Source organism: Pogona vitticeps, chromosome 6 (genome assembly GCF_051106095.1).
Source record: "Pogona vitticeps strain Pit_001003342236 chromosome 6, PviZW2.1, whole genome shotgun sequence".
NCBI classification, from domain to species: domain Eukaryota; kingdom Metazoa; phylum Chordata; class Lepidosauria; order Squamata; family Agamidae; genus Pogona; species Pogona vitticeps.
Window position 1 is genome coordinate 19,542,085 of NC_135788.1, and position 72,089 is coordinate 19,614,173.

The 72,089-nt window shown below is 40.7% G+C and overlaps 1 protein-coding gene across 4 annotated transcripts; it reads right to left on the bottom strand.

Annotated features, from left to right (window-relative positions):
* Positions 1 to 1,054: 1,054 nt before the first annotated feature.
* On the bottom strand, positions 1,055 to 58,342 carry SPAG6 (sperm associated antigen 6). Of its 4 annotated transcripts, XM_078378642.1 has the most exons (12): positions 58,016 to 58,333; positions 56,817 to 56,912; positions 56,685 to 56,712; positions 44,458 to 44,624; positions 40,151 to 40,334; positions 34,094 to 34,299; positions 32,823 to 32,996; positions 27,337 to 27,489; positions 24,507 to 24,698; positions 16,073 to 16,189; positions 9,555 to 9,700; positions 1,055 to 2,032 (listed from the first exon to the last, which is right to left on the bottom strand). In XM_078378642.1, the coding sequence occupies exons 2-12, from the start codon at positions 56,820 to 56,822 to the stop codon at positions 1,966 to 1,968; spliced, it is 1,440 nt and encodes a 479-aa protein (XP_078234768.1). In that variant the 5' UTR covers positions 56,823 to 56,912; positions 58,016 to 58,333; the 3' UTR covers positions 1,055 to 1,965. The 4 variants fall into 4 exon arrangements, with proteins under 4 accessions (XP_078234768.1, XP_020657396.2, XP_078234769.1 ...); XM_020801737.3 differs by lacking the exon at positions 56,685 to 56,712; XM_078378643.1 differs by lacking the exons at positions 16,073 to 16,189; positions 56,685 to 56,712 and having other exon boundaries at positions 58,016 to 58,342.
* Positions 58,343 to 72,089: the final 13,747 nt, after the last annotated feature.

Sequence of the window (72,089 nt, forward strand, 5' to 3'; positions counted from 1 at the left end):
GGAAATAGAGAGAGAACCAAATGATGATATGAGGAACAGAATAACCCCCACTCCCTATTGTTATAGGAAACTCACAGTATCAGGACAAGAAAAAGTCTTAAAAGGTTAAGGCCTAAATCCAACTACTTGCCCTCACTAGAGTGAATCCATGGTATTCACTAGTGTTGAATAGTGTGGGAGTTCATTCAATAGTTTAGCAGTTCATTCAATGAGTCTACTCTAGTTCAGAATAACAATTGGACTGGGGCTAATAAATTTCATTTTTAAGGACCCTGCATGGGCCACAGCCAACTACAGTTAGCAGTTAATTAAAACATGCTTTTATTAAGGGATGCTAACCAACTGGCTTTAGAGGGAATTGAAATGTCTCTATATGCATATCTATGTATATAAAGACAGAATCAATATACTGTACATTTTTTAAAAACCCTGAAGGAGGCAGAGTTGAACCTTTTGATTATGTCTGAACGTCCAAAGCTTTGGGAATTGTCTCATGGCTTAATGCCACAGAAGGACTACACTGACCAGAATTTCTTGTTCCCTAACACATGTATAATAATCTGTTAACTGAGACAGCACTCTGTACCTGCTGGAGTGATTTCATGCCAGATATGGCACACTAGTGTTTGAAGTGTCACAAGCTGTTTTGTTTTTGTTGCAAGAGATTAGCATGGCCATCACTTCATCATTAACTGTTAAAGCTAAAGAAGGAGGTCATGACAAATACCACCAAAAGCACTATTGACAAATGATCCACACCTACATGTCTGGGCACAGCCCACCCATCTTTCAGAAGTAAGACAAGGTCTTGCTGTATGGGGATTAGTATGAATTTGATCCAACTGAAGCAAACTATACAAGGCTTAGCGAAGTGAAGAGAATCAAAGCATGTCTGTCAAGAGATTTGAATGCAGTGCCTGATGGGAATAACAGTCACTCTTCCTTTAACTTTTTATCTGTTATAGTTGCTTAGGCAGACTTTCAGACAAAGGAAAAAAAACAATACCAGATAAATGGAAGGTGTAATAAAATGTCATACAATACTTCAACACTCTTCAACACTGGATGCAGAGTTTTATTTTGCAGTATCCAATGCTACCATGCTGAGCAACTGAAGTTGTCAAGGAGCAATTTTTATGTTAAACTCTCCCTCTAGGAAACTGTGGGAACCAAAATGGTCGGCAAACTTTCAAGGACAATTTATATCCACTCTTACTTTCAGCTTTCTTTTAACTACTTAGAAATTCTTATAAATAGTTGGGTACTCCAATAACAGTATCCCAGAAATCCACTCCTTAAAAAAGTTACAAACACATGAAACTTCACCCTCAAAAGTCTGGATGATAAAAGATCAAACACACATCAGTTTACAGTCACACATTCATTTTTCAAGATGTGAGGAGGAAAGTACTGAGGTGGATACCATAGAAAAGATCAATCAAGAAGTAAAGGCACAGGGGAATAATTTGCCACTTCTTTGCTCACTTGGAGGCAATTCCAACTTGTATCAAATAAGTTACTAATGTCCCAGGTAAAATGAAGAGAGGTTGAACAGCTGTAGTGCTTAGTGGAGAGTGATGCTATCTTCTCACAAAATTATATTTTCAACTGCAGGAACTGCACCTTTGACCTAAGGACTTGATTTGACAAACTGCTCCAAAGGCAAGAAGATATATCCATAAATAGTGAAGAGTGCTGTTTCCTCTGTTCTTAGGTCTCCAAGTACATCCAAAAAAACACAGCTGACTTCTTAACCTATGACAGTCTTTGTTGTTAGCACAAATTTCCAGAAATCAAATGGCAAAGCAAAGGTGGATAAGGCATGTCTTTCTGCTGTCAGAACTGATCAGTAACAGAACAGAAGCTTTAAAAATCTCCCAGAGAAAATTTCCAAACTAGATTTGCTTGCTACTCAGTAACAAAGAGAAAAAAAGAGTAATTCTTCTTTCACACATGCTGAAGAGTTTATAGAACTGGTTGATAATTTTCCACTCTTTCTAGAAGTGCTTCAGAATATCCAGGGGAATAATATCTGGAAGAAAAACAAGATGCCTTGATTAAAAACACCCTCATTCTAAATACCAAAGTCATAATCTAACATAGAACAAGACATACTTAAATGAAATTAAGCAGGCTTCACTCAATTCTGAATCATGGCCAAAGAAAACATACACTGCATACCAGCATTTTTATAATAAATCAAAGTTGATTTAATCTGAACCAATTATATATTTATTAGGGTTGGAGGCTTTAGCTGATTAATTTGTTAACCTAAGTTATTCACACATTTTATTCGACTAAATGTACCCCCAAGGAGAAAGTCCTCAGAACTTAAACTTACAAAACATATATTTTCAACACAACAAATCAACAGAGAGCAAGCCCTTAGATGTGGCAGTTCCTCGTGATTTAATGAAACGGAGTGAAAAACCTCTTCTAAGGGTATGCCTCTGTTGTAATACGTGTAGTTCCCTTAGATCTTGCAAAGAAGGGTGACACAGCAATGTAATCTTATTTCTGAAAGTGATGTGTTCATGCGTGCATAGCTAAATAATAGCTAGAAGCAGAAAATTTGTACAGATATTACTAATTGCCCAACTTACATAACTGTGTAGTTTACATATCAAAAGTGGGTCCCTCAGAGACCCTTATGTTTTTTGGTTGGCTACACTGTCCCCAGAGATTTCCAAAATTGTATGAAATATAAGTAAGAAATTTTGAACAGGTATAACTGATTTCCTGGATTTAAAAACTATATTAGGTTATATCTCAAAATTAGTTCCCCTAGAGCCCTTTTGTTTATGCTGAAATACCTAAAAATGGTATAAACTAGAAATACAAAAGGTTTGAACAGGTACTACAGATTTCTTGATTTAAATAACTAGTTGTTATATTGCAAAATTGGGTTTCCAAAGTCCCAGCTGGGCCCACTGATAATTCACTTTTATTAGTGCCCCATCACTGGTCACTTGCTAGGCTCCTCTGTTAAGCTGATACAGTGGTGCCTCGACTTACAAACCTAATTGGTTTCGGAACTCCGGTCATAATTCAAAAGGGTCATAAGCTGAAGTACCTTTTCCCATAGGAATGCATTGAAATGCAATTAATCTGTTCCAGCCAAAGAAAAAAATCACCAAAAAACAAAACAAAACACTGCAAGTCCCATCGGAAACGCGATTAATCTGTTCCGGCGGAAGGAAAAAAGAAAAGAAAAAAAACTGTGCAAGACCCTTCGGAAATGCAAAAAAACAAAGCGAAAAGCAAACAAACTGTGCAAGACCCATCAGAAATGAAAAGAAAGAAAGAAAGAAAGAAAGAAAGAAAGAAAGAAAGAAAGAAAGAAAGAAAGAAAGAAAGAAAGAAAAAAAGAAAGAAAGAAAACAAACCCAAAAGCAGAGTGTGCAAGACCCATCAGGAATTGGGGGGGGGGGCCGAAAACCAAACAAACCTTGCAAAACCCATCACAACATAGAAACCTAATCCCACCACCCAGCCCAAAACCACGCTGCAAAACCCACCCAGAACAGTTTTTAAAAAGCAGAAAGCTGCACCTTACCTTACCAGGCAGTCCAAAGCCTCCTCCAATTGCACTCTCTCTAACTGCTGGGGCAGAAGAACTACAAAGAAGCAGCCTCTTTGCCTACCAACAGTTAGCAATTTGAATTACCCGCTTTTTTCCCTGCCTTTTTGGTTCATAACTCGAAGCTCCAGTCGCAAGTAGAAGCAAAATTTTGCGGCCGGAGCTGGTCATAACTCGAAATGGTCGTATGTTGGGACGTTCGTAAGTCGAGGCACCACTGTACAAGCAAAACTGAGCACCAGAGTGAAAAGAGAGGGGGGAGATGAGGGATGGGGTGAGGGGGGGGGAGAGAGAACAGTGCAAAGAAAGAATTGGGAATAAGAAAAGAATAGAAAAAAAAGCAGTTAGATAAAGGTGGAAGGGTGAAGATGGGTACATTTGTTGTGAGCAAAGAGCCCGAAAAACCCACAACTACCATGGGTACATTTGTTAGTAAAGAAATAAAATTAAGAACTTGCTTTATTTCTTTAAAATAAGGTAGACATATCTGAGGGCCATTCACACCCGCTCCTATGTCCCCAACCCAAAAATATTTTCCTTTAAAAATCTGAGTGGAGAAGACCCCATCTCCCCCCCCACACACACACACACACACTGTAGTGACTGGAAGGAACAATTCTGTTACCTTCCTGCTGCTCTTGAGCTGTTCCAAACCTAGGAAAGGCCTTATTCAAAACTAAAAGCTACTACTGGTTTTCGGGGGGGAGGGGAAGCTTTCCTCTCAAGGTAAAGCAGCTCAAGGAAGGCCCAGATGCAGGAAAATAGCTCCCTGTGTCCCCTGGACTAGAGATCACAAAGGGTGGTATAATAGCCATCTTCAAATATTTGGAAGGCTGTCACATGGAAGATGGAGCAGCCTTTTTTTTCAAAAAATTGGTGTAGCTCAAGAGGATAGGACCAGAAGTAATGAATTCAAGATCAAGAAAGGAGATTTTGGCTAACATTAGGATGAATGAGAGCTATTCTGCAACGGAACTGACTGCCTCAGAGGGTGCTGGACTTTGTTTCACTGGAAATTTTTAAGCAAAGGTTGGCTGGCCATCTATTAGGAATGCTTTGGCTGTGGATTTCCTGCCCTTGCAGGGATCGGGATTCAATGACCCTTGGTCTTTCTTCCAGCTCTACAATTCTATGATAGTAGACAAGAGGTGGGAAATGAAAGAACCTTCTGGCCTAAGTTTTATGTACGTAGCTTAATCAATCGCAGCTCCTCTTAGTAGTGCCTCTCTGCTTGAAATAACTGAGAATGCTAAAGCATTCTGTGGACAAAACTCTTTAATATCAAGTGGATTCCTCATGTGCACTTGGCAAGCAACTTCTTGATTAAAAAATACATATTAAGGCTTGGGTCTAGATTTAGTTATGCACTAAGTCCACCAAAATCAATATGACTAAATTAAATCTGATTTATTTTAGTGGGTCTCCTCTAAGTATGATTTCAACCAAACCACTTAAACTACCTGAATTGTTCTCTTCCAGGTTACTATGGAAAAACTTATCCTAATTACACAGCCATGAAAACTGCATTCTGCTCAGTTCTGCTATTCATAGGTCAAGTCTGTTATCACCAAAGCTAGTCTCAGAACAAAAATCAGACTGAAATAGTGTGTGGTGTGGCCCTGGACTGTTCCATTCTACTGGTGGTGCCTATAAAACAAAACCATTTGTGTGTACCTGTCCAATACTAGTGGGTCAGAATTCCCCCTGCCACCACCTCGGCTTTTTTCCATCAGAACATATCAAGGAAAAGAAAAAGTTGCACATTTTTCTTCATAGGATAGATTTTGGAAAGACAGATATGATTATTCCTCTAGAGCACCTATATTGTGGATTACAGTGGTGAATCAACTTACAAACATCCCAACTTATGACCATTTCGAGTTGTGACCAGCTCCGGCCACAAAATTTTGCTTCGACTTGCGGCCGGAGCTTCGGGTTGTGACAGGAAAAAGGCAGGGAAAAAAGGCAGGGAATTCAAATTTGCTAACCACTGGTAGGCGAAGAGGCTGCTGTGACAACCCCAGACCTACTGGGAGATGCCACAGTTTAACTAAGCTGCCACCAACCATTCCCTATAAGAAGTCACACAGACCAGGGATGGATTTTTAACAAACAAAGGAATAAGGTTTATTTAAATAACACACAGGGAAAATAAAATGATCAAGTGAATAAGATACAGTAACGTGGCTTAGTCTCAATCATACATACACCAGTTTGGTTCACACAGAACACCTTTAAATAAAGCACAGACCCTGAACCTATCAGTTCTGGCTACCCATAAAGACACCTGAACTTATCAGGTTGGTACTGACTGACACACAGTAGTACCCTGTCTGACACACAAACTCCCACACCAGCTTCTTCTCTCAGCTTCTCCTTCAGCTTCTCCTCCACACAGGCTTCACATATATATACAGTACAGCCCCTCCTCCTGATGTCCCGCCTTCCACTCCCCATAGGATGGAACTTTCCCTCCAAACCCATGACAGACAGGTAACATCAGTGCTGTATGTAACAGCTGCTTCTTTGTAGCTCTTTCGCCCCAATGGTTAGAGTGAGTGGTAGGAGGCGGCTTTGGACTGCCTGGTGCTGCTTTCTGCTCCTGAGTAAGTACATTTACAGTACTTTGTTTTGCAGGGTGGCTTTGGGTTTTGGGGGAGGTTATGTTTCTGTGCTGTGATGTTTTTTGTGTTTTGGTGGGATTTTTGGTCCAGCCCCGTCGTGTTCGGGCTGGCTCTGTGTGTGTGTGTGTGTGTGTGTGTGTGGGTGGGTGGGTGGGTGGGTGGGTGGGTGGGTGTGGGTGTGTGTGTGTGTGTGTGTGTGGGTGTGGGTGTTTCCCAGCCCCATAATGTTCTGCTGGGGCTGGCTGTTTTGTTTGTTTTGCTGTGCGTTTGTTTTTTGGCTCCACTGCGTTCCTATGGGGCTTGCAGTGGGTTTTTGTTTTGTTTTGTTGTTGGTATTTTTTCCAGTCAGAAAGGATTAATGGGGTTTCAATGCATTCCTATGGGAAATGGTGCTTCGACTTATGACCATTTTGAGTTACACCCATCGTCTGGAACGGATTATGGTCGTAAGTCGAGGCACCACTGTATAACATTACCGATTAGTATGACAGATACCCAGAGTACACACAACAATTTTTTTTTGTTTAAAGTGAACCACATTGTTTGTCGTACAGTATAAGCTTGAATCACTATCTAAGAAGAGACCCCTGACCATTGCTGTGAATCTTGTTCTTCTTGCACCTCATCTTCCTTACTGCTTTGCTTAGCAATGACAAAGAAAAACACAACTGTCCAAAGCTTTCTCTCTGGAGAGTTTGCTTAATGTTGCTCTGATCCCTTAAAGATTTCACTTGGAAGAATTTACTACTGTCTAACTATTCCCTCTTGGGCATGCAATCAAAGTATAAAAATGTGTCCTAGCTTCCCTCAGATCCCAGCAGAAAGGTCAAATTTAAAAGCAGCATATGGCATTTAAAACAAAAGAAAACAAAAATCAGCAGACACTAAGAAACTCTACAGGAAGAAGTAGGGAATAAACTAGTTTCATACTGTTTCAAACCACACTATCGCTAGGTAAACAAAAAGGGATTTGTGAATTCAAACATAAATAAAACGCTAATGTCTAGGTGAAACTGCAAGCAATTAGAAATATAAAACAAACATGATGATCTTTCATCAGACGAACATCTGTTGGTGTGGGAGTTGGCAAACTTTGAAATAACAGAGAATGGTACTACATTACCGTTGTCTGAGTGCTATGTAAATAGACAGCTTGCATAATCTTGTCAATTTTACTAGCAACATTATTGTCTCTCACCAAGGATATCAGCCTGCGCACATTTCCTTGGGATCAGTCCCACTGAAATTTACAGATCACCTTAGACTGAAAGTAGACAAAATCGGACTATACAGTTACAAAAAGCCCCAAATAGCTAATATTTTTACTGTAAAGTAGCAGGAATTGCATGAGACATAATAAACTAGCCCCTTAGTTTAGCAAATCAGCCCACCAGGCCAGGGTAACAAAATCTCTGTGACATCAGCCTAATAGTATATTCAGTATCAGTGGCAGCTATTCAAGACACCTTTTGTGAGAACTTTTCAGGTCATTTATTTCATTCATTTTACAGATGAAAGACTTTATGTTCCAGCAGGTCTGGAGCATGCTGCTAATACCTAAAAAATGTGGACAACCAGCAGAGGGAGTCCAATTGCACTGCATTTGAGCATTCTGGATGGAGCAACAGTCTCCTGAAGGGAGAGCCAAATTCTTAACCCGGTTTTTGTAGATAGCTGCCTGGAAGAAGCCAATTAATTTATGTACTCTTGGAGGGATAATTATGGGGGGCATTAAGGAAGGTTTGGGGCAAATCTACTTTAGGAGCTTTGGACTTCAGCAGATGAAAGCTGTTTGAAAACAAAGATACAATCCAAGAGGAAGGAACTAGATCAATATATCCTGTATTTTCTCTCACTCATGGATTTGTCTTGGGAAGGCAAACTGATCTTTATAGCCATATGCTACTAATGGGCTACTAATTGGCTACCCCACAGACTTGCAAATCTGGAACCTTAGAACCTTCTGTTCTATGTGGCTTTGCAGAAGGAAACATATGATACACAATCCATTTCTTAGCACATTGGTTGCCAAATCTGTCCCTCTGTAGTAAGTAGTGACATCCTCACTCTTTTTGTTATGAAGGGACACTGCAAAAATACAGTGTTTTCTTCTTTTTTATGTAAAGCCATCCCACATATTATGCATGTGGTCCAACAACAAATAGGCTACACTTGTTCTAGTGGTATCGCCTTAAGTGCATAGATGATTTTGTTTACTGAGTCGTACAGGTACCATATTCCAAGTGTCATCATATATCCTAAGGGTGGGAAATGTACAACTCTCCAAATGCTGTTGTATTCCACCTCCCAAAACTCCTCACCACTAACTACACTTAGGGTTGATCACAGCACCAGTCCCTGGAGGTTTCTCTTCAGTACTGATTTTCAGCCACAACTGCTCGCTCCTACATAGCAGCAGCATTCACACATGATAGTGAGGTATCAGCAGACCTGGAGGAACTCTGACACTTTATGGACTACAAACCATCTTTGTATTAACAAGTGGCTAAAATCCCCCTAAAACAACACAATAAGGACTGAGTATACCCAAGGGGAACAAATGTTGATTGACTGTTATGAAGAAGCTGGCAGGTCAAGTGGGAATGTGATCAAAATAGAGTATCCTGATCAAGAAAGACAGAGGAGATAAAAAGATATTAAAAATATACAGAGAAGCATCACTTTATTTGGATACACAGCCTGAAATCCACTGCACTTGGCATAGTGTGAAGTTTTGCCTTGGGAAGTTACACTTAGACATCTGCATTGTGTGCCTGACTGCTTGGTGGGCTGTGCAATGAGCTCCACAATGGCACCTACAGAAACGCTTGCTGGATATTACTTTTGTCTTGGCATCAATTTTACAACCACTAGTACAACTTCAAATTATAAAGGTGTAGTTACGCAATAGGACTTTGGACACAAGACAGACACTTATAATATTTCCCCAGAAATAAAAGTGAGAGCTATTCATAAAAATCAACAGAGATATCTAAGAGTTTAAAGATAATGAGATTAGCATCAACCCCACCCCACCCCACCCCAAAAACAACAGATAACAGAATGGAGAGTTCAGCCTTTTCTGTCTTATTACCTACCATGAAACATATAAAACACAACATTGCAAATGCAAATTACAGAGCAAATTAAACTCTTCCTCCCCAGAACAGTAATTCCTGTGCAACATTAGCAGTCCAATTGCTGTGCTGCACGCCTAATGAAATGCATTTATTGTTAGACTTGGGAGGGAAAAGTCACACAAAGAACTTTAATGATACCAGAAATCTCTCGTATTTGGCCTGCATTGCTTTGAAGAGATCATAAATGAAACTCCACCAGCATTTGCTCACCTGACTATTTCTTCTGGGTAACAATTGTTAATTGTGTTGATATATTCTTGAAGAAGTGACCCAGCCTCCGCTTTTATCTCCTGCACCTTTTTAAGGCCACCACTTGTTACAAAAAGGCGTCGAGCCTTGGAATCATGTGGCAGAACCTATTAAAAATGAAGCACGAAATAAGAAATTCAGTCAGTCTTCTGAAAGATTCTTCCCTCCTGCAGAGGTCTGATACTGAAGTTGAGATATACAGTGTGCACAGGCCAGCAGAATCTTCTCCTACAAAAACCTTGCTGAGACAAAACAGAGAAGGGGCAGAGTACAATATTATCAGAAGGAGCTACTGCAGGAGAACGTCCTACTGAGATCATGCCCAGAAAGTATGAAATGAAAAAGAAGTACATACACCACCCAAGACATTATTATCTAGGGTGGCCACTGACATATCTCCAAAAAGGAAGATAAAACTGCACAATCTTGCTTAAAATTGAATATATTAATGTATATGCATAAGTGTAAAATTGGAAATGGTGTTTGACAATTTCCATAGAGTTGAAATGCATCTCATTTGTGGGAAGAAGACTGATCACAAGACCTGCCTGCTTGCTGCATCTGCTGTCTGGGTGCTGCAAGCTGTGGATTGGCTTCAAGGTTTCTGATTAATTTCCTTATTGTTATATTTGAATCTGACATGGCCCAGGTAGCCATTCAAACGGAAAAAGGTAAAGGTAAAGGTTCCCCTTGACAATTTTCATCCAGTCTAAAAATATTCTCAAAGTAACATTTTAATGTTGTTTTGAAAATGTTAGTTTTTAAAAAACAGAAGCATCAGTTTGTTCTCCTGCTTAATATTAAAGCAACTATTTTAACAATAGCATATTAAGTCTAACATATCATTTTCAAGCTCTGTAGTACTAAAGAAGCACAAAAGCAATTACAGTCTCACACATGAAAACATTCCTACTTGGATACAAAGCATTCTCTTTTCAGTGGTGGCGAAGCTTTTTGGGCTCGCGTGCCCAAAATGGCAATAGCGGCGGCAACGGACCCAGAAAACCAGAACCGGAAGTGGCGGTTTAAGGGGGAATCATGGCGACAGACCCAGAACTGGAAGTGGTGGTTTAAGGGAGAATCATGGCGACAGACCCAGAGGACCCGGATGTGGTGGCGGAAGGGGGAATCCCAGCTGCAGCCACCTTATGTGGGTTTGGCTGTGCGGGTGGGGGGGCGAGGAGAGTAGCGACCTATGGTTTGTGTGCCAGAAGAAATGGCTCCGCGTGCCAGCTGTGGCATGCGTGCCATAGGTTCACCATCACTCCTCTAGACTCTTCCTGCCACCACTTCAGGATCTAACACCCTAGCAATATAGTCCATCAATTAGTAATCTGCAGCGTCCCTAAAATGAGCAGTTTTGGTCTGTTTAGCATACATTGCCTAGCCCTTGCCCACATGATCCAAAGAGTGTGGTAGCTCACCTGACAAAATCTCAAGGTTGACTTTTACTTCACTATTTGTGATTATTTCTAACAAATTAAGGTCTACTGGGCAGTGACACCAATCTGTTAATACCCAGTGGAAAGATGGATTTAGTTGAAGCTACTAAAAATAAGTTATAGATGGGATGGGGAGGGAATGTACATCATGGTTCTTTCAACCCACCCTCTTAGGGGAAAAAGCATGTCTGCCAACAAAAGATAAGAAAGAACTGGAGGGGAAGCCTTGCAGGTTACTTACCTTTAACTCTAATTCACAGATGACCACTTGAAAAACTATAGTTACATATTACTTATCTGCAACTGTAGTTCTTCAATGGTGATCTGTGAATTCACACATATGGGTTGTTCCTGTCCCTGTGTGAAGCTCCTTAGAATATTCCAGAGCTTAAAAGAAAGTTGTCAGAATAATCCCTCCCCCTGTTGTGCATGCCTGTGCATCTAATGATCGTCCCTCAGTTCCCCTAGTCTGCCTCAGTATACAGCTCTATAACAGTATGGCAAACTGAGGAAAAGTCTCAGGGGGCTCCGAATGACATGGTTCCATTTTATAAGTTGCTTTGGTGGAGATTCTGAGACTGGAGTTGAGGTTGAAACACCTTGTTTTGACTGCAAGCCAAATATCTGTAGAGACCTCTCCTAAATATGAAGTTTCAGGCAAGACTGCTGATTCTTAATTGCCACTTCAGTGAACTTGCGGTAGTGTTGGCCATATTGTGTGTGGTGCCCCTCAATCAGACAGCAGACACATTTTGAATGTCCATCTGTGAGGGGATTTTATTGCCACTTTGTTGTTTAGTAGTTAAGTTTTGTCCGACTCTTTGTGACCCCATGGACCAGAGCATGCCAGGCCCTCCTGTCTTCCACTGCCTCCCAGAATTTGGTCAAATTCATGTGGGTAGCTTTGATGACACTGGCCAACCATCTTGTCCTCTGTCTTCCCCTTCTCCTCTTGCCTTCACACTTTCCCAACATCTTTTCCAGGGAGTCTTCTCATGAGATGGCCAAAGTATTGGAGCCTCAGCTTCATGAGCGGTCCTTCCAGTGAGCACTCAGGGTTGATTTCTTTCAAAATGGATAGGTTTATTCTCTTTGCAGTCCAGGGGACTCTGAAGAGTCTCCTCCAGCACTACCATTCAAAAGCACCAATTCTTTGGCGGTCAGCCTTCTTTATAGTCCAGCTCTCACTTCCATACAACACTACTGGAAAAACGATAGCTTTGACTATGCGGACCTTTGTCAGCAAGGTGCTTTTTAAGATGCTGTCTAGGTTTGTCACTGCTTTCCTCCTAACAAGCAGGCGTCTTTTAATTTCATGGCTGTTGTCACCATCTGCAGTGATCATGGAGCCCAAGAAAGTAAAATCTGTCACTTCTTCCATATCTTTCCCTTCAATTTGCCAGGGGTTGATGGGACCAGTGGCCATGAACTTAGTTTTTTTGATGTTGAGCTTCAGACCATTTTGGCGCTCTCCTCTTTCACCCTCATTAAGAGGCTCTTTAATTCCTCCTCACTTTTTGCCATCAGATAAGTATCATCTGCATATCTGAGGTTGTTGATATTTCTTCCAGCAATCTTAATTCCAGCTTGGGGTTCATCCAATCCTGCCTTTCGCATGATGTATTCTGCATATAAGTTAAATAAGCAGGGAGACAATATACAGCCTTGTCATGCAGTGGTGCCCCGCATGACAACGATAATCCGTTCCAGGAAAATCGCTGTTAAGCGAAATCGTTGTCATGCGAAAAAGAATTCCCCATTGCAATGCACTGAAACTCGTTTAATGCATTCCAATGGGGAAATTACCTCGTCATCCAGCGAAGATCGCCCATAGCGGAAGCCATTTTCCGACCGCCGATCAGCTGTTAAAATGGCTGCCCTGCGAAGAATGGGTCCAGAAAAGACAGGGCAGCTATTTTGCAGAGCCAGAAAAATCGTCATTTTGTGAACAAACAGTTCGCGAAGCAAGCACCTAATCAACGTCCAGCGGAAAAAAACCCATAGGAAACATCGTTTTGCGATCACTATAGCAATTGCAAAAAAAGTCATTGTCATGCAATTTCGTCGGTCTGCGGGGTCATCATAATGCGGGGCACCACTGTACTCCTTTCCCAATTTTGAACCAATCAGTTGTTCCATATCCAGTTCTAACTGTTGCTTCCTGTCCCACATATAGATTTCTCAGGAGATAGATAAGGTGATCAGGCACTCCTATTTCTTTAAGAACTTGCCATAGTTTGCTGTGGTCAGGGCTTTTGCATAGTCAATGAAGCAGAAGTAGATGTTTTTCTGGAACTCTCTGGCTTTCTCCATAATCCAGCGCATGTTAGCAGTTTGGTCTCTAGTTCCTCTGCCCCTTCAAAATCCGTAACAGGATAGCACCTTAACAGCGTCATCTTTTAAGATTTTAAATAGTTCAACTGGAATGCCATCACCTCCACTGGCCTTGTTGTTAGCCATGCCTTCTAAGGACACATGACTTCTCTCTCCAGGATGTCTGGCTCAGGGTCACCAACCACACTATGTGGGTTGTCTGGGACATCCAGACCTTTCTGGTATAATTCCCCTGTGTATTCTTGCCACCTCTTCTTGATGTCTTCTGCTTCTGTGAGGTCCCTACCATTTTTGTCCTTTATCATGTCCATCTTTGCATAAAATGTTCCTTTAACATCTCAATTTTTCTTGAACATATCTCTGGTTTTTCCCTTTCTATTATTTTCCGCTATTTCTTTGCACTCTTCATTTAAGAAAGCCCTCTTATCTCTCCTTGCTATTCTTTGGAAGTCTACATTCCATTTTCTGTAACTTTCCCTATCTCCCTTGCATTTTGTTTCCCTTCCCTTCTCTGCTATTTGTAAGGCCTTGTTGGACAGCCACTTTGCTTTCTTGCATTTCCTTTTCTTTGGGATGGTTTTTGTTGCTGCCTCTTGTACAATGTTATGCGCCTCCATCCATAGTTCTTCAGGCACTCTGTCCACCAAATCTAGTTCCTTAAATCTGTTCTTCACTTCCACTGTATATTCATAAGGAATTTGGTTTCAATTATACCTGACTAGCCCAGTGGTTTTTCTACTCTCTTCAGTTTAAGCTTGAATTTTGCTATAAGAAGCTGATGCTCAGAACCACAATCAGCTCCAGGTCTTGTTTTTGCTGACTGTATAGAGCGTATCCTTCTTTGGTGCAGAGAACATAATCAATCTGATTTCGGTATTGCCCATCTGGTGATGTCCCTGTGTAGAGTCGCCTTTTGTGTTTATGGAAAAGAGTGTTTGTGATGACCAGCTTGTTCTCTTGACAAAACTCCATTAACCTTTGCCCTGCTTCGTTTTGAACTCCAAGACCAAACTTACCTGTTGTTCCTTTCATCTCTTGACTCCCTACTTTAGCATTCCAGTCCCCTATAATGACAAGAACATCTTTCTTTGGTGTCAGCTCTAGAAGGTGTTGTAAGTCTTCATAGAATTGGTCAATTTCAGCCTCTTCAGCATCAGTGGTTAGCACATAAACTTGGATGACTGCGATGTTGAAAGGTCTGCCTTGGATTCGTATTGACATCGTTCTATCATTTTTGAGATTGCATCCCAGTTCAGTTTTTCCCACTCTTTTGTTGACTATGAGGGCTACTCCATTTCTTCTACAGGATTCTTGCCCACAATAGTAGATATAATCGTCTGAATTGGATTCGCCCATTCCTGTCCATTTTAGTTCACTGACATCCAGAATACCAATGTTGATTCTTGCCATCTCCTCTTTGACCACATCCAGCTTACCAAGGTTCATAGATCTTACATTCCAGGTTCCTATGCAGAATTTTTCTTTGCAGCACCGGACTTTCCTTTAACTTCCAGGCACATCCACAGCTGAGCGTCCTTTTGGCTTTGGCCCAACCACTTCATTAGCTCTGGAGCCACTTGTACTTGTCCTCTATTCTTCCTCAGTAGCATGTTGGATGCCTTCCAACCTGAGGGGCTCATCTTCCAGCATCATATCTTTTAGCCTTTTGTTTCTGTTCATGGAGTTTTCTTGGCAAACATACTAGAGTGGCTTGCCAGTTCCTGCTCCAGCTGGATGGCATTTAGTCAGAACTCTTCACTATGACCTGTCCGTCTTGGGTGTCCCTGAACGGCATAGCTTCTCTGAATTACTCATGCCCCTTCGCCACGAGAAGGCAGTAATCCATAAAGGGGATTTATTACCATACACAATATATTATTTTAATGGGCCCATCAGGGCCATAAAGGCCAGGAAGGCCCTACTGCAGAAAAGGTGGGAAGGTTTCTCATTAAAGAACCAAAAACATTAAAATGCTGAAGAAGATGTTTCCTCAGTAGTAGCTAAAGGGAAGTGAGGGATGATTTTTGGGTTTGTGAATATGCACAGTAGGAGGAGCAACAATTCTAACAACTCTCTATTTTAAGTTCTAGAATATTCCAAGGAGTTTTGCACAAGCACAGAAACAACCAAGTGTGTGATTTATAGAGACATCAAAGAAAGGGGAGAGATATTTTGCATATGAAGGGTGACTGTCAAAAAGAAGAGCCCTGGAGCTATAACTTCCTCTTTTTTTGAACTATCAGAACCCCCCAGAGAGAATACCCCTTGGAGCCTTGGGGAGTTCTTGTCCAGGAAAAGCAACTTTTCCTAAATTTTCTATAAAATCGTGACAGTCAACAGTGCTGGTTTCAGCATGACTTTCTGCTAAATGTGCAATTTCCTTCATGAAGAAATCTAGCCCTTTCATCTTTAGAGAGCATGTCATCTGATCTCAAGGGCCACAAATTGGGCAGTTGCTGAAGAGTGAGGAATCAAAATAATGAACCTGATGCAGGAAAAAAAAACAGCAGCATGCACTTGCCTTTATTCCCCAAATGCATTTTAATAAATAACAGCCAAACTACGTGACTGGTTTCTTTCTGTATGGGACAGGTCCTCTCCACCCTAACAGAGGCAGTATGCTTGGCACATTACCCAGATTGGTTTCAGACATACTGGTCAAGTACAGAGCCCCTAAGAAGTGGAAAGCAAATCCACATTTACCTTACTGAATTGGCCAACTACATGCTTCAGGATGTTGGGAGGAGCGTTATGCAGTAAGGGTTCAAGTGCTGGCAGGTAAGTGCACTTCTGTAGGATGTTCTTCAAAGCCTTCTTAGTCTGTCAAAATGCAACATATTTCCAGTGAGGCAACAGCTGTCAATTGTCACCAAACCTCCTTACAAAACTCTGGCCTAAGTTGTTTCAAAAAAGGAAAAACGTTAGAAAACTGTAATACTTTAATGATGGAGATTAAGATTTAGTGTTGCATGCTAAGAACGTCTTGGATCAAGAAAGTGACCAATTAAGTACTAAATGAAGGAATGCATAAAGATCAAGAAATAAAACACAAAAAACAAGAATATGTTGGTCATATAATGAGAAATGAAAAATACAGATTCTTATTCAAGGTAAAAGAAACGGAAAAAGATCTACAGAAAGGAACTTATTGGCTGAAGAATTCAGGATACTGCTTTGGATGCAACACAACATCGTTGTTCAGAGGTGTCACAGAGCAGCTATGATGACATCCAGACTCCAACAGGAGAGGAATGAAAAGAAAGAACAATCTTGAAATGCTTCATGTAAACCCAAGTGTTATTTATTATTAAGGATAATAAAATTATGAATGGGAGATGCACAAATAATGATGTTTTTAAAAACTGCTACAGTTATGCATACTTCTTGTTTGAGATGGTGGATATTAAGTTTTGCACACTCCCAATGAACATACAGGAGGAAATCAGGGCAAACTCCAGCTGAAATGAAAGACTTCATTATGTAACACTGCTGGCCTTCCAGCAGTTCCTTTTAGTACTATCTGTGGTATCAATCTGTAATAATATTTATATCCCGCTTTTCCTCTAGGGAGCTCAAGGCAGCATACATGGTCCTTCACCTCCTCATTTCATTCTCATGTCAGGTAGGGTCAGGCTAAGAGATAGTTAAACCCAGTAGATTTTGTGCTTGGTAGGGATGAGAACTTCCATCTGTGAAGTCTCACTCTAAGTGGAGCTCTTGCTTCAACTAGGCACAGAATTAGGCAGGAACTTTACAACCTACTGATAGTATTTTGTAATGCTAATGAACTGTGATCGATGCTGATATGATATAACCTGTATGATTGTCTTCTGCAGTTCTGTACAAACAGTTTGCTATGTGAAATTTTGTTATCTGGAATAGAAATTTAGATGTCTGGAAGACTTCATCCCTTCCACTTTTGATTTCTATCTCTCCTTGCAGACAGTTCCGAAAACACACAGACAGTTTCTGTAAAGCATGCCATTAGTCCAAAATGGAACTTTGTCCCCTGCAGGGATATTTGTCCTTCCCTTGTGACCACCTGAGCTCTACTAACTTCAAATGTAATTAGATAATGACATGATATTCTATCCTTAGCACTGATGTTGCAAGCAGACTGAAATGCTACCGTGACCAACAGCTTGCATCCAGCTTCCCATTCAGGGAGGTTAAAGGAAGATACAATTGAGCTACCCAGGGCTGCCAGGCATGAACATTCATGACTCAATTAAACCAGTACACTGAAATTGGGCTGAGAGAATGAATCCCAAGGACATGAAAGAGACAGTCAGCATTGTGGTTTTTACTGCCCAGAGAGGTGCCATAGCTCAGTGATTGTACTGTACAACAATCCACGTAAGGTCTCTTGAACTTCAGGTGAAATGTACATTTCATGCACCAGGTTCTTCCTAGAAAAGTTCACCCCCATCTGCCCTAATGCCAACCTTCCTCTCAAGAGAACAATTATAGTTTGAATTAAAAATTTATAACCTTAACCAGCAGGGGCCATTAAATAAGCATGTACACAATTATGCATACAATTAAATTAAGCATGCATACTATTTCCACCAAACTTACTGCAGCAGCTTTGAGTCTCATTTGAGGGAGACAGGTGGAATATAAAGCCAACACATACAATGTTTTTGTTTTTGACTGTTGTGGATGATTTTAAAGGTTTTTTTATGGTACGGCTGGTCTTACTTCATTTTGTGTTACAGTTGAATTTGGCTTTACTTGTTTCCTTATTCATTTATGCAGATTGTAAGTCAGCTTGACTGCTACTTTTTAGAGAAAAGACAGGATATAAATGTTATAAATAAATAAAAGATGGACATTAAACAGGCCAAACTAAATGAACCATGAAATGTGTGAATGTATTTATGCTGTCATAGCCTCAAGAAGAGTGGAAGATGTCTCTGTAATGGTTTAGTAGTAAATGTGGATGTGCAGGTCCCTATCATGACAGTCTCCACACACACTCAAAAAGAGTAAAAAATGCTGGATAGGTCTGTATCACCAGGTCCTTTGTAAGCTAATGGACCTTAACTGCTTATGCAAGACAAAATCACCCTCAAATACTTTGCAGAGTATGGCTGGAAACAATATACTCTTCCTGGAAAAATCTATTTCTTTTCCTATTGTGAAGACTGCAACAAAGCTCAAATAGAACTGAGCCTCCTAAAAACAAATGGCAGATGATGTAACAGACTCTGCTACTAAGAAAGTCCCAGGGTTATGACCCTTCTGCCTTAGTACGTCACAGATATTACAAATGCAGAAGGCCTTAAGATCATCTCTAGCTCTCTAGTTAAAAGATGTAGGTTGCAAGTAATAGAGAAGACATGTTTCTGGAGAGATGCTTCTAATCCAGCTTTCCCAAACCTTGTGCCTACCAGTTGTTTTGGACTTCCACGACTACTCACCATTGGCCATGTCAGCTAGAACTAATGGAAGCTGTCACCTAAAACATTTGTGAATGATCTGGGAACATCCAGGAATGCTGCAGCAGGCAACTTGGGTTAGAGAAACAAATAATCTGACCTGGTATGAGGGAACTGCGCAAGCTACTGGTGACATTTAGGTCTGTTCCCTCACCCTAAAATGTGTAATAGGTTCAGTGTGGGATTTTTGTCTAGGCTTGTTACACGGGCCAGGGGTTAAACCTTCCTCTTTGCCATTCCCTCAATACCAACTGGTTTCTCAGATATCTGAGACACATGCACACCCTTCATGCTAGTCTGTTTTGCTCCTCCCCCTCTCCGCCATACCGCACATCCTAGGCTTTCTAAGACTGCACCTGCTGACATATATTTTGAACTGCTGGCATGCTGTAGAACACTTAAATATTCATTTAGCCAAGCACACCCTTGGCTTGTTTATAAGACAGGCTGCAATGAAGTGCTCAGCAAACAGAACATGTTGTGGGTAGAGAAGAGCTCTTCAGAGACCATAAAGGTGGACATGATTCACATTGCTGGCGTGGGCGTTGGGGCATTACTGACTCATTTTTGTTCTCAGTTAACAGGCAGGCTTTTCCCCAGTGCTGATACAGCAGTGCAAATAGCTAACATCAGAGATGGAGAAATCACCACAGGCCATGCTTGTTGGGTCATTCTAGGGTATGCAGTCCAAACAAAGGAACAGTTCCCATCTGTAGCTAGCATCAAAATCCCAGAGCAAAGGGGCAGAACCAGCTCTCAGCATCATAAGATTGCATGATTTCTCTTGCCTCAGCAGATTCAGTTTCAACCTATATGCTTCTTGCACATAGCATAATGTTGTCTGCCAAATATGGTGACATGAAAAACAATGGCAGCACTGGGTTACGAATCAGGGTGGAGGGACAACAATTTATGTCTGACTTCCACCTGGCTCTATAAAGCAACAACTTTATTTTCAAATTCCTCCACAAGACCATGTATACAACATATAACAAGTGAGCGCCTGCGTAATATTCTCCATTCTGTGCAGTGGATTTGTTGTAGTCACCATGAGGACACCAAAACACACACTATTTTTCTAGAGAAAAGTGGAAGGGCCTGATATGTGTAGATTCTAATACGTATCCTGGATGCCAGTATCAATATAAATACCATGAGTTCTGGCCTCTCTATTCCTTCACAGCTGCCATAATCAGCTGCCTCTGATGACAGGTATTCAGGAAAGCAACAACTTCATTGTTTATGACCAAAGGCCTTTACAATATACAATAGAAAATTTATGCTCAGTGAGGCAGTCCAATTTATTCCAATGCCCTTCTGCATGGGGAAATTCCGCAGCATAAGGCCATGAAAATTCTAGCAACCCGTGCTGTGGTAATAGATCGCCTCCCAAGCTGCAGATGATTGTTATATATTTGGTCTCAATTATGGCTTCTGGTTTCAACAGAGATAATATTTTAGAACTCTTTAGACTGGGATCAAGAAAATACAACCCTCCAAATGTAGTTGGGCTGCAACTCCCAACAACCCTAGTCAGCATAGCCTATAATAAGGGTTGTTGAGAGTTGCAGTCCCTTTGAGAAATGTGGGATGGGAGATACAAGAACATCTGGAAGGCCACCCTGCTTAGATAGACAAGCACCTAGAAAAGTAGTTGAACTCAAACTTCTGAAAAGAATGTTAAGAAACATATAGCTTGTAAAGGGAAACACAGACATACATTCATATGTACAAAGAAGCAAACAGAAGGACAGAATTATGGACTCTGCTTGTTGTGACTATGAAAGTATTAGTTTCAATGTACAGTATTATTCTCTAGCCTATATGCTTCAACATGAGTTGAGTTTAATATTACACACCAGCTGCTATGCTCTCAAAAGAAAGCAAAAATCTAGAGAGACCCACAAACATTCCATGACCCAGAAAATATTATTTCATATCCTGCACAGCAAAAAAGGCAAGTACAAAAACACTCTGATCTCAACTACATTTTAGTTGACTCCAAGGCCAAATTGGTATGTTACTGCAACACTGGGGGGAGCTACTTTCATATTGCTTCTTCTCTAGCTACTCTGGCAAAGGCCTGGTTTACATATGAAGCACAAGGAAATGCTGGCATCCTGAAGCAGCAGAAAGGATTGTACCATTTTGAACAGAAGGTAAGAGATTATATTTTTGACTGTTGGCTTACTTAAAAAGCAAACATCCCTGCAAGCTGGAAACTAGCACAACTTAACATTTCCTCCTGCTGTTCTAGTTTTCCATTTGATGAGAGTTTTAAAAAACATTATATGAAGTAACTTTCCATTTCAAATAGTCTCCTAAGTGACATCAGGGAATTTAATATGTCATGCCAGCCATGTGATAGTCCTGCCAAAATATCTAGGTGGGCCAAGAGATATGGTTCCTTTATACGTATTAGTGGTTCCCAACATTGGGTAACCCAGGTGTTCTTGGACTGCAATTCCCAGAAACCCCAGCCATAACAGTTTAAATCAGGAGAAAATTTAAAGTTCACCAGTGCAACACACTCAATAGTACTTTAGCATCTATTATATTTGTTAAAACTGTATGCAGATTATATCAGTTACATGCAGCTAATCTATGCATTTTAGCAGCAGTGCTCTCTGTTCACAGTTGAGCCACCAAGCCTTCTCCAGCATTTTATTGTTCATTAACTTAGTGTTGTTGTTAAATTGTGTGCTTATCTAGTTTCATAAAATCTTATGAAAATGTAAACATATTTCTCAACCATTTTAACCCAAATTCTCTTTTGACATACATGAAATCATGTGTCTTCCTCCAGATCTGCCCCACAAATAATGTAATTTCAAATTTGAAATATAGCTAAAATCAAATAAAAGCATTTATACATTTAGAAAGTAAGTGCACCACTGCATGGCACAGAATGATGTAAAAAGCTCTGCCATTTTCCCAACTGAAAAGTATATTATAATGAATAATTTTTAAAATTGCAGATGCTTCTGAATTCCTAATGCTTCCCCATCAGGACGGATGCCCTACTCTGGATGAAAGTCAGTACTCTAAACATTATGAAAACGTATTGATCTTCCATGTTCAAAATTTCTAGCCCTTCTTTTGACCCAAATCAGGCTGTCAAGATGGCATAATCATAGCAATTACTATTACTATTGTTATCACTATTATTATACTGTACTTATTTCTCAGCGCTGCTGTTGAATGGGGGCAGACGAAAGGGTCAAGCCTCAGCATTAGGAGTGAAGTCCTAAAAATCTGAGGGTGAGGTGAGATGTTTGCAAAATCACTGATTTTCAAATTTCAGCAAGCAAATTAGCAGCTGGTTGTTGCAGGTTTTTCGGGCTGTCTAGCCGTGTTCTTGAGGTTTTCTGAAGATGCCGGCCACAAGACTGGTGAAACATTAGAAAGAAAAACCTCAAGAACATGGCCAAACAACCCAAAAAAACTACGACAACCATCGGATACTGGCCATGAAAGCCTTCGAGAATACAAATTAGCAGCTATTTGCTGGCAACTGTTTTCAATTAGTTAAAGAAACTGGAACAACTCCAGTTGTTGAAATTAGTATGGCAAGGAGGATGGTCCATATTGCTTCCATATTCTTTTAATTTCTAATTCATAAGATCCATAAGATTCGGCCAACTGCTGAAAAAATGATCTTTGCAACGTGGTTACGTCTGCACATATAATCTATTGGATATTGAATGAATTAATGAATTGTTTCTTTAGATTCATGACAAACCCTACATACATCATTTACTATATACTTTGCTTCATAATTATTTTCTGCTAGTATCTGGTGGAAAAAACTAAGTTTTACACTGCACATATGAATCTCTCAGTTTCAGCCTGAAGGCAACCTAATTTAAGCCACAGGTTTGATTGGTGCTTATAGACATGATCATCCAGGAGGTAACTAGATGCTTGAGACAAACAGAGGACATACATATAATACTACTGCACCTTTCTCAGCACCTGGAAGCAACACAATATATGTGACCAAAGTTTTAAAAGCAACATAACAACTGGTAGGTAATATTATTACTTTTCTGTGGTGCAATGATTCACATTATACCTAAAATATTGCGAAGGAGGGTCATTTGGCAGGAATTTGGGACATTCTTGTATTTAAATTTTTAAAAACTAAAAATAATTAAGAAGTAACAATATATAATAACAAGTTACTCTTTTAACAATGCACAGAACTAATTATATTGAGCTACTGTTTCCCCCCCCTCCCAAAAGGTAAGGAGTAACTTTCAATAGGTTGTAAGCTCTGTCCCTTTCCCATAAATGCCGGTGCATGATTACTTCAGTCCCAGGTGGGAGACACACACACACACATTGCTAGATACACCTAGATGAAGAACTGCACATGCAAACAACTTCAGCACACAAACTGCCCTATATGATTCAGTAGCTATCTTATCATATATGTAGGCTCAGTTAGATATGCTGAATCCCACTTATCAGCTGGTTCCAACAGGTTTGCTTCCAACTTTCTCTTCTTCCTGTAAAACTTAACATTATTCCCAAATTAATACCCTATTTGGAGACCAGGATACTTCCAAGACTTGCTTGCTCCCTATAAACCTATTGGATTGTCTCATTTTTTCACAGAATTGCTCCATACCGCATCTGTACATTTATATTTATTTGTATGCATTTATTTAGTAAGGTAGGTACTTAATTAGTTGTTTGCTATAGTTGGATCCTGCCTTTCCTCTAAAGAGCCCATAGTTCTCTCTTCCTCCACCTTATTGTGCATCTTTAATTGGGACAGGGTGCATGCAGGGTTGGCATGTCAGCAGCATCCCATTCTCTGAGATTCCATGGCCAAAAGTAGAGGTTTGAGATGATTCCTTGTGAAGCCACAGATGCAGGGTAGGCAAAAGCTAGGAGGACAAAACTGCTTATGGACTAACTGAATGTGGAAACAGGCATAAAGAAAAACTAGGGAAATGAGCATAGGATCCATGTAAAATCCAGATAATGAGGCGATATAACAATCCAAAAGTGGGGTGGGGTAGGTCAAAGTGAGTTCTAAAATATGCCCCAAATCTGTAGCAATTCTTGCCATTCCTGCTAGGGCTCACATTCCACCCAGACTTACAATATACATGACACACACTGAGACAGTACCAGCTAGGAATGAGTTGAGGTAAGCCCCTCACACTCTAAAGCCATAGATCACACACAAAGAAACAAACTTGCTCCTCTTCCAGAAGTGGTCACCCTTAGATTTGTCTCCCCAACTACCCTGTTTCTTCAAAAATAAGGCCTAACCTGAAAATAAGCCCTAGAATGATTTTTCAAGATGCTCATAATATAAGCCCTACCCCAAAAATAAGCTCCAGTTAAGTGAAACCCCATCCTCCACCATTGTGCAGCAACCAGAAGAAGATGACATGACTGTATTTGAATAAATGTAGATTGTTGAACATGAAAAAGAAATCCCCTGAAAATAAGCCCTAATGTGGTGTTTGGAGCAAAAATTAATATAAGACCCTGTCTTTTTTGTTTTGTTTTGTTTTGTTTGTTTTGGAAACACGGTATTCTTTGAGATTCCAACTGCTGCCACAAGACCTGGCAACCTAATAGATCACAACCCAATTTCTTCACCATTCGTGTCATTTTACCCAGATTCTAAGCCCATTATTATTAATAAACATAAATTTAAAAGCATATTGGCTTACTTTGACTTGAAGATCTTCTGAACTTTCAGCTGCCATATATAAGGAAAGCAACACAGGTAACACATTTGCTACTGCAACAGCCCGGGCATGTTCTGGAGTGTGTCTTCCAATCTGCCCCAAAGACCAAGCAGCGGCTGCTTTAATATGATCTTCTGGCTCTTCTGACAAGCACACCGCAAGCTGTGGAACCCCCTGCAGTATTAATCAAAAGCACAAAACACTATGGATTGAGGACAGATTTGGAGAACCTGCAAGAGACAGGAAATAGACATACATGCATACAAGTACGTACATCACTTGGGCCACTTGTGAGGATTGTTTCTCCATATTATGAATTTAAGCATCAGAAAATTATTAATTCTGTTATTTTTTCTGCGATAAGGGCAGCTATGCTGACACAATTATTGCTTTCAAGATTCAAGGAGCAGGTGCCACAAATCAGATTGCAAAACAGAAAGCATAGCTAGTGTTTTTATTAGGTGTTGAAATTCCAAGGTTTCAGATTTCCTGGGTAGGTTTTCTAGAAAGCTACTCCATATCTACTCTGTGCATCTTTTCTTTATTTTGAGAATGCCTCCATGGGTCTTCCACATACGCAGCCACTCAGATGAAAGGATATGGTGTGGCCACAATGTTTGAGAGAACTGCTTATCCGCCCCCATGCCAAACCTTTTCTCCCTAGCAGGAGTCTTCTATATATTTATGCTCTTTTTTGCCCCCACTCCTTCATTCATTTCACACAATAAATTTAAACACAACTAACAGGTTATTATTCATGTGGGCACTGACCCTTACAGATGTAGATTGGAACTTTCATCAGTCAGATTGCCTTTTAGTCCTGACAATTTTATAATTAGAATACTTTGCACACACTCACACAAATCAATATATTCTACTATCCACCAGGAACCATCTGATACATTTAAAGAGAGAGAGAAAGAGAATGTGTGTCTGTGTGTGAGAGAGAAAACCATCAATAATTATACCGCACATCAGGCATTCAAATATTAGATTTCCCTTCTCACTGTCAGGTTACCTAGAAAAACACTTTAGAGGGCAGGAAACCTTAGACACAAAAAAGCTTAACAGTCTGCCCATTTTAAACAGAGAAATGCAAGCAATCCAAATGTTGAAAAAAATAAAGGGGAACAAGAAAGGTGAAAACAAGAGAGAGAGAGAAAAGGCAAAGTATTGTGGCACTTTATGAGATTTATAGCAAGAAACACTAATACAGCTATTTCTTTAGAAACGGCAAGAAATCCAAATTATATCTTCTGTTTGAAGACATTATTCAGTTGCAATGGCCTTTAACATTTAATAGGGTTTCAGAACTGCCAGTCATTTATACTAAAATGGGACAGAGTGTAAATGTTAACATTTTGCTTTCTGCAGCATATAATCTTTTTCTTTTAAGTATGTTAGAGCAGAAGAAAAGCAAGCACACTGACATAACAAAAGATGGCCTATTTTATACATTCTCATTTTAGAGACAATTAAAGCTGAGAAATCAAATATTTATTCTAAGAAACCCATTTGCTTGTTCCCTTTTAGCTATTTGGAAAAACACAACTCATTTAGCATTTCATGAAAATGCAAAACTGAGCTAGCAAAAAATATCCATAACATTATATAAAAAAAGAAAACAATCCCAAGACTCTTCTGTTTCCTTGCACACAATGACTAGGCACACAGTTCAGGCTATGGATTACAATTTAATATAGCCACAGAATGTTTGTTTTGGAAACACAAAAATTCTACCAATCAATGCAAAGATAACATTGCATATCACATTTTTTCAATGTTTCTTTCAAAATCCTTATCTCTCCTCAAAAAACCTTGAGTAGTTGATCACTACTATTACTATGGAATAGTGGAGACTACTTGATAAATAAAAGGATCCATTTATACAAAAACACATTGTGGTAGCACTAACTTGAAAGACAGCAAAAGAATTAAACATTTGTTCACTCTCCCTTTGAAAACCAGTTTGACTCTGGCTGGATAATGCCTGAAATATTATTTTCATCCTATGAATGCAGAAATTAAGCAATCAAATATAACAAATATTTTTTTAAAGTAACAGTTCAGTCATAGAGATATCTATAAGCACTAAAATTCCATAAGCCATAGAACAGACTTAATCTCCCTTCCAAGGCTGGAGATAGACTCTCTTCACATCCATAGCAACCTCCTTTTCAATGTCAAAATGGAAAACGAAAAGAGAGTGGCCGGGGGGCATAGAGAGGGCAGAATAGGGAAAGTTGAAGATAGGCAGCACCCCAAATCATCCTAACTTTGGTAATGTCCCTGACAAGTGAGACGGTCTGGGCAGTACATAGCAGAGTGTCCAGGAGTTAAAAGATCCAGGTTCCAGTTCCCAGTAAGTCATAACATTCATCAGGTGCCCCTGGATCAGTCATTCTTTATCAGCTTGACCTATTTTACAGAGCTGTTGTGGGGATACAGCAGAAAAGAGTAACTACATATGCTGCCCAAAGTTCAGTGAAGGGAAGGAAAGACAAAAGTGTAACTAATAAGTAAACAAACATGCCAGCTGGTCTAAAAGCAACTCAAGGTAGAACACACAGTCTGCTCTCAAGCCCACTTTATTCTTATATAATTTCTGAGAAATAGGTTAGCTGAAAGGTAACGATCAGCCAAAGGATATCCAGAGTTTCCTGGCAGGGGTATTTGTATCTGGCTCTCCTCCACCTTAGTAATGACACGATGTGTTGCTTAGAAACAAACAAACATATTGCTGTATCTTTGGCACACTCACATTTTTTTAAATCTAATTATAATTTTTAACTACAGAAAACCAAGAACTAACCTTGGAAATGATCACTGCCATGGCCAAATTCTCTGAATGAGCAGCCACATAGCCCAACATCATGATACCTGGAAGTCTCACATTTCCTTTGCAGCTGCCAATACAATCAATAACAGCAGCAACTCCCCCTGCATTCACAATAAGTTGTGAGAGCTGAAAGAAGATAAATCAGAAAGGTTACAGATGCTGCAATGTCAAGGAACTATCAACCCATACAAACAAGCAGCCATTTGCCTCCATCTCCAGTGACGGCATATATTGAAAGCTAGCAAATCCATTTTTACGAGTTTAAGTGAAGTAAAAAACCTGACTGGCCAATTAGCTCCTTTGTATGTTGAGTTGATGTTTACAGGTGCATACATATAAACTAAGATTAATACAATATGGTTTTCTTTTACCAGAGTGTAAGCCCATTCTAGTGTAAGCCCATTCACCTCCCTGGACAACAGCATTCAAATAAAGACACAAGACTCATTAGTAAGCATGTTCTCAATTAATAAGCATGCTCCTTCTCAATTACAAGGGAACACGTGGATTATGTGTCTCTTGTGTTTGCAGAGGTTTTGAAGACCATAGGTACTTCAAAAGAACAGTGCTTTCACATAAGAGAAATGTGTGCAGATCTCTGTCTTCACTACATATGCAGCACAAATGAGAAGCGAGACATAGGGCACTATCATCCATAGGGTGACAGTTGTTCTTTCAAATATACATCTGCCCATATTATACACATAAGAAACAATTCAATCCATCTGGTTCAGTAATGTCTACATTGACAGCAGTTAATTCTCCAGAATTTCAGCCAAGAGTTTCTTCTACGCCTGCTTCTCAGTGCTGGGTACTAATCTTGGAACCTTTCATTTATATAGCACGTATATAAATTTGCTATACTTGGTTGTATGGGGTATAGGCATTATTTTCCAAAAGAGACATAGAGAGAGATAGCCAACAGAATTTTTCACCACAATGTGGTGGTGGTGTGATTTAATGTAGCTTAAGGTTAATGTCATTATAGTGCCTGGAGCAGAGCAGGATATTGTGGCAAAAAGGACATGTCCATTATAGGAGAAATGGATCTAGATCTCTCTCTAGTTTCAGTTGCAGCCCTGCTTTGACCATTTATTCTTCAACTGTGCCATGTGGCTTCCTGATATTGTTCTTGATAATACCACAAAGTTCACAATAAGACTATGCTAATCTGTGATTTGACAGTGGTTCTGGGAGCTGACTGGAGCATAGAACTAAAACTGGAAAGGCAGACTGGTCAGACCTAACCTAGCCCAGTTTTGCCCCACTATGTATTTGGTGCTGTGCTGATCTACTTGAGAGTTGACAGAGGTTGGAGGAAAAGTATCACTAGAGTCCATAGGGCTTTGAACTTCCTTACCAGAAAACTGCCCCATTTTGGGACTGGATTAAATACTATCTGTGTATCATCCTCCCTGCTATCTGTCAGCTTCTCCAGCAAGCTAAGAGGAAGATGTCATGGGAAGCTTCAAATGGAGTGCTGAAGGGACTCCGGTCAGTGGTTAAATGTAATTTTAATATTCATGCCAACCCTGCCTATGGATTGGTTCAAGATTTCTTGATCTTCATGACCACCATGTTTCAAGTTATTACTGACCCAAGACACAGAGCAGGACATCTTATGTCAAATGGTCAAGGAGGGGTCTGAAGGTATGGAGAAGTCTCTTATCATGATCAAATTGTTTCCTGATGATTTTTGGACTATCCAGAGTGATTTGCCCATACAAATGTGAAGGACCTATTCAAGATAGTCCAAACTACTGACAACTCATAACACCTGTGCTGTAGATATGTCAATATGCTACTAGGTTAGATTTGAGGCTTTAATGTTTGCATATAAAGGCATAGGCAACTTTGGAATAGCTTATTGGAGGGCTGCCTTAATCCATATATCTCTGCCAAGCACACTGTTCAGTTATACAAGACTTACCAATGATACTATGTGTTGTTTGTCTTATGCCTGTTAAATACAGGGCATTTAGCATGACCACATCATTACTGTATTTGTATTAAGCAAGCACTGTTGAATTTCCATCAATTGCTCAAAAATATTTATTTTTACATGAACTTTCCATGATCTGTGACCCAGCCTTTTTTAACCATTTGGCATGAAGGAAGGAAGGAAGAAAGGAAGGAAGAAAGGAAGCTAGATGAGGATTTATCCCAGTCTTTTAAAGATTTTTTTTCTCGATCTGTCCCATATGAAAGGTATCAACATTAATTGTGAGGCAGAACCAACAGGAAAAACCATCCAGTATTCCACAATACTTCCAAACAGCAAATTCCACTATACTTCCAAAAACTATTCATCCTGTGGTTTTGGCAAGAATCTAAGGGACAGCAAAGTACCACTGTTCAAGCCAGGGCTTCACAGTCCATGTTATTTCAAAGAGTATTCGGAAGGCAACTGGAAGCAATCCAAGGTTCCAAATAAATGGTACAAAATATTTTTAATAATTTTGTTTTGCATAGACAGGAAAATTTAGGCTTGGGTGAATATTTCACCATCAAAAAATGTATACGATAAAAGTTTAACCTTCAGTGTATCTAATACATAAAAATCCCCAAAAATCCATTGGACTCTAATGCTGGACTTCTTAATATATTCTGAAAGCATTTTTAAAAAGTTCTCTTATCCTAGTCCTACACGGCACCTTGTGAAGACTTCCAAAAGGAATAAAGTACAGTAGTGCCTCGCAAGACGAAGGCCATGCGGGACAAAAAAACCCGCAAGATGAATGTTTTTTGCGATCGCTGTGGTGCCTCACAAGACTGCTTCTTCATTCATCTTGCGAGGTTCCCATAGGAATGTATTGAAATGCATGCCTATGGGAAACCGCTTTTTGCAAGATGAAAATTTCACAAGACAGCGCTACTCGCAGAACGAATTATTTTTGTCTTGCGAGGCACCACTGTATCACTTGCCTCTCATATGCTTCCCTTTACACTAAGGCCAGAGATTCCTCTCTGATTTATCTCACAGTTCCAAGTATAGTAGGACGCAATTTGTCCCAATTATGTAATGGCAGCAGCCATTTTGAGAGTATGGAAAGACAGCACTGCCCTGGTGGGCCCTCTCCCTTATTCAAGAGTGGTAGTAGAATGGTAATGCAGGAAAGAGTAGAGAGGATGGGCAGCAATGCAGACTGTGGTACTCTAAAGGGAAGTGCCAGTTCAGTGTCCATAGACATTTTGAGAAAATTAAGATGGCAGCTAGAATTACCTTGTCCAGCTCTTCACTTTTTCAAACTGCTATGCCATTAAAACATACTTTGTTTAAAACAAGGTCAGCTTCAAGAGTGGTGGGTGCCCAGGCTTCTCCTACCATGGCATATACTGACATGGCTTTCTTGCTTGGAACCTACTTTTGATATTTTAAGCATCAGACAACAGCCTTCTAAAACCACAGTCTTGCCTCTCAATTCAGTTTGGTCTGTTTCCTTTGACGAGCTGTTGTCTTATGCTACTCCTAGTGATCCTGCTGTTTTCAGTGTCTTCCAATTACAATTACTTGTTTTTCATTTAATAATCCAACCTACAAATTTCATTAAATGGGATGTAAATTTTTTCACATAAATATATGTACATTCTTATTTTGAGAACTCTTCCTGCTTAACTCAAGAAACAGAAACACTTTTGAAAAAAGTTTTTTAAAACTGACTACATTCCCAGAATTCCTCAGCTACCATGCTCAGTGGAGACGTTGGGGAATTTTGTGATCTGTAGTCTATTTTTATGAGCTCTGTAACGATGCACTGAAGTGTTTCAAAACAGCAAGCAGATTTGGGATTAAGGTTTCTCTAATAACATGTCTCCAATAACATGTCAGGTTAACAAATGATATGAACTGATTTAATTTTTTATAATTCCAGCCTTGTTTTATAACCAATAAATGATTATAAAAGAAGGCAATTGCTTCAACTGAGATTCTTCATTTGATGCCAATTTAGTCTGCTAAAACCCTTTAGATTGGTAGTACGTACATACCACCTTTTGAAGAGCAAGTATGAACAGGATTCTCTCTAGATCAAATTCTATATCTTAAGTAGAGCTTGGTGATTCTCAGTGCCAGATTCATCTGCTGAGATTGCTGCAGCTTGCAATTCAGCCACCCCTCCCCCTCCTGCTGCTGCAGCCACCACAACTACCTCCTCCTCCTCCTCCTCCACTTCAAATGCAAGAGCTTTTAGACTCAGAGCAAGGACTCCTGTGGAGATTATGCTCTGCAGCACAAAGGAAGTTTTGACTACAGTGAGGATTCCCCAAATCCTTCTTCCTCCCCCAAACCTCACGGCAAGCATCAGAGCTGCAAAAACAGCACCTCTCACACTATCCATCTGACACTGGGGGTGGGGAAAACATCTCTAAAGAAGAGCATCTGAAATAATATGAATATAGGATGTTCAGGTGGGTTTACAGGGTTTAAATAAATACAAACCTCTTAATAAGAAGAAATCACTGCACTCTGAGTGTTCTTCTTTCAACACATTGTAACCTTCCCAGCATATTTGATTTTTTTTTTCACACTACTATTTTACTGCAATTTTGGTGCACTGAAAATTGTGTGTGAATTGAAAATGCACAACATTTCCAGATGAAGAGTAATGCATTATATCCCAGATCTCCTGATATTTGACACCTGGACAAGTATATTTATTTCACAAGTCTGTGGGAAAGCATTATGTGATTTGCAATTCATTTATTTAGTTCAGTGGAGGTATATAGGCTTCACTCCAAATATATGCTGTACTTAGATGACTTTGTATGTTGATTTTGAAATGTGAATAAGAAAGAAAGAAAGAAAGAAAGAAAGAAAGAAAGAAAGAAAGAAAGAAAGAAAGAAAGAAAGAAAGAAAGAAAGAAAGAAAGAAAGAAAGATGAATCTGATTTTATCACTTTTTAATAATTTCATCAGCCTATAATCCATGAATTCAGATGTACTGAATTTCATGTTAGTTTATAATAAGTATTTTAAAGGTAACCAAATTATTGTCATTTTTCTAGGGCAATGCATTTTAAAAAGAATTTCACACCATTGTTCCAAACAGTCCCTGCAAAAAAAAAAGGGGGGGGAGACAATCCAACACAATGTGAAACTTGAAAAATCCATACATTTAAAAGGAGGGTTACAAACACTTCACTATGGCCGAAGAATATTTGTTCTTCATTAGTGCCTTTCATATCTTGTGTGTCCCCACTGTTACATATACTTTCCACATTAATACCCACCAACAAGGAAAGCCAATTTTTCTCATTTTCCTACTCCCTATTTGTATTCCAAGCACATTCAATAACAGCAACAAACATTTCCTTTTTTTTTCCTTCTTTGCAGCAATGGAAATTCCACAGAGCTTTTTTCTTTGCCTAATGACAGAATAATACTAGGGATTTTTAAAAACATTTATTTAAACTATAAACACTAATAACATGACCTTGTATTTGCATTCTCAAGGTTTTACCTCAGGCGTATGCCTTGCTATCTCTCTAATTAGAGTTGCAGCATTTTTCTTGACATATTCATCGGAGTCCTTCAGGCATGTGAGTACAACAGGGAAAATTTCTGCTTCAACCACCATTTCTGCCAGATCCACAGAATGTTTTGCTATCTGGCTGAGAGCTGATAGCACCTGACGCTGGTAAATAAATAAGAATGATTGTTTTATAAATGGCTTACTGGGCACACACTTTACAGGCACACAGACTCAAGAAAAGAAAGACAACTTCCCATAGAACTGGGAAAATTCAAAACATCCACAAGTTTTACTAAATTTATACCCCTTCTAATTTAATAAAAAACAAGACAAAAAGCAACCAAACATCTTCTCAACAAAGAGAGACACAGCTACTTGGAAGACATTCACATTCAATTCAGCTGAACTACTTCCAAGTAAATACAACATGGACTGAGGAAATGTACTTTTTTTTACAAGCAATTCAAAACAGAAGACAAGACATGCAGTTTATTGCTCTCTGTTAAAACCATTACACATAAAATAATTGCTTGTTTCTCTCCAAATACAAAGCACAGATCCCAGAAATCAGCTGATGTCATTTAAATTTTAATATCTGAAATGAATGTTAAAAGATTGCTATATTAATTAAACATGTATGTGGAAAATGACATTTGCTATTAATTCTCACAAAATGCCATATTATTAAAAAGACGAAGGGATATTATGGTACTGTAGGTACTATTCAATGTACTGAGCAAATTCAGAAGGAAAAAGAAAATATGCACAGAGGTTTATACCCAGATCCTACAGTGACTTACTAAAAGCAAGTATCTCCAAAACAAATGGGCCTCCTCCCAAACAAATATATTTAGTGATGCAGAGCTATCTTTCTAAGAATACCCAGAAGCGCAGTTATAGCATTAGAACACTAAATTATATTTGTTGAGCCAATTAAATGTTAGGAAGGATTAAGATGTAAAGAAAATTCTTAGATATAAAGAAGCTTTTGAAAAAACTCTAATAAGTCCATCACACATGGTTGCCAAGAAAACAGATATCAGCATTTAAAGATGCGTTGCCTCATTTCCCCCCATGTATTTACACAGTAGTGGTATCAAAAACAGCCAACCTCCCCTTTGTCAACTTAGAAATATGTCGTTTGGGATGAGAGCCCTTTTAGATTAATATGCTTTTCTCAGCATCCAATCACAGCTGAACCCTGGTTTCCTTTCAAGGGAGAGGGAGAGAAAGAGGGGGAAAGTAGTTTTGAAAAGTACCTTTAGTTTGGCATCAGGGTTGAGGATCATCTGAGCCAAGTGAGCAATTGCCCCCGCATCCACCACTGTCTGTGCTAACTCTGGAGAATGCTTTGCAACATCACTGAGCGCAGAAGCAGCAATCCTTCTCAAAGCAATCTCTGGCTCCTGGATACAAAGTACTAAAAGAGGAATGGCTCCAGCATCGACCACAGCTTGTGACAGTTCTGTTGGTCCAATGAAAGTAATTAAGCGAGTATGGGTGACTGACCCTTGTGCAAGCCATTTTTCACCCTGACAGATACAGCAGGAGGGGGAGAACGGAGGGTGTACTTCAGTGCCTTGACATCTGCATTTCAAATCAACCCTCCTAGTTTCATGAACCATGTGGACCAATCCTCCAGCTCAAAAGAATACAGGTCAATAGATGGACCTCCATTTACATGCACACATTTAAGGTAGATTAGGCTGAAATGGCTTGCTTACCCCCTGTGTGTATGTGTGTGCATGTGTGTGTATTTGTGCCTTTTAAAAGAGTAAGCAGATGTCAGCTGTTTAAGCACTGACTGTTGTACATCGATCAATAGGCAAGCAGTTTTTGCATAGCTAACAATAAAGAAAAGCCAAAATGCCAAAACATGCTCTCTTCCCCCACAAAGTTAATTTAGGTGATATTTACCCCATTCCTAAGAGAAGCATAAAATGTCATACTTAAAATACATTAACGCTTAGTTTGTTAAAAGTAGTATACAGTATATTCCACTTAAAAAACTAATGTGTTAACTTCAGACATCAAAACACATTTTAAACACTGCATTTTTCACTAGTAAACTACCTGAAATAGTTTTTTCCACAATAAATATCTGTAACAGACAGTTGCATTTAGCTGCCATGATCAGCTGCTTGCATCTTAACCTGAAAACCCTCAATTAACTGATATAGCTAGTATACTGTTATAGCAGAAATTCATTATCCTCATTTCGCACATTTGTAATTAGCTTCAGTAGCAAAGGAGAAAATTAAGGGACAGCAAATGCTAAGATTATAACAAGGGCTACTTTGGGAGATGATGAGAAATGAACACAAACCCCATTAATTTCAAATGGGCTATTATGGGTTCTTAAATATGGTTTTATTAGGTCTTCTCCTTGTTATGCACATACTCTCTTATCTTTAACATTTAATTCACTTTACACTGCCATGGCAACAAATAGTTGTTGTAACTCAAGGGCCCAACTTTGATTCTGCATTTACAGTTCATCAAGTAAAGCCTTTGGACAACTTTCTTAACCGCAGTAGTATACTGTACCCACAAATTCCCGGTCTCCACTGATGTGCTAACACATGCCTACAGTCACATAATTATTTTTTAGTAAGTACTTAGACATTGCACCTATGGCAAATAAATAACATTTTAAATTGTTCATACACTTAGTGAATTACAGATGTTAATCTGACAGGCTGAAGCTCCAGTGGCCTGTATGTTGGATTGAATCCAAGATATGTATAGTATTTATACTAGACAAAGTATGGATTCTATATATGGGTTTTTCATGTGACTTCCTCTTCAAGCCTGTATTTTATTCACAATACTCTGGCTGTAACTGTACAGAAAGCATGCACTGTAGTAACTATGCATTTGTCGTAACAATTGAATATAGATACGATACATTTGTTTTTCTTTCCCTAAATATGCATAACTGCAATAGATAAATAAATTATTTATATTACAGTATTTTGCAAAAAGGGAACGTCCTTTTGGAGGAGTAACTTTATATTTCACACAGAAAAAAGGAGACAGAACTGGGACTTTAAAGTGATCACTTTAAAGGAAGAAAGAAACTGAACAATCCAAGAACCTATTTGGGCAGAATACTTGCACTAAAAGATCTTCTGATTCTCCCCTCCCCACTTTTCTATCAAATATCGTTGGGACACATTTGAAGAAATATCTGAATTCCTTTTGTTCCCCTTACCGTGGCTTGTGGACACCAGTATGATAAACATGATATCTGTTTATAATGTAGAATTCAAACTTTACAAAGCAGAGTTTAATTTATAAACACCCAGTCCTTCTTCTATCGCTTTTTCAGATTAGAAGAGCCCTACCAATGAATTTTCCAACAGAAACACAGTTTATGTATGTATGTATGTATGTATGTATGTATGTATGTATGTATGTATGTATGTATGTATGTATGTATTCATGCATGCATGCATGCATGCATGCATGCATGCATGCATGCATGTTCATTTTCCTTTTCTCACAAAGGGAACCACTTATTTTTATATTGTTCAACATTCAACTGAGAATAACGATTCCTCTTTTCCTCCACAACCTCTACAATCTGGATGGAGAAGGAAATATATGATAGCCCCAGTGACATACATACAAACCTCTGAAACAACCAGGCTATGAGAGTGAATTCTCTATGAGAGCAAAGGCACAGAAGGATTGTGAATAACAAGTAGAAATAAAGGGAGCAGATGGGAAATGTGTGAGAAATGACGTAATATATAGTTCTACAGAAAGCTTTGATTGATGGAGAATTAACTCCAAAATCAAAATTGGGCAACTGAATTACAATACAGTATATATAACGTGTATATGTGTAAATACACACACACACAAACACGCATACATATATGCAAACACATAATTCCTCTAATAGATTTGGTGGTCTTAAGCTAGGCACATGTCAATTTACAAATGGTTCAAGCTTGATTTCCTCTAGGACCCATCTGTTCATCCTTCTAGTAGTCCAGGGTCTCTGCAAAGCTCTCCTCCAGCACATTTCAAACAATTTTTCTGTTCCTGTCAGCTTTCTTTACTGTCCAACTTTCACACCTGTACACAGTAATCAGGAATACAATAGCGTGGATAATGTTGGTGTTGGTCTCCAATGACACATCCTTAGACTTGATTATCTTTTCCAATTTCAAGTCATTGCTGCTTTCTGCTAGTAAGGTGGTGTCTAAAATTAATGACGTTTCTTCCTCAGATTTTCACTCTTCCTTCATCTAAATTTAATCCAGCTTTCTGAATGTTATGTTCTGTGCACAGACTGAATAGGTAAGGGGATAAAATGCACCCCTGTCTGACACCTTTGCCTATCAGAGCCCATTTTTAACTCCATATTCTGTCCTAACAGTAGTTTCTTGCTCACAATATAGGTTATGTGTCAGGACAATCAAGTGCTGAGGCACATCCATAGCTTCTCATGATTCACACAGTCAAAGGCTTTGCTGTGGTCTATTTCAGGTCTTCTTCGATATGCTTCAGAAGCCAGTGGCTATTTGTAGTACGATCCTGAGTGCTTCTTCCTTTACAGAATCTAACTTGAACATCAGGGATTTCTTGCTCCATATAAGGTAAAAGAGTTTGTTGAACATCACTTTGCTTCCATGAGAAATTAGAACAATTATCCTATAGTTGTTATGGATTTTTCTGGTTGTTTGGCTGTGTTCTGGAGGTTTCTTCTTCCTAATGTTTCACCAGACTCTGTGGGCAGCATCTTCAGAGGACAGGAGCTAAAATTCTGTCTATGTTCTGGTGTAGTGTGTGCCTTTGAGAACACAGTTACCCTATAGTTATTGCACTCCTTTGCATCCCCTTTCATAGGGATTGGAATGGAATTCGAATTTTACTTTCCATTATATAATACTCAGTTCTGTAGAAGGCATTTTGTGCTATATGCTATACAGGCTTCCAAGTGATGGAAAATGTGTGTATCCCTCCCCCAGCCTGAACTGGAGTATTCCTTAGAGAGTGGGGATATATTACAACATTTCACGGGTCCTACTTGTTCACTCCTTTTTTACAAAACTGTGGCCATTTCAACCTGAGTTGCCACCCTGTCTGCTAAATCAGCATTCAGTGAGGAAGTTCAATTTCAGCTGTGTGTTAAGGCCTTCCTTTGACTCCAAGGTATGCCTTTTTCATCACTGAATTTCTAGTGCCACTGATTGTGCTGATCAGATTTCAGTCAGTCTTCCTGAATTGTTACCAGTGACTAACTGCAGACTATCCATTGTTAATTAATTATGCCTCTCCAAACAAATGTTTTGTGACCAGCTATGTATAAAGTTTGATTTCATTCAGAATCAAATACTTGTCATCCATATGAAAGAGAGAATTCCCTGATAGGCTGTGTGGTCAGTTTAGTGCGCTGTGTATTACTGTTTCCATGGACACAAATTCTGTACGTGTCTGAATCTACAATTGCTTCATGAAGAGAGAAGAAAACCACTCTGTAAAATCATGTTCTGGTAATTTACACATACTTTATAACAACTACTTTGCTCTATCTTTCGGTCTTCACCATCTAAACTATGACAGTGAACAAATCATAAATCTGTTCAGCATTTCTTCAACTTTCCCATATGTCTGGATTTACATCCTGTTTTTCCTACAGAAATCTTTGATGATGATGATGATGATGATGATGATGATGATGATGATGATGATGATGATGATGATGATGATGATGATGATTTGTTTTCCTCTATACTTCCAACGAGCATTGTCAATCATCAGGGGTTATCTGAATTTAAAAAAACATCTAGAACAGTGGTCCACAATCTTGGGCCTCCAGATGTTCTTGGACTACAACTCCCAGAAGCCTTCACCACCACCTCTGCTGGCCAGGATTTCTGTGAGTTGAAGTCCAAGAACATCTGGAGGCCCAAGGTTGGAGGCCACTGATCTAGAGAACAGCACATGGCTGCATATTCTGATCCATTTACAGGCACAATTCAAAGTACTTGTTTTAACCCATAAAGATCTAAACAGTTTGGGTACAAGCTTTCTCAAGGACCATGTCTCCCTTTATGAGCCTACCTGGGTATTCATATCATTGAGAGAGGCCTTTCTCTCATGCCACCACCTTCACTGGTGCGGTTGGTGGGGACATGGGAGAGGGTATTCTCTGTCGCTGCTCCCAGACTTTGGAACTCCTTCCTACAGGAAGCCAGGCTGCCCCCATCTTTGCTGTCCTTCTGCAAGCAAATGATGACTTTTATCTTCATGCAAGCTTTCCCTTAATTATTGGCTGCCTGAGTGGGTTTTTTAAAAGGACTGTTGTGCCTTACTGACTTGAATGTATTTTTGCTATTGCTTTTGTTCACCACTTTTAGTGCACTATTTGTTTGATCCTTTTTAATATTTGTATACTTACTGTTTTCAGCTTTAAATGTCTTTTAGTGATGTAAGCCACTTTGGTTCCTCTTTAAGGAAAAAGATGGGGTAAAAATATTTTAAATAAGTAATAAAATAAATAAAATTAGCATTTATTTCAAAGCTTGCATTACAGAGAGTATGGAGGGCCATGGAAGGATCCACTAGCTACTACATATAAAAACCTACATGGGAAGAATATGATTTGGCTGCCCCTGGGATAATGAATGGGTGATGCTTGTAGGTCACCCTTTGATTCTTCTCCACGATCTATGACAGAAGAGAAGAAATTGACTCATGGGTCTAATGTAGGTCACAGAAACTAGATTACGCCTGCTGGAAGCTTGTCTTTGGCATGGCCCTCAAGCCCCTCAACACACTTGGAGACCCTTTATCTCCAATCAGAGCAACAGAGTCTCTGTCCTTTACTTTTAGCTTGTACTCTTGCAACTGGTATTTGTGTGAGGTGGAATGTCATTGGTGCACCCAGGCTCATATGCAGCAAAAAGAATTAAGTTCAGGGTATTTGGCCTGGGTATCTAGGTATCTGGGTCCTCCATCATCTACTTTTTATCTCCTATCTCTGATCTAAGGATTAATTTGCTCAGCACTTTTTCAGGGTTCAGAGGACTTCACATGCGTCAACATAGCAATGTTTAGAACACTCTGCAAGGTAGGTTTGTACTATTACCCCCATATTCTAAGGAGAAACAACATCTAAACTAGAGATTCCTTGGTTCACAAACATGACACTACTATAGTACATTACAATTGTGGTCACATCTGACATATCTTGTCCAAAAAGATACCTGTTTTGCGAAGAAACCATATTACTTCAGTTTTTTCCATGACACCTACTAGAACATTGGCACAAAAATATTCTTCACTGTTAATACTGTTACCTGCATTGTGCCTTGCTATATAGCCAAGAGCCCAGGATGCTGCTTCCTTTACACCAGGGTCAAAATCCTCCAAGCAGATCACCAGGGTATCAAGTGCTCCACAGTCAACAATTGCCTGGGCCAGCTGAGGAGAATGTTTCCCAACTGCTCGTAATACAAATGCAGCTGCTTTCTTGTAGAAGCGCTACAGACATAAAGGGAAGGGTAGAAGCATCTCCAGTTATTTAATGTAGTGGAGTTACAAAAGCCAGAAAATAAATTAAGACATTAAATAATTTTGTACAAGTTAACTGTTTATATTACACTAGGCATATACTTAAGGGAATCATTATGTATTTTTCACTGTGAAAAAATTATACGACTCATATAAGACATTTTATATTATCTCCTTGGGAAATCTCTGGATCAGCATTCAGCATGCAGCAATTAGTCAGCAGCTATTTGGACCTCCTAATAGACTAAGAAGTAGTAGTTAAAACTTTGCCCTAAATCCAGTTGTTAATTCCAGCTAGAATAAACACACTGAATGAATGGGATTTATATAACTGTTCTTACTCAGCAGTTGGTTTTGCAGGTCTACTTGTGAGTCCAGCAACTGGATTGGGCCTGCTATACTAGCATATGAATGTGCACCTACTATAATGCAGCTCCTACTAGAAGCCAAGCAGAATTCTGTGCTGAGGTGTTTACCAGGTGTTTACCAGCAATTGCAGCCAAGGAATATCCCAAGCAGGGCTCTTCCAAGACCTGCAAGAGGTGATTCCAACATTTAGCTTGTCTTTAGACCACTAGGTCAGAAAATGATAACGCTGTGGCACTAGAGCAGCCATTCTCAACCTTTGTTTGGCTGCAGCTATAAACCTAATATGAATGAAATATAGGCCAAATAAACAACCTTATATGGTGTGTGAAGAATTGTTTCCAATCTATGGCACACTTCATATGTGCCAGGGCCTCCCAGGGGGTGATATGCCCCCAGTTGAGAATGGCTGTTCTAGACCCTCAGATAAAGTGCTCAGTAGGTGTGAACTTCCTCTTGAGAAAATACAAAGGCTCCCATGAGTCAGAGCCCCATTTATACATTACTCAACCAATCTGCTTTTCACATGGTGCAAGACTGAACACAAACCCATCACCCCTCCAGTGATGTTCACACAGGCCCAGAACAGTGGTCTGACAAAATATTAATGAATTGTATATTAAACATTTCTTTTAAAAAAGAACCACACACATGCAGTCTACAGATCAGAGTTCCTGTTCCATGTAGAAACTTGCCAGTCTGCAAATCAGAACTCTGCTTCCATTTAAAAAAAAAAAAAACCTGTGCTAGGCAGCAAACCAGAGCTCCTGTTCCATGCAAAATTTTGCCAGCTTGCAAACCAGAGTTTCTGTTCCACACAAAGCCTTGCCAGTCTGCAGGCAAATTTTCAGAAGCTTGTTAGTCCGCACACCAGAGCCCCTAATTCCATGCAAAATTTTGCTAGGTGGAAACAAGAATTCTTGTTCCTTGAAAAACATGTCAATGCTGGTACAACTCATTTCAGTGGGAAATATTTCTATGTTTTAAATAGCATCTTACTTCCATTTTCCTATCACTGACTAAATATATCAATAGAAAAATAACACACATACACAAGTAAAAACTTACTATATTGTCAGAAATATATTTTGCTATATTAAAACCCAAACTTGAAGCTGTTTCCCCTTATTATTTTTAGTAAACTAAGGTCAGTATCCTGTTGCCCTCTTTAATGCATGCAATGATGTATTGAGTGAAGCAGTGAGCCTTTTACAGAGCTTACACAAGGTGCTCAATACTTTCTTGCACAAACATAAACCCTGCTGAAAACAATGGAAGAGATCTCTGGCCCAAGCATTGACAAGTCATAGAGTATTTCACCCTGCCTACAGAGAACAAGAAGAATTAACAAAGGATAACACGTTGCTTTCAAGTTCATGGAAGAGACAGACTAGGTGGTACACAAAGCTCTGTCTCCCAAGGGAGAATGACTAAGGATCAAGAAGAACAGGTAGGAGGCTGCTATTGCTGTCTCCTGGCATCTGTCAACTCTCCTAGGCTGGCTGTGCCTGTGTTGTGGTTTCCATATGGAGAGCCTAGGTCATTCATCTCCTTAGGTGGATAATGGACAGAAATAGTGTGTTCACTCCTCCACTCATTTGAAAGGATGGGTGAGATAATACACGAAATAGGAAGATTCAGAGGTGAATCCTCTTGTTAATTATCCTATTGTACTGGAAGTCTAAGATGGTAAAATCATTTTCCCCCTACTGTTTCAATGTACGTATAGAAGATGATTAAAGTAATAGGACCCACTTTAGTACCTGTTAAGGTGGAAGCAGGAAATGCCAGTTGTTCAAGATGTGAATCAATGCAACTGGAGGATATGGAATAACTATGCCTTAGCAGAAGAGTAACACCCTTGAAATCATCTATTTTGGCTGCTGTTTATCTACATGTTTAGAAAGGGATTATGTAATGCTTATGTCTACTCTGAAGAGAGATACTATCTAAATAAAAAGCCAGTTTTTACAAATATCCCACAAATGGTTACTGTAAACTAGGCCTGTGTCTTAAAGCTGAAATATCAATCAGTTGCTATTTCCCAGACACCAATAATAATATGAATGGACTGTGGATGCTGATCCCGGCTTAGTGAAAAACAATTTCAGAGCTCTAGCACCAATATTAGCAAGTACTTGTATTGTGCATCAAAGCATGCATATCATTACTTTCAAATAATTAAATTTTAAGCAGAAGGCCATATTTTGAAGAGTTTTAATATCAGTGGGAGAAATCTACTGGGAGGTTCCTCTGTGATTCCCATTTATTTCACTGGTTCCTGCGCAGCTAAATTCCCAAAGGATTAAATCCATTATTATTATTCAAAATGTGCTACATCAGAAAGAATATGTTACAAACCCGAGGGCTAGTGTCATTGAGCCACCCTGCTTCACACGCTTGGAGTCAGCTCTGGGGTGATTTTCAACAGCAGAGAGAAAAAAAGCTAACCAAGCTTCACACCAGAGTCTTTAATAGCTGCTGCTCTTCTGCCACATTATACGCCCAACCATGTTGAAAAGCCTGCTTAACAAAAATAGCTTGGGTGGATGTAAAATCTGTGTACCCTGTAAAAATTTTGCCACTGAGCTATTTTCAAGCTCACTAGCTACTCTTTGGTTCAGAGCCTTTGACTAGTTCAGAAGGGAAATGAAATATTTTTAAACAGAAGAAAAGATTTAATTTATTTATAGAAATAAACGTAAGGGTTGCATGCAACTTTAGTGGAAATACTGTTAGGGATGGGAAATACCATGTTCAAATAAGAGAAAACTAATTTGCAGGGTATGGGGAGAAGCCAAAGCTGCTGTGTTTCATGTTTTGCTGCTGATTGTAAAGCTATACAGTAGTATGAATCATGGGGTTACCCTGGCAATCTGGAGACACAGGGAGTTAATACAGGAGTGGAATGTAATTGGTCTTTCTGCCAAAATCCTTGAGGAACTCTTTTAACAAATAATGACAAGAAGATTCTCTTACCTGCAGTGAGAACAGCATTAGCCAGCTCAGTGCCATGTTACATATATTACCAATGTTACAGAATAGTACATGTTATAGAGTAAACTATAGACTCTTACTCTAAACAAAACTAGTGGACTATATAAGACTCATCTCTGAGAAAATAAAAAAAATGTTGCTAAGTACAAATAAACTTCATAGTACAGTAGTAGATTCTTATACTTTCTGGTATTATCTATGCCACAACTGGACAGTTTATATGCATTTTATATATAGCAGTGGTTCCCAAACTTGGGTCCCTATTTGTTATTGGGCTGCAAGTCACAGACGCCTTCACCACTAGCTATGCTGGCCAGAATTTCTGTGAGCTACAGTCCATTGACATTTAAGGACCAAAAGTTGGGATCTACTGATACATAGCCACACATTAAATATAGCTTCTATCTAATTAGTGGCAAAATATTTCTGATCATTTCATTTCTAAAATTGCCTTCTCCATTCCATCATTTCATTACACTTTTCAGGAAATAAAATTAACAGTCATATACTTCAGCTAACAAAGTAAAAATATATAATTTCTTTAAAAGTATAATTAAATTAGAATTATCACAGAGACTTTCTATCAAGAGAGATCAATGCGTTTACTGTCTGTGGTGCAGCAAAGACAATGTATCTGGATAGTTTTTTTTAACAATTTAATTAAGACAAGAGATTTTAACCAAATCCGGCAGCAAGAAAATACTTGTATCAGAAAATAAGAGTTCCTTACATTCTGTTCAGCCAATGAATATACAAGCTGTGGAAGAATATCGCCCTTAACTACGGCTTCTGCTAGGTCATCGTTATAATTGGCAAGTCTCCCCAGGGCCAAGGCAGCTGTCTGCTGAATATTTGGAACGACATCCAAGAGCAGTGGCCTCAGCAGAGCCATTACACCTGAGTTATGAGAAAGGAAATCCCACTCAGCAATGAGAGAAACATCTCCAATGCTATTTTAAGATAATAAAATAAACTACATTAAAGCACTAAGAAGCATCAAAGTAAACCTACAGTAAGTTCTGTGTGATTCCTGAGAGCTGTTGGAGGAATTTTACCAATCCAAAGAGGCTGACATATAAACATAAAATGTTTCAGTGTTCTTCTGCAATCCCAAATCTAAATATGGAAAAGAACAGCAGTGGAGAGTAGGGATCGGAAGGCTTTAAAAAACAGCTTTTTGATAATAAATGTGTTCGTATGCTTGCTTCAGCCTGCTAACATCAAGCAGAACTAGGTGGCTGCCCCACTCAGACTGCCTGACTACTCCACTCCCAACCACATTGGATTATACCTCCCACGAAGAAACTGTCAGTGGGGCTTCTCAGACAGGAGATGCATGGCTCTGTAACTTTCATGGTTATGAAAAGGCCTGTGGGTAGTGGCGACAATTCAGCATTCAAACTTGAACAAGATTTCCTGTGGTCGCAGGGTGAAACAAGGCATTAAAACATATGTCTATTCTCTGAGAGGAACCTGTCTTCCTTTCCACAATGGGATCTTCTCAGAAGGCAAGTAAACCAGCAATCAGACTTGCAAATTAAGCCCAACTTTACCTTTCAAAGGGCCATCACAAAATAAAGTATCTTATACAAAATACATGTGTGAGGAAAATAGTGTGGCAAACAGATGTTTTTCAACACTTGAGGGACTCCCCTTCTAAAAATAAAGAACATTTATAATATAATTTGTCCCACAGTTCCATTTTCTTTGTTTCATATTCCTTCTTACTGTTACCAACAAGGCTATAACTAGGGTGTAGCAACTGGGGCACTAAAATTTAGAAGACACTGAAACCCAGAGTTGATTTTAATGGTGAGTGTTAAGAAAAATAAATGACAACTGCTCCCAATCTATTCATTTTCTTTCCCCCTCTTTTTTTTGTGAAAACACAAATGTTCTCTTTCTTTTGAGGGACACTAGATTCGTTCTCATGGAGGGCTCACACATATGTCACAGGCAGAAGGGGTGAGAGATGATGACTCTGGCCTCATATGCCAAAACAACTAGTTACAGCTCTGGTCAACAAAGATGAAGGAGAACAATCATAATCAATTATGGAGACAGTTTTGTACTACTAAGAATCTCATTTTCTATGCCGATGTAGGGCCCTACTTTACCAAGGTGACCTGTTAGTATTACACTGATGGAGCCAGGCAGATATAAAGGACCTTTTGGTGACATTCTCTATTCTTGTAGCACCACATCACCATTGAAATACAAAATTCTGGTAGCCTAACATTATATATTTATGCATTTTCATAGGGAGCAGGGTGGAAGAAATTATTACTCCATGAATTGTTTTCTTGTCCCAACAATTAATAACCAATCCTATTCCTAGAATAACTTTTATATCACAATGCTAGTTTTACTATAATTTTTTCTAAGTCACAGATGTGATTTCCTTGTGTTAAGGGAGTTATTTCCTTTATCATTATTCTCATACATTTTAATCATAGTGTCATACTCCTATGCTGTTTCAACACTGGGTAGATGACACATTTCATAAAATGGCTCTTTCCATAAATAGGAGAGCCTCGTTCACTCTCATACAAGTACAGTAGGCTGATAGTGGCTAATGCCATAACTAACAGCAGCCAAAGAGAAAAATATAAAATAAGAAAATATATAAGAATACATTCATTTTACATGCTTTTTTAGGTCTTAGGATTCTACTTTCCTTGCCACAAAACTTGGAGTACTTTGGCACACAAATTCTTTTTTTTTTTAAGTACAGAATACACATAACTCTTAGCAAACCATTAAAAATAAACACAATTTATGCCAAGTTCTTCAAAGCCAGCAAAGCTTCTAGCAACATTTTAGCCAACAAAAACATTTTCCCAATACAAATGCATATGACATTCTGTTTTTAGTTCTTCAATGTGCAGTGATTCATTTTGAGAAAGAGATGGGCCAGATCTTATTTCTTCCTCTAAAGCACATTCTGCGGCATAAGAAGCTCTAGCTCACATTCGGGGGCATCAGAAGCTTATTTTCCCCTAATCCCAAACATTCCTTGGTTACTTGTGTCAAAAAGGGGGCTTTGGGCTCTACTTGCACATGCTTGGTTCTCACTGTACAGTAATTCCTTCCCCAAAACAAGTAAGAAGGAAGTGCAGCATATACTAATGGCTTCCTAGTCTAATACAATGGGAATCCAGATTGCCATGCAAGTGCTATAGATAGCATGAGTTATGACATGGTGGGACAAGAAAAGGAAGGCCTTCAGGCTTGGCGATGCCATAAAGTAAAACTGGCAGTGCTGTCTCCAGTTTCTCCTCTCCGTCCCTGATCATTGGTTACAATGGTGGGGGGCAACGACAAAAGTAACCTAAAGGAGGTACCCGCTAAGACATTGTACTGCACACTACGCAGGCACTATTTCAGTGCTAAACTAGACATTATACTTAATGTCTCTTTGCATATAATGTGCAAGTTTTTTTAAAAAAATGTAAATAGTCTCAGCTGGTGGGGCTGATAACTGTCAAAGTCACAGCAGGACTGGAGGAAAATTTAACTCTTTCCTCTCCTGCTAAGGTCTGGAGGAAAATCCCTCCTCTGAAACTGATATTTGCTCTGGAAAGAAACCCCATTGGTACAACTGGGGATTCCCCTTCAAAGCAAATACCAGATTCCAAGAAAGGACATTCATCCAGATGACAGCAGAGTAAGAAGGGTGAAAACCCTTCCATGCCTGCTTTGATCCTGATAATTACCAACACACTCAAACATACACAGCTGGTATCATTTGATTTTTAAAACCTGCACCTTAAATGCAATAACTCACTTAATATTATGTTTAATCTGGATCTTTAAACTTTGCACTTGAATTTGAATACATGCAAGATGACTGGCAATTACTGAAAAAAAGGTAATATGCTAACATGACCTTTATTAGTCTGTTTCACTTCATGCAGTGTCTTTAATGTAAGACATTTATTGCTTTATGGTGAGAAACTGAAGGAGTAGGTCAGCTAAATGGCTGGATTATTCTCTGTATTCATGTTGGTGGCTTCCAGCTGTGAATGACAGCTGCTTTAAATAAAAGAATCAGAAAAGAATCAGTACTCACTCAACAGAAATCAGCTTCCGGTGGGTATATTGCAGTACCTGAAATATGCCTGTGTCAGCTCCTTTCCTGTCTGCATCCAGCTGTTGATGTATACCTACACCCTGCTGCATGCAAGATTCAAGTCTTTGGCACACTGCTGCAAATTTTAATTAACAGACACTGATATCTTAACAAACCTTAATTCCCACCACAGCTTCTGCAAGCAACCAGCTAGCTATGTATAAAGAGCTGTCATGTAGAATTTTCAATCATTACCTCTGTGTAAAATCACTTGTGAGGATAATTTCCCTCCTTTGACAGAAAGCGCTCTCTCTCTCTCTCTCTCTCTCTCTCTCTGTGTGTGTGTGTGTGTGTGTGTGTCTCTAGCTGGTTCGCAGCTTCTATTGTCAATCAGCAAATGGCTCATCCTTATCCAAGTCAGTGTCTTTGACTGACAGAGTAACAATTCAGTAAGAATTAAAATGCTGAGAGACAGGGTGAAGACTAAAATCATAGGTGCTAGGGCTTTGTTTCAAAAACTCTTCATCATACGTATACTCATATACATCATATTTGAGCAACACAGCTAGTTCTCAAGAGAGGGCTCTTCCAAAGGAGGCAGAAATTCCACCTTCCTTTCTCCCAAATAGTGAGGGATTCACCAGGATTCATGTGTATATTCCATTTTTAAAAATTCCTTCTCCAAAGCATGCTTTTTCCAGGAAATCTTAGAAACTCTTTACTAAATCCACTTTCTTGCTGGAGCTTCCATCTAAAGTTCTATGTATATGTGTAGAAAGGCAATTGAAAGCTTCTGACTGGGAGGCTCTGGCTAAAGAAATGATTTTTTTTAGATGCACCATACTGTCAAACTCCATCCCATCCCAACCCACAGATCAAACTGAGACTAGGACATGCCTTCAAGAGGGACAAAAAAAGCACAGGAAGTCACAAAATATATCACTGGACTAAGTGAGACAATGGGAGCATTGTATGGAGAAAGGGAAGAAGATGGGTAACATCAGCAATGAATCAAATACAGTACATTATACTGTAATATATATCTGATCTGGATGAGCCATCAGAGAAGTGACAAATACTTGCCAATCATGCTGTTCCAAAAATTTTCAGACCATTATGTCCTCTTCATACATTTGAAAGGCCAACATTATAAAAAGTTCTGATACCATTATTGCAAGGATGGAGAATGTGTGCCCCCCAGATATTGTTGGAATGCTCTTACCTTCATCCACTGATCATATTAGTTAGGGCTTATGGCCCAGAAACAGTTCAGAAGAAGCTGAAGCATTTCTCTGGGAACAGGGGCTAATGTTCCATGTGAATTTAATGTCTTAAAATGAGTAGAACAATGTAGAATAGAATCTCAGGGAGGAGGAATGACATTGCTCTCATAACATAAAAACCAGCCCTCAAAAACAATGTAATATAGCAACAATGTTGATCTTGTTGATAATTCACTGTACAGCAAGCAAGGTAAAGGTAAAGGTAAAGGTTCCCCTTGACAATTTTTGTCCAGTCGTGTTCGACTCTAGGGGGCGGTGCTCATCCCCGTTTCCAAGCCATAGAGCCAGCGTTTTGTCCGAAGACAATCTTCCATGGTCACATGGCCAGTGCGACGTAGACACGGAACGCTGTTACCTTCCCACCGAGGTGGTACCTATTTATCTACTCGCATTTGCATGCTTTGGAACCGTTAGGTTGGCGGGAGCTGGGACAAGTGACGGGAGCTCACTCCGTCACGTGGATTCGATCTTACGACTGCTTGGTCTTCTGACCCTGCAGCAAACTCTATTTTAAGCTCTGCTACCACATGCTGCTAACAACAACCCATTAGATATATGGAATGTTACAGAAAATACTACAGCCACAACACTTGGTATTTATAAAATATAAGCACAAAATGGAGTAAAAGTATAACAAAAAGAAAAGAAAAAACACAGACCTTCTACAGACATGTCTGCACCACACCCAGATGACCACATCCTTGCATTCTATGATAACAGTTCTGGAACTACCACCTCCAGGTTGTAAGCACAATCGTTAAAGGAGATATATATTAAAATGTTGCCCATCTACAAAGGGCCATCTACAAAGGCAGAGAGTCAATGGAAAAAGTGAGCACTTAGAAGAGAATTAGAGAATACAGAAAAGGAAAAATAATCAGAGGCATTTAATGTATTTGAGAAAAAAAGTATTTTGAGTTCAGTAATAAAAAATCAAGGACGCTTGCTAGAGCTATACAAGCTAAAAAAGCGAAGAACCTTATAGGAGCAATTAAAAATGACAGGGTATAATGTGTAATCTGGTGAGGAATAAATGAAAGTTCTTTCAAAATTTCTTTCATAAATTATACACTACAGGGAGATAATACCTGAAAAGAATTAAGGAACATAACTCCTTTAGAGATGGGGGTATTTGTATTTGTATATGAATATCCCCCGACAGGTGCGGCCCCCTGGGGCCAGATCGACCACTCACAATTCCGCCGCTGCCATGAGCTCTGCGCTCCTTTCATATCGCTCTGTTGCTCGCGATGGATTAGCCACTCCTGGCAGAAGGTGGGATGATGAGCCTCTCTGCCGGGTCGAAGAGCGGCTAATCCATCACGAGCAATGGAGAGATAGGAAGGCACCACAGAGCTCGCAGCAGCGGTGGAATCATGAGTGGTCAGTCTGGCCCCAGGGGGCTGGATCTTCATTATCTGCACCTGTGGGGGGATATTCGTATTCGAATACAAATACCCCCATTTCTAACTCCTGATCAGAAGTGAATTACAAAGTTCTGTCCAATGTATTAAGGAAAAGAGGGGCCTTCCCTCATTTATTTCACAACATGAATCTGCAGACAGAAAAGGCAAGTCCAATATAATACGAATTCTCACAACAATACCTGCATCCAATACTGTACAATAACACCACTCATATTCCTTGGCTCACTCTTCTGGCATAGGATGTGAAACTTGCATGGGGCCTGCATACATGATTCACTCATGTCAAAGGAACAGCTTTTCTATCCAGTTAAGTCGTATGATATAAGGAGAACTCACAATCTAATTAGTTCCTTCTCTTTTGATTTAACAAAGACCTGCAATAGTTGAGGTTTGTTCTTAACCTCAGCAATGCCTGTTGAATTTACAATCACACAGAATTCCTCAGCAATGAGTACAAAGAAATGAAATCAAGTTTAGGGCTGTGCAAAGAGCAGTGACTATGGTTCTCAAAGTCACACTATGCAATGACAAAATATACATTAAAATCTACATGCTAAATCATCGAGACCTGTTAATAGTTGCTATTTGTTTAAATGGCAATATAATACACAACACTGTGGGAAACACTGTGACCTATGTCTGTGCTCGCTCTGCTCTCAAAGTGATGACTGCTTATTTTTATTATCATTTTTATTGATATTTAAATGTTAAACTTACTGTTTGTTTGCTTCTTATCAGCTGAAATCCAATAGTAAGTAAAGTAAACCTATTACAGTAAATCAATAGAACTTACTGAGGAGTTAACTCACCAAATGCCCACAGACCTACCCCAGTAGTGACTTACCGCAGTAGTGACTTACTACGGAATTTCAGCCATGATGTCTCTTACAAAGTTGCTTTATCAGATTTTCCTTCCCTGCACTTCTTTGAAACTTTCCTCTTATTTTTAGTGTATTTTTAAAAGACTTCTTCTTCTTTGTGTTTTAATCTGTGTTTCTACATTACATTGATTGGTTTTACTACAATACAGTATCTTATTTTACTATGGATGTTGCTCTGAATCAAATAAATAAATAAAACTTGTCATAGATGAAAACCCTAACTGATAGATGGAAAAGGAAGGTTAGGATAAAGGGTGAAGCTATTTCCTCAACCTCAAACCTGAAGGATCTTTTGTGTGTCATGCAGCATGAAATCAGTTCTGACTTTGGGCAGCCTCGGTAGGCTTTCCAGAATGCATGAGCATTGGAAGATTGGTTTTGCCAGTGCCACCTCAGCAGTAAGTCTCCACATCCAAGTAGGAATGAGAACCCAGGTTGTCTGGGTCCTAGTCTCTCACTCTGCTACACTGGCTTTCCAAGCATCCCTTGTCCTTTTACATATTCTCTTATCCTCAGGGTTTGAAGTATGAAGTATGAAAACTCCAGCAGCATTTGAGGACTCCAGAGCCAAGCTGAGAGGCTCTAAAATGCTGACATTTGGATAAGGACAGACAGATGACAATCAGTTCCCAGCAGAGTTTGGAAAAGTTACTTGTTTGGACCACAACTCCCAGAAACTCCCACAAGCAGCTCCTCTCACAGATATGAAACATATGCAAGGATGCAGCATCCAGAAGTGCCAGCAACCAATGCTGAGTGGCTTGCAAGAAATACTTAAGCTGCCCCCCCCCACCCTCAGCAGCATTTTCACAAGGCCTGGCCACCAGCTGCCAATAATAAAGACTATATTCAGACCTAACCTTGGGGGCTGTAACTGCCAAAAGAGTACAGACGTTCTTAAAAGGCAACGCATACAAATATTAAACAAAAGAACAGACTCGGTACATAAATCACAGCTGGGCAGAAATAAAAATTTGATGGGCAAATTGCTTGCCAATATCCCTGGAACATTTTCATCTGGGGAAGCGCTTTTCCCTCCCTCCCTCCTGCCTGCCCCCATATGTCCGAACCTGAGATGTGCATTCAGAGCTCAGCGTTGACAATCTTTTGTCAGACAGTGGAGGGCTGCTCCCAGGAGCAATGGGAGAAATAGCTAGGAAGACACCATGGTAAAGGTGCTGCTAAAATGAAGCCTCATTCTCCCCAAAAAGAAAGACAATATTTCCCCTTGAAGAAAAGCTGTTGCCTTCTGCACATGCACTTTGAGCAATACCTAATAAAGTTACTTTTTTTTTACTACAACTCCCGAATCTCTCAGCCAGATTACTGTGGGATTCTGAGAGCTATAATTTCAAAAACAACATTGGAAGAAAGAAACCATATCTGAAAGATGCCACACATGCTATTTTTCTTTTTTTTATATAAAACTATCCTTTAAGACATTAGAATATCCTTTCCTTCATGTGTTAGCAATACTATGCAAAATGGCCAGAACTTATTCCAAAGATGTTTTATCTATGTCCAGATTATCAAGGAGGGGCAGGGGATTTCTTTCGTGATGGCTCCCTTAAGTCCTCATTTTAATAGGGCCAGGGGCATGACTAGGGAGCACAAAGTAGAATATGGATTTCATTAAGGGCCTTTCCCTTTTCTACCACATTTCAAACAAAGGCTTTTATTCCCTGTAGCTCTGCTATAAATGACAATGTGGTTAAGGGTTACCCCACAACTGGGGATCTTCTACAGAGACTTACTGAAGCCCACAACCGAACATGGGGGTAAAACATGGTGAGATGTTCTCTCCATCACCGTGTTAGAAAAGAATTGGGGTTACTTTATTTTCCAGACTGTATTTCTACATATTAAGTAGTATTTTATTTAGACATTTTAATGCCTGGTTTTAGTGCTCTGACATATCTAAACATCTTAGGACAAGTGAACAAGTAATCGAGATGGGGGTTGGTGAGGCAAGCCAACAATTGAAGCAGATGGCTGAGGAATCATACTTGGGATGTATTAAAAGGCCAACTACTAGTTAATTTTTGATTTATTATTATTGATTTTTATTCCCATGAAAGAGGAGAGGGGCTTATACAATCTTCTGTCTCATATGCAAAAGGAATGTGGGCAATTTTTAGTACCATCTGGAAATGAGAGTTAGAGGGTAAGAGGTTAACCATTTCCTCTTCTCCTTCAGGCAGCAAAATGCCTTCAGCAAATCCTACCAGGAACACAGGCAATAATCTTGTTAATTTTCATCATCACTAAAAACAAAAGAAAATCCATTTTTTGGATTATAACTCCCAGCATTCATGCCAGCTGGCAGATTCTAGGAGATGCACTAAAACATAATAATTCCAAGATCTGGTCTTCACCCCTTTTCCTTCTGCAAGATGGAAACCAAACATTTCTGTTTACTGTAGAAGTGCAGAGATCAACCCATATGAAGCAAGAGGAGACAAGAAGGGCCACTCTATTTTTAAGATCAGTTATGCTTTCCGTACTATATATCTGTTATCACAACTGCCAACTGTGACTGAAGGAGAGAGAACCCACAGCAAGATCTAAGATTAGCATCCCAACATACTGTAAATTCTGGAAAATGCAATAACATATGCAGTGCAACTCTGAAAAAAACACAGTTACTATGAATTATGTAAATATGGAGAAATATCTTCATAGCCCAAATGGACAGTTGTACTCTTGTGCTGGGATCCCTACACCACATCAGCAGGTCATTCCATGCATTTCCAGTTTTTGGAGGAACTGAGGATCCTCAGGCACCCAATTGGAATCATTGCAAAGTTTGCAATTTTTTATTACAAATCCTTTGCGTGCACTTGAAGGGACATGGCCTACCTAAAGGACTGAGTGTGCCCATTGGTCATAGAAGGCTAGCTGACTGTTGGGTACAGAACTGCAGAGAAGACAACCATATTAAGCCAATTGTCCAAATTAGAGGTGAGCAACTGGCATGCATGGGGCCATATGCAGCTCTGATGGTCCATAATAGTTAACTGCAATATAAGGGGCAAAATTTGGGTGGGCTAGAAGAGCTTGTAAGAAAAGGATTAATCATCCCTATGCATTTCAATCCCATAAAGAATCTTCCTCCTTTGTGGCAAACCAGCTTTTTAAAAAGGTCACTGGTTCCAATTATAGGTTGCGTCAAATTTAAGTGATGGTAGAGGAGCATGTGTTGGTGTAGGTATATTAATATGTGTGGTTATTGCTTTTGCATATGTGTGCATATGAATGAGGCCCACATATAAATGGTGTAAATGCCTTGGGCCCCACCCATTGCTGGCACACACATACAAGAAGGTTACCTATGAGAGGATGAACTCCATCAGTTAAAAAATAAAGTCCCCCATCCCTGATATAAATAGGAATATGAAGAAATGTTGAAAAGGTCCTGTTTCTTGGATTATCTAGAAATGATGAAAGCCTGCTGAGGATTTTCCATGTCTATGGAAGTTCTCACCTCCAGTACCAGAATGAGATAACAACTGGCGCTTTTAGTTGTGTTTCCCACATGTCACATAACATGTTACAATATACATAGAGAGCCTTTTCCATAAACACACAGCACAGGCACAGAATGAGAGCCTGATTAAGTAAAAGGCTCAACCTATTCAATGGTACATTTCCTAGTTAATGCAAAAATGCAACAAATTTGATTTTTTATAATGCATTTTCTAGAAATGGGTAAAGACAAATTTCAGAGAAGTGCAAAACCCCTCTGAGATAACCCAAAATATTATTACAATATCTTGACTGTGTATAACACACACTTTCTTATTGAGTCCATAAGACTGAACCACCTCAGGATGTATACCTACTATATATGTATAAGTCATCATAGATTTGAGTCAGAATTCACTAGATTTAAGCCAAGTCTTATTTATTCAGTAGTTACTCATAGAGCCCAATCACAAGCATATCCGATTACATTTATAGCCACTCCTTTCCTACAAGGAGCTCAAGGTAGCATGCACAGTTCTCATTACCACATTTTATTTTTACTGCTCAAAGAACTCCCAGCATACTTGCTTATTGATTGAATCCACATTTTGGCATGAAATTGATGGGAAGCATTGCCCTTTTTAAAAAACAAAACACAATTCTCAGGGTCCTACACCCAGCATGACAATTTCTATGATGTCTGCTGGACGCTAGGAGTTACAATTTAAAAAAAGGATCATCAATAAATGATCTGAACTAAACAAAGCCATTTTTGTGAAAGAACAGTAGGAATAGGGCCAGCCTAACCTCCTTTAGAGAGAAGTTATGTAGCCTGGGAGCTGCATCATAGGAAGACATTGTAGGCAGCTAGGAGTAAAAAGGTATTGTTGGCAGTACAGTGGTGCCTCGCTTAGCGATGTTAATCCATGCAGAAAAAATCGCTGCTAAGCGATAACATCGCTAAGCGAAAATAAAAAGCCCATAGAAACGAATTAAAACGCAATTAATGCGTTCCTGTGGGCTAAAAACTCACCTTTAAGCGAAAATCCTCCATAGCGCCACGATTTTCGGTGCCTCTAAAGCTAGGTATCCGTGCCTGAAAATAGCGGGCAGCTATTTTGTTTACCTGGCGGCCATTTTGAAATCGCTGATCAGCTGGCCGAAAACGGGGGCTTTGCGATTATTGCTTCCCTGCGATTATCGCAAATTGAATTTCCCCCATAGGGACCATTGCAAACCGATCGCTTTTCCAATGGCAAAAAGTCCATCGCAAGGTGATTTCGTCGCTATACGGAGCAATTGCTATGCGAGGCACCACTGTACACTTGTTACCCATATGTACTGTAAGAGATTCATGTGTCTTCTGTTGCAAGCCATAATGCAAGTGTCTCTTGTGATTAAAACATGGTTATATGTTCAGGCCTTCCCTTCTGTCAATATTTAATTCTTTTTTTTTCTGATCTGTTCTATTATTGTATGTCTTTTGAATGATTGGAATATTATTTGGTTTTATTATAAATATACTTTTATTGGAAGCCGCCCAGAGTGGTCAACCAGACCAGATGGGCGGGATATAAATCAAATAAATAAATAAATAAATAAACACCTACATTACTATCCCCTTCCCATATCAGTGCTTAAAAGCAGGAAGGCTTAGAACTGAGAGGTGAATTGTTACCTCTCTGTTGTCTTGTTCTTTTTTGTATTTCAACAGATGAAACAGCTTACAAATAATGTGCAAATAATCATACATGTTGGGAATTTCCCCCTTAATGCAAAGTAGATAGTCAATATACCAACTGCATTCAATATACAGATATAAGTCTTACCTGATAACTTTCCTAGACTGTCTTTAAGCTGCATGACAAGGGAAGACAATGAAATGACTACAGTACTCTTAATTCTATGACAAGATAATTGAGAATTTACAAAGCATCGTTTGTTTCTGTTTATTTATTTACCTGCATTCTGGAGAGTCTCAATATTTTGCGGCCTAGTTGCAAGTTCTGCAACAGTCTGGACAAACTGTGTTCGGGCTCTCTGATATTGCTCAAAGACTGTAAACAGTAAAGGAGGAAAAATGAGTGGCTGTCAATGAGATCTCCTGATCAGCCCAGAGAAGCAGTGGCATTCCTTTTTACTGTTATTTGCAACAATAATTATGTGCTGTAAAGTCCAATTTGTGGTGACTGTTACCAGGATTTTCTAGGTACTGTATACAGTACTCATAAGTAGTTAAACTGTCCTTTCATATGGGGACACTCTGAGACCATGTAGCTTGCCCAAGGACTCACAGGCTAGCGCTTATCCTACAAGGTGCAGTGGGGAATTAAGTCTTTCAATGTCTGGCTCTGGAGCCAGGTGCCCCAGCCAATTTTATTCTGATTTACACCCATGATAAACTAACAAGCTCTAAAATGTTGAATGAGTTCACATCAAAAACAACCAAAGTCTTATGAGATGAGACAAAAATAAGAAATAAATGCTGGCACAACATGTAGGAAAGCAGTCAGGTTGCCTACCAAAGCTATGTCCAATATTTTGCATGACAGGGGGCTCAAATTTAGCCATGCACTTTAAGGCCCACTGATTTCACTGGGTCTTACTCAGAGCTTCAAATTATCTTAGGGAACTGCAACTCCAAGAACCCCTAGCCAGTGGAAATATATCAGTACTATAATATAATTTGTTTTTTTTTCAATGCACAATTTATTGTGTTTTAAAATTCTACTTTTTTAACATTGTGAGCCAGCTTGGATCCCCTTATCCAGAGAAAGGTGGCCGATGATAGATAGATAGATAGATAGATAGATAGATAGATAGATAGATAGATAGATAGATAGATAGATAGATAGATAGATAGATAGATAGATAGATAGATAGATAGATAGATAGATAGATAGATAGATAGATAGATAGATAGATAGATAGATAGATAGATGGATAGATGGATGGATGGATGGATGGATGGATGGATGGATGGATGGATGGAGATTTTGAGAAAAATGAATTTTAATAGGTGAAAAAAGCAACTTTTCTAAGTTAGACGATCCAACTCATAATCTTTTTGATACCCCAAGACCCCATTGCTGCTTTCTGCAAGGAAAAAAAGAGGAAGACACCTCAAGTTCACGACGCCAAATGCAGCCTGATAAAATACCTTGTAAGACCTGCCTCTGACTCATGGTTCCTCAAAGAGGCTTCGGAAAAGCCTCGGAAGCGACGACGCCTGCGGTCTTTAATGGACCCTGGGTCTGCCTTGGCCCCTCTGTGCTTCTCCCCTCCGGAGACCCGAGCCACCAACGGCAACTCGAGACCCGCAGCCAGCCCGAGAAGAGCCTCGCTCCCTATTTCCCTCGGGGGCCTCTTCAGTTTGGCTCGCGGTGTGTACCCTTCTCCTAGGCAACCGGAACGGAAGCGGGCGCCATAAAGGGGGCGGGCGCAGAGAGGCCGCGGCCGCCAGCGCCTCATTGTGACATCACAGAAAGCCAGGCGCCGGTCCCGCCGGCCGGGGGGGGGGGGGTTGCCTCGCGGGAGGCGGTTTTTCTTGGCTCGGCCTGACCACAAAGGTTATAAGCACGCGCGGGTTTCGCGCACAAGGGGCCGCGGTGCAATTAGCGTCAGATTTTTTTTCCTCTTTTACGCGCCCGGGCGCTTCCTGCGCTTATTCCAAACGGTTGAAGAATGTGCGCGCCGCGTTGCGCTCATCACTTGGTCTTGGATCGGATTTGATGGATTGTTGGACTTTTCCCAAGGTCTACTTAAGTCAACGCGCTTGGCTCTAAAGTGGGAGGATTGGTTTGTTTTGTTTTTTAGCATGACTGGAAGTAAGATCCATTGAAACAAATGAGTTTAATTCAGAGAGACAAGCACCGATCCATTGACAATGTTCGGGAACGTGCAACGAGATCCCGAGCCTCTTTGATCCCAACGTTTAAGTCCTGGTGAATTCAAGGCGTGCTCGCGGTTCCTCAAGAATCGCGCTGGGCATCGTAGTTGTCATTCCCCAAGGAGCACCGTCCTAAATGTTCTTCCTTGCAAAAACAGGCTCGAAAGGTAGGTCGTTCTTCTCTGTGGAGAGAAAAAAAGTTTGAAATGAAAGGTCATTCACATATCCCATGCAGGGCTGGACAACTCTAGTTGAGCGGAAGTTCATTCACTACTCAGAGTAAATCCCATTGAGCCTAATGGAATTGCTTTCATCCTACAGAAATTCAACTTGTCTTACTTTTCTGTTCTGCTCTGTTTAATAGAGTTGTGCATGAGTCCTATCTACATACCAACTGTTAAAACTAGGCATTTGGCTTGGACTGTGCCAGGCCAGGCGCCTGTCAAAAATCTTGAAGGCAATTTCCTCTATAAAACTGCAAGAAACCCATAAACAAATAAGATTCTCCCATACACACACACACACACACTATAATGTCCCCCCCCCCATCCTTTTCTCCCGCGCTCGACAAAGGAACGCCTGATATTCAACAGCCACTACTCTGTGTGTCAGGTGGACAGAGTGAATGAAATGATACCAGGAACCTTGAAACGTCCTTGGCCAAACAGCCTTTCATCTTTCTCCTACGCTTCCGACTGTTAGCCCTTAAAACAAATTATATACAGGCATGGCTTTCTACTTCCAGAAATGAGCTGCTGAACTGCCCGTCTGAGTTTTGTTTTGATTTTTAATTATTACTTTGAAGACAAGAGCTGGCGTAGTCCATGCAACTTCTCATGACCAACATTTAACTGTGTCGGGCACTTCCGACGAGACCTGCCAGGAACGATTTACCCTTGGTGACAATTACCTGGTGGGTCGTCCCCTCACCGGACCCTTTTCTTCCTGGCTAATTGTGTGCCTGGCCCTCAGGGAGAAGTACCGTACAGTCAGTATAGGCGTTTGAAAATAGCATCCAGAGAGTCGGCGTTTGCGCTTTGCCAGGCACTTCTGGGCAAGGAGTAGAAGCAAAGTGACGGTCCTCATATAGACTCTTGCCTCCCCCCCCCCCAAAGGTTGCCTTCTCAAAGCTTCTCCTACAAGATGATCCTCGTTTAAATCCAGTCGCTAGAGTCTGCTGTGTTGCATGTTTGTACAGTATATCATTGATTGTATTGGAATGCATTCTCGTGTAGACTGCAATCTAAATAAATAAATTATTATTAATAATCATTTATTATTATATTCACATGCCCTCTGCACACACTCCGGATTAACTATTATCTCAGTCGTGATTAAAGCCATGCTTTTGTTTCTTTTTGATTACCACAACAAAGAATTTGGACCCCCCCCCCTCCCTTAGGGCCCATAAAGCTACCTCTCCTTTTGTATCGGTCGCTGTTTAGTCCTTACTGTTCCATCCTAGCCCAGCCCCACCCCAAAATTACCAACTCTGGAACTGGGATTCGCTGGTTGATCACTGGGACTAGCTCCCTATATAAACAATCACTCCGTGGTACTGGATCCCTTGTTAACAGCTGGCGTTTAACCTCTGCCTCGCTCTCTGCACCATTGTAGCATGCCTTACAACTCACCTGTAACAAAGCTGCTCGACCTCAGGGACTTGTCATATAAACAAACATCATGGGGAGGGGGTGTCATTTTCATCACAATGTTTAGAAGCATTGTGATGATTCAGACCATCGGTCCTTCCAGAAGAGGATTTTCTACATCAGGAATGGGTAAACTGCGGCCCACTGAATATTTATTGCACAGCAACTCCCAGCGTCCTTCGCAATAGGATTGCTGGCTAGGACTGATGGGAACTGCAGTCCAACAGTACCCGTTTTCCCCACTCCGCTCTAGAGGGACTGACAGACAGCGGCTCCCTCTAGGTTCTCAAAGGGCTCTTTCCCAGCCTGAACCTTCCACTGGCCACAGAAGCTTGCTCGCTCAGCTGCGCTGACACGGCCTGGTCTTCCACCTAAGGAAACTGAGGCAGACCGCATGCTGAGTGAAGCCAGGCACGCAATCCCTCAGCCGCCGGAATAAGGTTCGATCCTCCCTTTTCCAAGCCGAGGTTTTGTCTCTGGGCAAGAATTGGAGGTTGTGTTCTTTCCGCACAAAAGTGTACAAAACATTAAATAAGGGATCGCCCAGGATCCTTAGATTTGTTTCAAAACATCAGACCCTCACATAGAATATATCCCCACCCCAAACATAAAGAACCTTTTAAAAAAAGGAATTCCCCCCCCCCTTTTACCCCCGGCGTGGTGTAGTGGACAAAGTTAACGGACTAGGGTCCTGGAGATCAGGGTTCAAATCCCCACTTGGCCGTGGAAACACTCTGGAGTGGAACTGGTAAAACCATTGCTTATATATCTCACGTACCTTAAAAGCCCTATTAGGGTCGCTTTAAGTAGGTTCCGACTTGACGGCACGACACACACACTTCAGGTAGCCCTGAAAACATCACCGCGGTACTTTTTGTTCTACGCTTCCCATGCTTTGAGAACCAGCGCTTTCTCAAAGTTTGTTTTGCCAATTAAAAAGAGGAAGGGGCGGGTTTATATCCTCTGCTGCAGAAGACCTGCTCTGCGCCAGAAAAAACAGCGGCGGCTCCGCCTTGTCGGGCCGATGGTTGTCAAAAGGGAGGAAAAATCTACACGCGGAAGCGGAGCTTGGAAAAGTTACATTTCTGGACAGGACGTCCAAAATCCTTTAAGCATCCTGGTTTTTGGATTCAGACGGCTTTAGCCCGAAAAAGGTAACCTATTTTCTGTCCGTGAGAAGACACCATGAATGTGTTGGGTCCCGAGTTAAGACTGCAATCCTATGCACGTCTATTGGATAAGAAACTGCGATTGAACTTGATAGGACTGATAGAGGAAAAGGGCACTGCTAGGAAAATGCACTGAGAAGGAGCCCGCTGGAGTGGCAGAGCGTGATGGGAAATGCAGTTGATGGGCGAAAGGGAACGCACTGAGGCTTAACTCCGATGTAAGCATACTTACTAAACTTGCCCAGCACCTTCACTGGATGCGTAGTACTGTAAATCACTAACAACTTCCCTGATTGGAAGACTTTCTCCGATGGCTGAGGAATCACACAGGAGCAAAGGTAGCAATTAATGTCCTTGCCAGACAGACAAGCCGCCTGAAGCAGCACCACCTCACAGGTTCATCATCATCATCTCTCTCTCTGTGTCGCCACCCTAGAGGCACAGTCAGCGCAGAGGGCGGGAGGGAAGTCAGCGGATCTCCGCCCACTCAGGTTTTCAAAGAGCGGCCCTCCCGATTAATTTCCCCGCCTGCTCGGGGCTTTTGCTCTCTCCGCGAAAAGCCTGAGGCCGCAAAGTTCCGCCGGGCCCCGAGGGGGCGGCGACGGGGGACAGGCATCCGATCGGTCTGCGGCGGCGGTGTGGCGGCGGCGGCGGCCGGGCCTCCTCTTGGCACAGACTCGGCAGCCCAGCGAGGCGCGGCGTCCTATGGAGGCAGGCAGGCAGGCAGGCCCTTGGTGGCTGGAGGGGGTAACCGATGGAGAGACCGAGGCGGCCAGGGATGGGGATGGGGGAGAGGGACGACAAGGGACCACGGGCCAGCAAGCGAGCAAGCACAAACAGAGAAGGGCCTCAGAGCTAGCGAGCCCTGTCATTCCAACCTCTGTTTCCAGTTCAGGCACCCCAAGCCTGAGCGCGATGCCTCGGCGGTTAAGACCTGCTCGGTCTGGTAGAAGCGCCGTGCAGATGAGCAAGGGAGCTGGGAGCGCGTTGCAAAACGACGTGGGCGCTTGAGGAAGAGAAAATCCCTTTCCAAACCCTCCAGAGAACGAACTTGAAAACAGAGACTGAGGAAAGAACCCCAGTTCGGTTGCACAAAAAGTCGTCCTGGAAGGAAGGTTTAAATTCCACTCAGAGATTTGCACCACCAAAGGCGTCCACGAGCTAAAATAAATTACGAAGAACACTCCCCCCCCCATCCCTGCCCCAGTATTTCTTTGGTGCGAAGGATATTCGGAAATGACACTGCGCACAACAAGGGAACAGAAGTCCCTGGGAAAAAACAACTAAAATCCTTCCTCTAGTCCGAAGAGAAGATTCTAACCATACATGTCATCCGGAGTTGCCTGGAGCGGACAATGCGCATGTGCGGCTCCGAAGGACGTCTTTCATTTTTAAAATTTGCCTTCGCTTCCTTCAGGACGTGACGCGTCACAAGCACCAAACTAATCCCCGGGCCTGGTGAGCACGTAGTACGTCTCGACGCTGTGCCCGAGGAGTGGAGGAGTCTTTTCCTTTTTTAAAAAAGAAAAGGAAGCAAAACCGAGCACGACACTTCTTGACGAAGACCATAATATGTTTCAGCCGAAACTTTAGGTTAAAAGCTGAACTCCCCTCTTAGAGTGATCGTAGGAAACAATTGTTCTGAGAGGATGGTGCTGATGGTTTTATTATCCAGTGATCTCAAGACTTGCCTTCTTCCCCCCCCCCCACTTAATGTTTACAACAACCTCGTGAGGTAGGTCGGGGCTGGCTCAAGGTCATCCCACGAGTTTCATGGCCGAGACGCCGAATTTGAAACCGCGTCCCTTCATTGATCATCTCCGTGCAGAGTGTTACACGAAAGTAGGTCTCCTGCACTCATGCTTCTGCATACCCCCCCCCCACACGCCGCCGTGACGCAAAATCGCACGCGACGTTAATGAATCCGCTCCCAGTAATTAATCTCTTTTGTGAACAGTCGATATTATTGGTCAGTAGTTGGCTAGCTTGTTAAAATTTCACGGCGTTATTTCCACATGGATCTGGCTTTACACAGGGACCGCAACAGCCCAGTCCACAAACCGGTTAAGCAGAAGCGTTTGGAGGCAGCGTCCTCCTCCCTCCCCCCCCCCCCCGCCGACATCGCCATCTGATTTGTTTGGCTTTGATTGCCTGTAGTGGAATAAAACTCACTTCCAGTCGGGTGCATCCCTAAGCCTCACTTTTCCTCAGCTGAGCTGGGGAGGACAGATGCGGGGTGGGAACTTAAAATATATGGATATGTACAGTATTAGTGCTGAAATCATGAAGAGTCGACAAGTGAGAGATGCGGGACCTGCCCTTTGCACCCGCTCTTTTCATTGTATTAGGACTTGTGCAAGGAAGAGTAGAAATACTCTAATGTCAAAAGTAGGAAACTAAGTAACATGGCATAGTAGATCTTAGTAATTTTTTCCTAGATAATGTCCCCATACTTTCTTGTAACAGCGGTTGTAAATTCACATGTGCACACGCACCATGCACACACGATTCTTAGCACTAACGTAATTAAAATAGGAAGAATATATTCTCAAAGTCAAAACTCCGTGCAACCAAGGTAAGGTAAACTTGGGGGGGGGGGTTGTTTGTTTATTTTTGCTTAGAATCAAACCTCTTGCAAGGTGTACTTTTAAGTTGGTCTGCAACCTTATATCTCATTTGTTCCACTTGTGGAGAATATATGGCACAATTCTGGGCCAGAAATAAATCCCACAGGATTCGGGAACGATTACGACCACATATGTATTCATAGGATCACACCATGTCTAGCTTTCTCCTCTTACATTTAGAATGAGGGAAAGAGTGTAGGACCCGGAGGCGGCAAGCAGTGAAGCGGTACACCCTAGTTTTCATGTAGCACCGAAGAAATTGAAAGTCAGGTGGAACCCCTCCACAATGTAATAATTTCCAGAAGCAACAATATTCTCCAGAAGTTACACTTTATTTTAAAGGCGATTCCAATTGCATAAAATATATATTTAAAAAAAATCTATTTATTAACTTCACTAAGTTTGCAACCCTCTCTTTAGTTTACTAAGCTTGAATGAAGCTTAATCTTGGGTAGACGTGTAAAGAATTCCAATGTGAGTCCAGTCTCTGGCCAATTCAAACCATCGCGACATACCATCATCATCATCATCATCATCATCATCATTATGAGTAATAATAATAATAAAATACATTAGCTGTTTCAAAGTGTATACACATCATGTCAGATCTTTAAGTCTTGCCTAGTGGTGGGGCAAGTGGGAGAAGAACTGTAGATTTCTTAAGTAAATTATGGCGACAAACACATAAGCTTTAAGGCTGCGTTGACTTTCTCTTTTCAGCATCACTAAACAGTTTAGAATTTTTAGAAGAGAGAGAAGTAATTTTCACGCTCAAATTATAAGCAGCTCCTCTGAAAATAAAAATTGGTTGGATCCAATATTTTCAATATAGCCAATACAGCAATCAATGGCAGTTTCGACTGACTTCCTCTATTGATTTTGATGGGTCTGCTTTAAACATGACTGGATCCAACTAGATCTCTTGGATTTCACTTACACGTCTGAAATTTGCTGGGGAAGCAAGCGTTGCGTTGTGTCCTTAATATCTCCCACGGCTTCTGTTCCAAGGACCCCATCTTCATTCTGCCGGACTAAAGTAGCGACAGGTTCAGCTTCATAAGGGTGAGAATTTCCTTCTAAGGAGAGAAAGCAGGTCTGGGAAGAGACGGCTGTTAATGCAGAATAATAGTTATTTGCCCTCAAATCAGAACCGACTTATGGCAACCCTAATAGGGCTTTCAAGGTAAGTGAGGTATTTAAGGAGTGGTTTTACCTTCTCCACTCCCCCAGTCAGTTTCCATGGCCAAGTGGTAATCCGAAGCCAGGTTTCCAGTCTCCTAGTCCGTCACTCTATTCACCAGACCATACTGGATACAAAAACAATAGTAATGAATAAATCAAATTTTTTAATGAAAAAGGGACCAAGTTCCTTTCAAGAAAAATGTATTTGTACATGAAGCACCAGCTAAGACAACGGGATCAGGTCGTCACTAATAAAGTCACATCAGGCCCTGTCTGTCTGTCTGTCTGTCTGTCTGTCTGTCTGTCTGTCTGTCTGTCTGTCTGTCTGTCTGTCTGTCTGTCTGTCTACTGGTGATTTCTCCACCTTCAATTGGACAGGATTGGGTATGGGCCCACTAACTCTGATGGAAACGTTTCAGAGTGCTACAAAGTGCTATAAATCCTTGCATATAGAAAGCTGGAATATCACAGAGAAAGGTCAAGTCTAACTTCCCTCCAGAGATGTTATTTTTCACCTTGCAGGGAAGAGTCCATCATTCTCCTAGAATTTTTTTTTAACACACATCTTACTCTTCTACCTCGCATACAGCTGTCACTGCAGCCTGGCGTGATACGGACCTTCAAAAAGTCACACCAGTTGCTAAACTGGTTCTCAGCACTTAGCCAACTCCTTCGGGCGCCCCCACCCCCAAATTGGCACTTTTAATTCATATGGACTTAAACCTTGGGTATATCCCTTAGGAACAAAGAGATGTCGCCCACTCAAAAACTCCACAATAAATTAGTTTCCAAAACGAAAACTTTGGGGCTTTAAAAATGAGTCTGCATCACCTCTCTGCCCCTAACCAAAGATAAGCCTGTGATTGCTGGGTATTTAGGGGGGAAAATAACATATCCTCAGAGAACTCACAATATTGTATGTTCTCTTCATCTTGACAATATGATACTTTATTTATTTTATTTCTATCCCACCTATCTAGACCAAGGGTCTACTCTTTACCACCTTGGTCCTACATGCCCTTAAGGCTGACAAAACTCCTTTGATTATAATCAGTTTCACTTTCAAGGAGCGAAGTTTATGATTTACATCTTAGGTGCGCAAGCCTGATGAGACAGACTTTGGTCAAATGAAGCTTGGTCAACACGGACTGCCTGGATTTAATTCAGTTTTCATTCTGTTTTGGGGGCATTAATTTTGGCAATCGGAAACAAACTACCTTAAATCCTAATGCCTGACCTGTTTAGAAGTAAACTAGAAGGTGAGAAAACTCCAGATAAACAGTCATCACCCTGCTGGGGTGGGGGTGGTAAATTCCACAGGTATCCTCAAAAACTCCACTTAAGAGCTGGACATCGTAGCCACAACAACAGCCCTGCAAAGTAGACCACTGTTATTCCCAAAGGCCGCAAGAGAAGGTGGGACTAAGGAAAAGGGGTTAGCCGGGGTCACCGTTACTTTTAAGAGGTTTTTACCAGAGGTTTCCTGTAAGACTTACTTTCCGCAAGAATAATTGTGTAAAAGCACACTTCGGGGGAACAAATAATGGTCTAATCTGCAAATTGGTTGATATATTTAGTATTAAAGATTATGTACTCCCTTTGAACTGTCATAGGACTCTAGACAACTAATTGGTTTACTTCCGTCCAACTGCATTGTATTGTACGTAGGTACAACGATCTATCTTTCCTATGGGGTCAGCAACAATTGGCAATTCACTGCACGAGATAAAGTCAATACTTTATCATCCTCCCTTCGCTTTGAAATGCCTCATCCACTCACCTCCTAAGACAAGAGAACGCAATAGGAGTAGTGTTGACTAAAGAGTGTGGGGTCTAGAGATGTTTACTGGTTCTGTAGATATCACTGAGCTTAATCTAGTTTTAATCTGGATTATTTTCAGTTTCGCTGTTGAATGGGGGTATGGACAAAGAAGCACAGGCTCTACCAAGTTTAGGGTTTCCTTCTGGACAAATTCCACTTATAAAAGGCAGCACTCCGAGCTGGTTAATTTGGTGCAGCTGCTATCTCTGGATTGCATCGCGCCTCCCATGCAGTCCTCATTTCATCCATGGGTAAGTATTAAAAGACTGGTAATAACACGATGGTGAATAGGATCAGATTCTTAAATAATTAGCTAATATTGATTAAAGACCCTCACCTTGGATTTTGCAATTCTTTAATTTAAAGGATTCTGACTTCCTGCTCTTCCTTTTGTGCGCTTCCTAGCTGGAATCAATTTGGTGGTACTTTAACCAATGCACCATATTAGTGTTACGAAACAAAAGTAATGGTTACTGCTTTTCTGGATCTTAAGAGCAGAAGGGCTATTTGTTCATTATGCCCTCAGCCTGGTTTCCTGCTTGCAAAGTAGTACGAGAACAACTTTATCCCGGCACTGCCCAGACTGAAAGAATAATGAAGGGTGAAAGGAGTTAGATTTGAACTGAGAACTTTCTCTGTTACACTCGTGCAGATCAGTCCCAGGCACATTTTATTCAGAAGAAATTCAGTGGGATATGCTCCACTCAGTAAAAGGTGTTAAAGCTTAGAATGGGCACTGCTTACTTACTCCGAGTCTCAAGGCTTGGTCAATCAGCTCTTGGGAATATCTGTGCAGTAATCCTTCAGCAAAGGGGGCAGGAGGTACAGGGAAATGAGGTAAAGTCAAAGATGTATAAAGGTAGCCGTGTATTCTTTTTCCAGCTCAGTCTGCAGTTGGACTGAAACTTTCATGATGTTGCTTCTTCTTCTTTTGATTCCATCTCTGTCCAGTCAAACCACAAGCCTTGTGTTCATTCTAGAGAAACTGTGCAGGCAGGACAGGGCTGATCCACAGATCGTTTTTAGTACAGGGTGCACCTGGGTTCGGTTTGAGAGTCAGAGCTTTGAAATGGAAAAGAAACTGAAAGAAACCGATCCACCCGTGGGTTGAACAAGATTATCGTTGCTGTTGTTCAGTCGTTAAGTCTTGTCCGACTCTTCGTGACCCCATGGACCAGAGCACGCCAGGCCCTCCTGTCTTCCACTGCCTCCCGGAGTTTGGTTAAATGAACAAGATTAGGGTTTTGAATTTCAGCCTATTTGCATCCCGATCCAATTTGAATCCATGCTAAACCCATTGGAAACAATGTAAATACATTTGGGATAGATGCCCGGAATCCAAGGCTAAATCCAATGGCTAATCCCAACCAGGACAGGCCCACGGAACCGGCGAGAATCGTATTAGTGTTGACTAAAATCGCATTGACTCCATAGATCTATCTCTGCCCATTGGGGCCGGCTGGAACTACTAAATGCCAGTTTATTGGAATCACTGTTTTTAAGCGTGAACCAAACACATCAGAGTGTTTGGCAGTGTGTGTATGTGGGTGTCAATTAGCATCAACCCAACTTAAAGAAAATAATAATAACAATGCCCCATCAGCAATTTCCTTCGTATAAGCAAGGGAAAACATTTCGGGTTCCATTATTGGTGGAAAAATGAGCTACTAGGATAGAAACTTGGACTGAGGATCAAAAGTACCAGGTTGAAATATTTCTCCTTAACTGCTTGACAGATCGACCGGTGTGGAGCAGGGATCTTGCCTGGGCTTCCCGTTTCTGCATAGCAGTCGGAAGGTTATTTCTTATTTTTGCTTACCATCCAGGCGATCCATTTCGGGTTTCGGGAAAATGAATACGAAGTCCTTGGCAGAAGGCGCAGTTTCTGCCCTGCCAGGAGTATCTGACAGGCGCAAAGTTCCTTCCTACCTCTTCCCTGAGGCCGGTTTGACCTGACCCTGTACACCTTTTTTTCCTCCCTCTACAACTTTGCTAATCTGCTCTTTGTTCTGTTTTAGCCCTGCGTTAAGACGATCTTTTTTTTTTTTTTAATTGATGGCATAACAAGCCACGAATGTCATCCTGGCTACCGTCTCAATACTTTTGCAAGAAAGAGACATTATTTTATTTATATCCCTCTGCTTACTTGCTACGCCTCGCCCAGAGACAGCCAGAAAGACCTTGGCAATGTATGAACTCAAATTGCCCTGGAGTCAGTAAGTACATCCTCTTCGTGGGATCAAGCTGGCGTTCTATCTATCTATCTATCTATCTATCTATCTATCTATCTATCTATCTATCTATCTATCTATCTATCTATCTATCTATCTATCTATCTACCTACCTACCTACCTACCTACCTACCTACCTACCTACCTACCTACCTACCTACCTACCTACCTACCTACCTACCTACCTACCTACCTACCACCCTATTTCCTTCAGTGATGAGCTCCAGGGTCTTCTCCCCGTTTTTTTCTCAAAACTATCCGATGAGAAATAGGTAAGGCTAAGCAAGAGTTACTGGTCCAAGGTCATGGTTTCATGGTTCTGGGGGGACCTGAATCGGTCTTAAACCACTGCTGTTTAAATCAGTGTGGGGTATAAAACTGTTTTCACTTTTCTTAGGGTTAAATCTATTCAGGGTCAAAGTTTGAAAGAAAATTAATTTGGGGAAAACAACTCACATAATTCAGGAAGATTCTGGAAAATTTAGTACTAAATGTTTAGCGTCTCCTTCTGTAATGTCTTCTTGGGGATGGTATGCATGTTTCAGCTAGCTGGATCGTACCCATTGTGAGCCGCAGTGGGAGGGGTGGTTCCTTTCATCGCTGAGTTGTTTGTAGCTAGCAAACAGTGACTTGGGCGAAAACAAGCGCTCACTGGCCGGTTGGTGTGTTACAGGAAACGAAAGTACTTGGGTAGATAAAAACACAGATAAGTAGAAGTATCAGTACCGGGTATCCCTATAATAAAAGGCAGGCGATGCATTATGTTGTTGTTGTTTAGTCGTTGTGTCCGACTCTTTGTGACCCCATGGACCAGAGCACGCCAGGCCCTCCTGTCTTCCGCTGCCTCCCGGAGTTGGGTCAAATTCATGTCGGTCGCTTCGATGACATTGTCCAACCATCTCATCCTCTGTGGTCCCCTTCTCCTCTTGCCTTCACACTTTCCCAACATCAGGGTCTTTTCCAGGGAGTCTTCTCTTCTTCATGAGATGGCCAAAGTATTGGAGCTTCAGCTTCAGGATCTGTCCTTCCAGTGAGCACTCCGGGTTGATTTCCTTTAGAATGGACAGGTTTGTTCTCCTTGCAGTCCAGGGGACTCTCAAGAGCCTCCTCCAGCGCAAGATGGCGAGGGGAGAAGGTGGATCGGATGGCGACCCATCCTGACTGGGGTGAAAAAAGGGGTGGGGAGATCGCCCTCTCCTCAGTCCCTGGTTATGAGGAAAAAAAGGTCTTACTCTGCACAACACATACAGGTTTATTGTCTCCGCAATACATGCCACTGGCAGCTGCCCAGGCCCATGGGTCTTACGCTCCATTATAGTGGACTGTAAGCCTCGGTTCTGAGGAGTGATGCATCCTCTCTCCAGGCCACTCTAACAATGCCAATTGCAGAGGGGGTGACGTTGGAAGGGACCGTGAGATCTAAAGTGGGAACGAAACCTAACGAACTATATGCAGCAGCCCCGGAGCAATCTCATTCCACGCATTCACTGTCGGACGTTCCGCTGTGGTCAAGGGTTCCGAATCCTAACACCTGGTATTCCTATGGGTGCCTACTCAGAAGGAAGACTCGCTGAAGTAAGTGTGCACGAAAGGGCAGCATCAGCAGGCTTACTTTGAAATCAGGCTCATCTACATATTTTGAAAGCAAGGCGATTTACTCCTGAGGAGAAGAACGAGTAGTTACGTTTTCACGGGCCCCACTGCTTTTTTTTTTAAAGGAGGAACAAGGTTGAAATGGACACTCATGATATTTCAGAGTCTAAAAATTAAATTTCAATGTGCTTACTCCGAAATCAATATAATTGATCTCTAAGGGGCTTACTTCAGAATAAATTTTCTTGCAATTTTAGCTTAATTTGTCCCTGGACTGCCACAGTGTGCTCGGCATTGTTGATGCATAAGAGCAGACTCCCAGAATCCTCCAGCTAGATTCAGGGAACTGCAATCCGAAAGAGAGAGGAATGTTGCCAAACTGCATAGGAGAAAGATGGAAAACAGTGGGAAGATTGCGCTCTCTCTCTCTCTCTCTCTCTCTCTCTCTCTCTCTCTCTCTCTCTCTCTCTCTCTCTCACACACACACACACACACACACACACACACACACACACACACACACACACACGGCCTTTGAAAAGAGAAATAAACTTCTGCAGTCAGGCCTTTGTAAATGTAGCCTATAAAATACATATTACATTTATTTTTCATATAGGTCATCAACATCAGGTTCAAGAAGGATTTAAGAGTCACTAAGTCACTAGGCATGGGAATGGTCATGAAAAACACCTATTGCAGACTTTGGACTTCATTCTAAACAGACAAGTTTAGGATTGTAAATAAGGGCCTTTAGGTTTTTCATGGGATTGACTTCCACAGGTTGTCGAAGACGACAATTTGCCTATTTTTATAAAGCTGGTTCCAAATGATATCCTCCAGAGTCTCTTGCGATCTCAGAGCTTAGAAAAAATCGCTCCTGGGGCTCCCGAATCCCAGAATCTTCCAACTGATGTGGGAAGAGGAGTCTGAAAGCAGGAATCCACCAAAAGAGGAAAAATTTCCATGTTCTGCCTACCCTACCAGTTCATCTCGGAAAAGCTTTGACTTGAGCGGAGATTGCAGGTTGGCAGCCGCATCCTTTCATAAGAGCGGGTGATCCTCGGAGCAG

Excerpts from the sequence above, each read along its gene's own strand:
- SPAG6 (XM_020801737.3), bottom strand. The coding sequence starts at position 58,040 with ATGAGTCAGAGGCAGGTCTTACAAG. Across the intron at positions 9,701-16,072 it reads TAGTTGGCCAATTCAGTAAG|GTTCTGCCACATGATTCCAA; the intron begins GTAAATGTGGAT and ends CATTTTTAATAG. Across the intron at positions 2,033-9,554 it reads TACCCAGAAGAAATAGTCAG|ATATTATTCCCCTGGATATT; the intron begins GTGAGCAAATGC and ends TTTTTCTTCCAG.